At 50.6% G+C, this 53,896-nt stretch overlaps 2 protein-coding genes, 1 non-coding gene and 1 pseudogene across 4 annotated transcripts; 2 read left to right on the plus strand and 2 right to left on the minus strand.

Moving 5' to 3' along the window:
• Window positions 1-17,363: 17,363 nt before the first annotated feature.
• On the minus strand, window positions 17,364-21,708 carry LOC117845136 (cysteine desulfurase, mitochondrial). Of its 2 annotated transcripts, none has more exons than XM_034726064.2 (2): window positions 20,156-21,708; window positions 17,364-17,645 (listed from the first exon to the last, which is right to left on the minus strand). In XM_034726064.2, exon 1 carries the CDS (start codon window positions 21,571-21,573, stop codon window positions 20,218-20,220), a length of 1,356 nt encoding a protein of 451 aa, XP_034581955.1. In that variant the 5' UTR covers window positions 21,574-21,708; the 3' UTR covers window positions 17,364-17,645; window positions 20,156-20,217. The 2 variants fall into 2 exon arrangements, with proteins under 2 accessions (XP_034581955.1, XP_034581953.1); XM_034726062.2 differs by having other exon boundaries at window positions 20,152-21,708.
• An 18,266-nt stretch (window positions 21,709-39,974) lies between these two features.
• On the plus strand, window positions 39,975-41,887 carry LOC117845251 (delta(8)-fatty-acid desaturase 2). The gene has a single exon (XM_034726215.2). The coding sequence runs from the start codon at window positions 40,055-40,057 to the stop codon at window positions 41,441-41,443; it is 1,389 nt and encodes a 462-aa protein (XP_034582106.1). The 5' UTR covers window positions 39,975-40,054; the 3' UTR covers window positions 41,444-41,887.
• Window positions 41,888-44,620: 2,733 nt separating this feature from the next.
• TRNAD-GUC (transfer RNA aspartic acid (anticodon GUC)) lies at window positions 44,621-44,692 on the plus strand. Its single transcript has one exon. It is a non-coding gene; the product is annotated as a tRNA-Asp (tRNA).
• Window positions 44,693-45,310: 618 nt separating this feature from the next.
• LOC117844199 (L-type lectin-domain containing receptor kinase IX.1-like) lies at window positions 45,311-50,318 on the minus strand (annotated as a pseudogene).
• Between the last annotated feature and the right edge of the window lie 3,578 nt (window positions 50,319-53,896).

A 53,896-nucleotide genomic window follows, 5' to 3' on the forward strand; every position in this document is an offset into this window, starting at 1 on the left:
ACTACCCACACCTAACGCGGTTGTTTCCCTAGAGATGCTACTCCTTAATTTTCCTTCTAATCAATGTTTATGCACGCATGGCCCACTCAATGTCTAAACATTCATGATTTGATCCTCAATGAGCGTGTGCTGCTGCTGCAACACTTCCAAGATGAGAAATAGACTAGCCCAAGCCCAAATAAACAGGGGGTGCTTCGCTCACATTCTCATGGTATAAAGGTAATAGTACTTTTGTGCTGACTCCACACCTTTGTTGATAGGTCAAAGATTTGGACTTTGGTAGAAAAATACTATCCTACTAATTTTTCGTATCAAGATAGCAGTCCAAATGGAATGGCAGCTACCACACTTTCTGCTTGACGCAACTTGAGCTAAATTCAAGTTGATAGAGATGTGCTGACAAACACATGCTATCTTACTTTATTCTTGTATATATTTTTAATTCAATTTGAGGCTAGCTAGTCATCAAGTAGCTTTAGTTTCTTTGGTACCATATAAAGCATATATTGATTTGTGTAACAAAAATGGCTCTAGCCCATAATAATTTTGGTGATTAATAATGATATAGTCATTGGGACTAATGTATTTGCAAGCTATACATTTGTAGGTGTTTTATAGGTTTCAAGGATGAATTCCAAATCCATCAAATGAGAAGAAAAGAAAGAAATGAATTCTATGGCATCCAAATGACAATAAAAATCATGAGATTGATAGTAATGAAGCCGGGACAAAGACACGCAAAAAATTGAAGTGAATCCTGCTGAAGAAAGTGCACCAACTCAATCACCGATTCATGGTATTGAAGCGGAGAGAAAGACATGCGAAGACATGAAGCGAATCATGCTAGAATTATGCACCCAACACAATTCACCGATTCATAGGTAATGACTGGGAATATCACCAAATCAGTAGGTGACCATGGATCGCAGCAGGACCAAGACAATATGCACTGTGACTACCGACTCATTCGGTGCCAACAGTGGATCACCACCGAATCAGTCGGTGTAATCGGTTCAACTTGAGATTGGCTCATATTCGGCTCTGGAACTTTTCGAAGTTATTTGAGGCCTCACAGATTCATACTGTCGTTGTCAAGATCAGCGGATCAAGACTTAGACTAGTGAATTTCTTTTATGCACGTAAGCCTCAAGTGGTTGCGTGGGAGACACGGATTTAGACTGGTTCGGGCAAAGGAAGCCCTACGTCCAGTATCGGGGATGTTCGTGTTGCCCACGCGGGGTTCTGTAGTAGGGGGTTACAGATCGACGAGAGAGGGACTGGTCCCAAGTCTCTTTGGTGCTTGCGCTCTCCGGGAGAGTTGTTGTGTACTATGGCTTGGGGGAGAAAAAGTCGATCCCCTCTCCGGCCCCGGGTTCCGCCTTTTATATCGCAAGGGGGGTGGCCGGAGTTACATTTGGGATCGGGTAAAGAGGACTGTAAAGGGTAAAGTGTAGAATGGTAAAAGATACGGCAGGAAGGAGGGGCAAGACCCTGGGCGTCCGACGCCTCTGCCAGCCCTGTTGAACGCCGGTGCGCCTGCCGGAGGGGGAGGCCGCCGTATGCCAAGTGTTGTTCCTCCCTACAGATAGCTCCTTCGATGTTCGTAGGTTTTAGATCATGATGAGGGCGTTCCGTCGTTTCCCCGGCGTCCGTTAGGGAGGATGGTGGATGCCGCTGCTCAGGCGATGGCTGCTGAGAGGGAGAGCGTCACATCCGTGCTGCTGGATGCGTGGGACCCGAGGGTGCGTGGGACCCGAGGATAGGCCGCTCTCTCCTTTGCTCCGGTCGGCGCAGGCCATGAGTACCCTGCGGCGAATGGGAGCCGGCCGCCGGCACTGTAGCCTGTACAGAGCGGTCGTGCACGGGTACTTGCGTCGGGTTGCGTGAGGAGCGCGGTCATCCTCCCCTCTGCCAGGCCTGCGGCGCATTTATGGCGAGGCCGACGGGGGGACCCACAGGATTTGTCTGTCTTGCCCATGTGGACCGCATCCGAGGGGGGATCCCTGCCCCGGGGGCCCAGCGCGCCCGACCCCTTTGCTTGGGGTCGGGCGAGGCGGAAACTTTGCGGAGGGAGGGGTCGCACGTTCCCGACCCTGGCGTTTTGGTCGGGCGAGGCGATGCTTTGATCACGTCTAGGTGGGCCCGGGCCTCCGTGTCTACTTCCTTAAATGGTGTCTTAGGGGAGCGTTAATATTTCCCCCCAACACATACGGTGAGAACAATAATCAGAGCATCGAATCATTTGGTGATGATCATGATAGGGCATCGAATCAGTCGGTGACCCATGGGGGCCGGGCATTAGTTGTCCAATGGCTAGCTAAGGTGGCATGCACCGATTTATTTGGTGCTACCCCTGCTTACCACCAAATCAGTTGATGATACGCAAAAAGTTACAATGGCTATGTAACGGTTAGTTTATGGAGTTAGGGCTATAAATACCCCATTGCCTGGCCATTTTAAGTGTGTTAAGAGCTTGGAGAAGCTATAAGCTTGGTTTTCACACATACACAGGTGCTTTATACACCAAAGTGCTAAAGAGAATATTAAGGCAATTAGCATAAGGCTTAGGTCTTGATTAGTGCTAGTTTAGGCTCATCAATGCATTGCTTTAGGTATTAGCAAAGAGTTAGGTGACGTTTGCACATATCTTTGTTATTAGTGCTTGCACGCACCAAGAGTTGTAAATCCGGTGCTTGTAAGTCTTGCGAGACCCTCCAACCGCGTTTGTATAGTAGCCGCCAGTGCATGTGATAGAGAGGAGAGGCCCTAGGTGTTTTGCGGAAGCTTTACCAAGTGAAGAGCGACAAGGAGCATCCGGAAGAGGCTAGATGGAGACCCACTTGCGCATGGGGAAGGCCCGTCGGCTATCTTACAGAGTTACTTAATCGGTGAGCTTATACCCTTACGTGAGCTTTCCCTTGAGAGGGACTCCAACAATGAGGACTAGTAGCAAGCATTGCTTTCCGATACCTCATTAAAAATCATTGTGGGGTGTAGGGTGTTTGCATTCCCTACCTCATTTACCTTCCGTATTTACCTTTTCTAGAATTGCCATGTGTAGTTTATACTATTGAAACCTAGGTTGCGTTGGCCATACGGGCCTGTTCTTATGACTCTTTGTTTGCACAAAAGAACCCGATTCCCTTTGTTATTCCTTTGGGCTTGAAAGCTTTAGGATGCGTTGCCGGGTGCGTCAGTAAGTTTTGATGAGCGAAGGTGCCGTAGCCGCTGGAGCGTAGGTTTTTCCGCGGTCCGATCGCAACTTGCCTGAGCACCGTTCACGCATCCTTATCTTTTTTGCATCCAAAGGTTTTCGAAAGGGAGTGTTCGGTTTTGAAAAAGAAAAAGCGTTTTCTTTTTAGATGGCGCCCAGCGGCTGGGGTCGGGACCCCTGATAGCCCCTGAGGGGTATGCGGTCCTGGAGCAAGGCCAGGGTCGGATACCCCTGAGCTTAAAGAAAAAGGCCTTCTTTTTTCGCAGAAGAACAAAACTGGTAGCCCCCGTTGGGTATGCGACCCTGGAACGAGGCCAGGGTCGGATGCCCCTGAGCTTAAAGGAAAAGGCCTGAGCCAAGATGGCTCAGGGTTTCTTTTTTCGCAGAAGAACAAAACTGGTAGCCCCCGAGGGGTGTGCGACCCTGGGACGAGGCCAGGGTCGGATGCCCCTGAGCTTGAACGAAAGAACGGAAAAGACGGCCAAATTATGCATAACTTGGAAATAAAAGCTATGGGTAAAAGTGCCTTAGCTGTTCTATGTTCCAGGCGTTGCTGAAGATTTGCCCGTCGGGAGTTGCCAGCTTGTAGGTGCTTGGCCGTAGTACTTGCACGACGATGAATGGGCCTTCCCACGGGGGAGTCAACTTGTGCCGACCCCTGTTGTCCTGGACGAGGCGGAGCACTAGATCACCAACGTTGAAGGCGCGGCCTTGTATCCTGCGGCTGTGGTAACGCCGTAGGGCCTGCTAGTATTTAGCCGAGTGGAGTAGGGCTACATCTCGCGCCTCGTCGAGTTGATCTTGTGCGTCCTCGAGTGATGCCTGGTTTCCCTGTTTGTCGTATGCTTTGACCCTTGGCGACCCGTACTCTAGGTCGGTGGGCAAAATGGCCTCTGACCCGTAGATCATGAAGAACGGGGTGAACCCCGTCGCCCGACTGGGGGTCGTCCTCAAGCTCCAGAGGACCGCTGGGAGCTCCGCAACCCACCGTCCGCCGAACTTTTTAAGGCGGTCGAAGATCCGTGGCTTGAGACCCTGGAGTATCATGCCGTTGGCTCGCTCGACTTGCCCGTTCGTGCGGGGGTGCGCCACTGCCGCCCAATCCACTCGAATGTGGTGGTCGTCACAGAACTGAAGAAATCTCTTCCCAGTGAATTGCGTGCCGTTGTCGGTGATGATGGAGTTTGGGATCCCGAAGCGGTGGATGATGTCGGTGAAGAACTGTACCGCTTGCTCGGACCTGATTTGCGCTACTGGCCTTGCTTCGATCCATTTGGAGAACTTGTCGACAGTGACGAGCAGATGGGTGAAGCCCCCGGGCGTCCTTTTGAAGGGTCCGACGAGATCCAGCCCCCAGACCGCGAACGGCCACGTGATGGGGATGGTTTGCAACGCCTGCGCGGGCAGGTGAGTCTGGCGGGCAAAGAACTGGCATCCTTCACAGGTGCGGACTACCTGGGTAGCATCCGCGACCGCGGTTGGCCAGTAAAAACCTTGTCGGAAGGCGTTGCCAACAAGCGTCCTTGGCGCAACGTGGTGACCACAAGCCCCGGCGTGGATATCCTGGATCAGCGCCTTTCCCTGCTCGATCGGGATGCAGCGCTGGAGGATCCCAGTGTGGCTTCTCTTGTAGAGCTCCTGGTCGATGATGGTGAAGGATTTTGCACGGCACGCGATCCTGCGGGCTTCTGTTTTGTCCTCCGGGAGCGTGCCGCGGACAAGGTAGTCAAGGTACGGGGCTCTCCAGTCGGTCGGGGGGTCGGCCCCCGCCGTGGGGCCCGCCGTGATTTCCATAACCACGGGGTCGGATGGCTTGGCTTCCAGGGCCGGGTCGTGTAAGGCAGCGTTGATTCCCTCGGGACCGGTGCTCGGGTCCTGGACAGGTGGCGCGCTGCCGACCTCCCCCGGCTCGGGTCCCGACCCCAGGGCTGGGCATGCCTCGCCGACCCCTGCTGGGTCCAGGTAACGGATTGAAGGCTTCAGCTGGTTGCTAACGAAAACGCCGTCGGGGACGAGCATCCGGCCAGATGCCGCCTTCGCCAGCTCGTCAGCGGCCTCGTTGAAGCGCCTTGCGACGTGGTTGAGCTCCAACCCGTCGAACTTGTCCTCGAGCTTACGGACCTCGTTGCAGTAAGCCGCCATTTTAGGGTCGTGGCAGCTCCATTCCTTCATGACTTGCTCGACGACCAACTGGGAATCGCCCCGGACGTCTAGTTGGCGGATGCCCAGCTCGATGGCGATGCAGAGCCCGTTGAGTAAGGCCTCATACTCAGCGACATTGTTGGATGCAGGAAAATGGAGGCGGATCATGTACCTGATGCGCACGCCCAACGGAGAGACGAAGACGAGGCCTGCTCCGGCGCGGGCCCTCATCAGTGACCCGTCGAAGTACATCGTCCAGTACTCCTGCTCCTCTGTCGCCGACGGTGCTTGTACCTCCGTCCACTCGGCCACGAAGTCGGCAAGTACCTGGGACTTGATGGCAGTGCGGGGGACGTAGGTGATACCCTGGTCCATAAGCTCAAGCGCCCACTTCGCGATCCTTCCTATTGCATTTGGGTTCCGGATTACTTCTCCAAGCGGGAATGAAGAGACGACCATTACCGGGTGGGAGGTGAAGTAGTGACGCAGCTTCCTCTTCGTCATGAGGACGACGTAGACGAGCTTCTGGATCTGTGGATATCATGCCTTGGACTCGGACAAGACTTCGCTGATGAAGTACACCGGGCGTTGTACCTTAAGAGCGTGCCCCTCCTCCTCCCGCTCCACTACTAGGGCCGCGCTGACCACCTGGGTGGTTGCCGCGACGTAGAGCAGAAGGGTCTCGCCGTCGGCAGGCGGGACTAGAAATGGGGCCTTCGTCACGAGGTCCTTGAGTCGGTCAAGTGCCTCCTGGGCCTCGCTGGTCCATTCGAAGCGGTCAGATTTCTTCAGGAGCCGATAGAGAGGAAGTCCTCGCTCGCCGAGGCGCGAGATGAAGCGGCTTAGGGATGCTAAGCACCCCATGACGCGCTGTACTCCCTTTATGTTCCGGATTGGCCCTATGTCGCTGATGGCCGCTATCTTCTCCGGGTTCGCCTCGATGCCGCGCACAGAGACGATGAAGCCTAACAGCATACCCCTCGGGACACCGAACACACACTTCTCGGGATTAAGCTTAATACGCTTATCCCTCAACCTTTCGAAGGCTAGCTCCAGGTCGGGAACGAGCTGGTCTCCCTTCCTGGATTTAACCACGATGTCGTCGATGTAGGCCTCAACGGTCCGCTCGATGAGATCCCCGAAGCACTTCAGCATGCATCGCTGGAAGGTAGCCCCCGCGTTTTTGAGGCCGAACGGCATCTTAACGTAGCAGTAGGGGCCAAAGGGGGTGATGAAAGAGGTAGCGAGCTGGTTGGCCTCTTTCATCGCGATCTGGTGGTAGCCGGAATATGCGTCGAGGAAGCTGAGGGTTTCGCACCCGGCGGTTGAGTCGACTATTTGATCTATGCGTGGCAGAGGAAACGGATCCTTTGGACACGCTTTGTTGATACCGGTATAATCGACACGCATCCTCCATTTCCCGTTCTTTTTCGGTACAAGGACAGGATTGGCTAGCCACTCGGGGTGGCGCACTTCCTTGATGAATCCGGCCGCCAGGAGCTTCTGGAGCTCATCGCCAATGGCCCTGCGCCTTTCTTCGTCGAAATGGCGCAAGCCTTGCTTCACTGGTTTGGAGCCAGCCCTGATGTTCAAGGAATGCTCGGCGACTTCTCTCGGGATGCCTGGCATGTCCGAGGGCTTCCACGCGAAGACGTCGCTGTTCGCGCGGAGGAAGTCGACGAGCGCGCTTTCCTATTTGGGGGATAGGGCCGCGCTGATCCGCACAACCCCGCCATTGGAACAGCCGGGATCGAGAGGGACTTCTTTGATACCTTCGGTGGGCTCGAAGGAGGTGCTTGACTGCTTGGCGTCGGGCCGATCCTCGATCACCTCAGCAAGCTGGACCGCCATGTTGCTGGTGACGGTGATGGCCGCGGCATACTCGCAACACTCCACGTCGCACTCATATGCCTTCTGGAAGGTTGTGCCGACGGTGATGACCCCGTTGGGCCCCAGCAGCTTGAGCTTGAGGTAGGTGTAGTTGGGGATGGCCATGAACTTCGCGTAGCACGGCCGTCCCAAGATGGCATGGTAGGTTCCGCGAAACCCTACCACCTCGAAGGTGAGGACCTCCTTCCTATAATTGGAAGGGGTCCCAAACATGACGGGCAGGTCGATCTGCCTAAGAGGCGTCGCCTGCTTCCCTGGCACGACGCCATGGAAGGGAGCCATGCTGGGACGGAGGCGGGAATGATCGATCCCCATAGCGTCGAGAGTCTCAGCGTAGAGGAGGTTGAGGCCGCTGCCCCCATCCATGAGTACCTTGGTGAGGCGCGTCGTACCGACGATGGGGTCGACGACGAGAGGGTAACGCCCCGGATGCCGGACGCGTCCAGGGTGGTCGGACCTATCGAAGGTGATGGCCGGTCCGGACCAATTGAGGAAGGCCGGAGTCGCAGGCTCGGCCGCGTAGACCTCCCGGCGCTCCAGCTTTTGCTGGCGCTTGGTGTCGTACGCTGCGGAGCCCTCGAAGATCATGAAGCAGCCGTCAACTTTAGGGAAGCCGTCTTCCTTCTCTTCGTCGCCCATCTTTTCCTCATCGGGCTTCCGCTTCCGATCACCTTTCACCGGATTGCCCACAAAGTACCTCTTCATGAGGTTACAGTCTTTGTAGGCGTGCTTGACGGGGAACTCGTGGTTCGGGCACGTTCCCTCGAGTAGCTTGTCGAAGAAGCCGGGGGCGCCTTCGGGGGGCGGCTGCCCCTGCTTGCACTCGACTGCGGCCACGAGGGGGGCCTCGCGCCGCTGCTTGCCCTTCTTCTTCTGCTGGCGGTTGGAGGTGCCTTCGTCGGCATCCTCCTCCCGTTTTGCCTTGCCTTTGGAACGATCGAAGATCGCTCCGACAGCCTCTTCGCCAGAGGCGTAGCTAGTGGCGATGTTGAGGAGCTCTTCCGTGGTTCGCGGGCCTCGGCGCCCTAACTCGTGGACGAGGGGCCGGCAAGAGGTCCCTGCTAGGAAGGCTCCTATGACATTGGCGTCGGCGACGTTGGAGAGCTCGGTGCGCTTTCTGGAGAAGCGCCAGATGTAATCCCGGAGGGACTCGTCCGCCCCCTGGCGGCAGCTCCGGAGATCCCAGGAGTTGCCAGGGATGTAGTCCCTTGGAAGTTTCCTACAAAAACCTCCTTCAGGTCATTCCAGTTGCGAATGCGTCCTGAAGGAATATGTTCTAGCCAGGCTCGCGTGGAGTCTGCCAGAAAAAGGGGTAGGTTGCGGATGATAAACAGGTCATCGTCCGCCCCGCCAGCTTGACATGCAAGCCGGTAATCGCTGAGCCATACTCCAGGATTTGTCTCCCCCGAGTATTTGGCTACACTCGTGGGTTGCCTGAAACGCGGCGGAAAGGGCGCATTTAGGATGCGTGCGGAGAAGGCCCGAGGCCCTGCCACTCCGGGGCTCGGGCTGCGGTCTTCCCCGCTGTCGTAGCGCCCGCCACGGTGAACGTGGTAGCCTCGATCTGCCCCGTCCCCCCTGTCCGTGCGGGAGCGTCTCCCCGCGTTCAGGGTGTCGCGGGCGTCGCGGACGAGACCGACGCGCTGGTGGACGGATCGAGCCTCGCCTACCGCGGGTGGCGGGGTTCGTCGGGCGGACGCGGCCTGATTCGCCCCCTGAGGGGGTTGATGGACAGATTCCCCCCGCCGTTCCGGGGGTGCGCCATGCGTTGCCCGGCTGGCGTTCTACCCACGTCGCCAAGACGCTGAACTTTCCACCTGCTGGACGGCAGCGCACTCGAGCAGGTTGCGCATCTCTTGGCGTGCCCGTCGCTCCTCGGGCGTCGCTGGCTCGGGGAGCTGTCGGAGCAACACCGCCGCGGCGGCGACGTTCTGGCTAGCGCGGGCAAAGAGCGGCGGACGCTCTCCGTCCGCACAGATGCGTTCCTGGACGTCGCGCGCCCGTTGTCGCGCTCCCCCCTCGTGGTGGGGGTGCTCTATCTCTTGGCGAGCGCCCGCGTGCGCTTCTGGTTGCCGAGAGCACTCCGGGGCCCTGGGTAAGGCTCCAGTTGTAGCTGCGGCGCGCGAGGGGGGAGCCCGTTGTCTCCCCTCGGCACCATCGCCGTTGGACCCCTCGGAGTGCGCGTCAACCATAAGGCACTCGCGCGAGGGGCGGGGACTCCCGTTACTGGAGCCAGTGTTGGAGATTGTTCTCGCCGTGTCCACGAGCTCGTTGCTCGCGGATGACGTGGTCAAGGACCGCGCTAGGAGGCGACCGTAAGCCCCCGTGGCGTTGCGTAGCCCGAAGGGCTGTCCCTCTGGTGAGGTCCTTCTGGTAGGCGACCGGCCGCTCGCCGCCGTCCTGGCGGCGGGACCGAGGGCAGCAGGACGAGCGGGCACGACGAGGACAGGGATCAGCTCGATCCCTTCCCCGGTGGCCAGGAAGTCCAGGCTCCCGAAACGGATCAGGGAGCCCGGAGCAAAGTTGCTATCGAAATTGGCCATCTGAGGCTGGAGATGTACGCGCAAAGGTCCCCTACCTGGTGCGCCAACTGTCGTTGTCAAGATCAGCGGATCAAGACTTAGACTAGTGAATTTCTTTTATGTGCGTAAGCCTCAGGTGGTTGCGCGGGAGACACGGATTTAGACTGGTTCGGGCAAAGGAAGCCCTACGTCCAGTATCGGGGATGTTCGTGTTGCCCACGCGGGGTTCTGTAGTAGGGGGTTACAGATCGACGAGAGAGGGACTGGTCCCAAGTCTCTTTGGTGCTTGCGCTCTCCGGGAGAGTTGTTGTGTACTATGGCTTGGGGGAGAAAAAGCCGATCCCCTCTCCGGCCCCGGGTTCCGCCTTTTATATCGCAAGGGGGGTGGCCGGAGTTACATTTGGGATCGGGTAAAGAGGACTGTAAAGGGTAAAGTTGTAACGACCGACCCCTAATCTTTCCCAGTTAGGCTTGATCTCAGCCCTTAAACCTCCGTCAGTGCTCTGTTGATCGCACTTAAGTGCTCAATTTTCCGCCAGTTCCGACCCCTGAGATCCGACCCCTACTGCTTCATTCCTTTTCCCCAACCCTGGCGAGTTCAGCCATCCGTCGGATCCTGTTAATCTTCCTCACCGTCCGATCTTTTCCCCGGTGGACCCGCGAGATCTTTTTCCCGATCCCCCGCATCAGCCGCACTCGAGTTGCATGGCCGCCTCAGAACCTTCCTGCCGCGTGGCTCGCCTTCTCCGACGCCACCGCTCAGTTTTTGTCTCTGGCAAGCGACCGAGTGGGTTCCCGCGCCCTCTTCCCCAATAGCAGCGGAAGCCCTCTGCACCCCTTTCTGCAGAGCCTCGCTCCCCGCGCCAATCATCACGATACCAGATCTTGGCCCCGGAGACCGATGTCGCCCGTCTTTTCCGTCCTTTCCAGCAACAGTTGCGCCGCCCGGTCGTCGCTACACGACGATTCCCCCACCGCCAACTCCGACCGCGGCAGCGACAGTCCCTTTCCCCGCCCTGTCAGACGCCGCCTGACAATCTGTTGTTCCGCGCTCTCCCCCGCGCCGCGTCCGCTTGTTCTCCCACCTTTGCGCCCTCGATCCTAGCGCCGATTAACCGGTCGCTTCTATCACCTCTTCCGCACGGCGACGCCCGCTTTCCGCCAAATCTCAACTACCGGTCTACCCGCGCCTACGCCACCCTGACGGAGTAGCGCAATGATCGCTGGCGTCACCCCCGGAGTCCTGCAGCACCGCCCGATTTGCTCAATCGCCGCCACGGCAGAGCACTCCATTGCTTCTCCCCGGCCTTCGCGCCGCTTCCCTTCTCTCTCTCCGCGACGCTTCCGTTCCTCTGCTCCCGCAGCTATAAAAGGAATGCCCCCGTCGCCGGAGTCCCCTCCGCTTTTGTTGCCCTTAGTTTCCTCTAGCTCTCTGCTCAGGCTCCTAGCGCCATCCGCCCCATCTTGAGAAGTTCATCTCCCAGTTCCTTTTCAGTTCATCCAAGTCACCAGCAGCGTGCTCCTTGTGCTGCGCAAGAGCTCTCTTGCGATCTGCAAGAAGCACCGCCGCCGGAGCACCGCCGGCCTTAGTCCCTGCTCAAAGCTTTAGTTCCATGCCCGAGTCTGCCTCTTCCCGACCCCAAGCTTTCTTTTCAAGAAGAAGGTGAGTGCCGACCCTAAGTCCGACTCGACCGACCCCTCCTATCCGCCCGACCCCAGTTCCATCTCGTCCGACCCTGTCTGTTGCCGACCCTTGTCCGCCTCGCCCGAGGGCTTGGCTGTGATCTTTTCCTTCGACTTGAGGGTGTAAGTGTAAAACGTGGGAACCCTTCAGCGCTTCCGTCTGAGGATCCCAGTTATCACATCCTCTAGTTCAAGGATCAGACCACTCGTTTCTTTCCTACCCTTACCTGTTGATCATCACCCGCTCTCTCCCACCGCCTCCCACTCCTGCTCCTTGTCGCAAGTTTCTGGGCTCAGGAGAGCCAGTGTTGCTGTCGACTTAAACGTTTAAGCTAACCTTTGCATTGCATCCGTGTAGAGCTGCATCTCGCTGACGGCTTCTACGAGCTGCACCCGGCGCCCGAAGAAGAAGCTGTAGCCGAGTTCCAGCCCGCTGAAGTCGAAGCCGCCCCCGAAGTCGAGCAGTTTCCGCCCTCTTTGTTTGCAGGCAAGCCCCGGTTGCATGGAAACCCTATGTGTTCTTGTCAAACTTGCACATGCCTTCCGAATAGCATGTTTGTGCATTTACGTTCAGGAGTTGTGTGAAACCCTAGATGCATGACTTAGTAACCCTTGATATGAGCACTAGCTGTTGGACCGAGTAGCTGCATTGCTTAAATAGGAGACGGTAAAAGCCGAGTGATCTCCTGTCACTCGCGAGTTATAGGAGTTGTATGTTTTCTCTCCTGTTACAACTATAAGGACGATGGACGGGGCAGGGTTGGTAACTCTTTGGTGGTTGGATGGTTGCCCCGTCTGTCTATGAAAGCTTGCTAAGGCCCGACAGTGGTGGTGTTCGTGATCAAGTGTTTGAAAGTACTAGCCTCATACTTAGTATGGGATGAGGAAGCCTAGTACCTGATTGAACCTAGACGTGAGCGGTCGCCCCATTGTTCTTGGAACGGAGTTTCCCCTGCTGGTTGTCGCACGTGGTGGCAAAGCGTGGTCACAGGACGGCAGAGGCCGGGTCTGTGGAACCTTGCACCAAAGAAAATGGGCCCGACACGGGTTAGGGGATCGACGGGGAAGGCCGACACAGGAAGCGACCTCCGGGTGCGCGGATGTCGTGGGGCTAGGTTCACCATGCATGGTTAAAGAACTCGAATCGATTCGTCTGCCTCTCACAGTTTGAGATTACTTGATCGCTATGTCACCCTGAGTAAATGAGGAATCTGATGATGGCAATGTTGTTGTTTTATATACACACTTGTTTGGCTCGATGTTTGCTTAGAATAGGTTGCACAACCTAGACTGGTAAGTAAATCTAGAACCGGAGCTAAAACTTGAAAATAGGTTACTTAGTGCTGTTGGCAAAACAAACCCCTCAGCCAAGAAGCCTTGCATGTCTAGTTGGGAGAATAGTTGACTCCTCCCCGGTTAAGTCTTGTTGAGCTTAGTAGCTCAGCCTTGTTGTGGCTCCTGTTTTTCAGGTGAAGTTGCAGTTCCCGACCCCTCTCTGGTTGGTGCTTGGCCGCCCCAGCTCCCGCCAGGCTGGACGGTCGAGTGGGACCCCTCCTCGGACGGCGAGGAGAGGACTCAGTGATGTTCTGGCTGGCCTCGCCCGGACGTCCGACCCCGACGAAGTCTTCCGCTAGTGTTTTCTCTGTTGTCTTTTGTTATAAAATTCTGATGTTAAAATTTTATGACCGAACTCTTGAGTAAGACTGTTTAAACTCAGTGGACTTGTTGCATTCTCTGTAACCGCTCACCTCCGTGTGGGTTTGCTGAACTCGATCCTGTTGAAAGTGGTTAAATCGGATGAAGTCCGACGGCGCTTCGTGTTAGCTCGAGTTAATCAGGAGTGTCGCATGTCAGGCGGCTGAACTCTGATTAATCAAGCTAATCCGAGGTGGTTCCGCCACAAAAGTGTAGAATGGTAAAAGATACGGCAGGAAGGAGGGGCAAGACCCTGGGCGTCCGACGCCTCTGCCGGCCCTGTTGAACGCCGGTGCGCCTGCCGGAGGGGGAGGCCGCCGTATGCCAAGTGTTGTTCCTCCCTACAGATAGCTCCTTCGATGTTCGTAGGTATTAGATCATGATGAGGGCGTTCCGTCGTTTCCCCAGCGTCCGTTAGGGAGGACGGTGGATGCCGCTGCTCAGGCGATGGCTGCTGAGAGGGAGAGCGTCACATCCGTGCTGCTGGATGCGCGGGATCCGAGGGTGCGTGGGACCCGAGGACAGGCCGCTCTCTCCTTTGCTCCGGTCGGCGCAGGCCATGAGTACCCTGCGGCGAATGGGAGCCGGCCGCCGGCACTGTAGCCTGTACAGAGCGGTCGTGCACGGGTACTTGCGCCGGGTTGCGTGAGGAGCGCGGTTGTCCTCCCCTCTGCCAGGCCTGCGGCGCATTTATGGCGAGGCCGACAGGAGGACCCACAGGATTTGTCTGTCTTGCCCATGTGGACCGCATCCGAGGGGGGATCCCTGCCCCGGGGGCCCCAGCGCGCCCGACCCCTTTGCTTGGGGTCGGGCGAGGCGGAACTCCGTGGTGAGGGGTCGGGCGCCCCCGACCCCGAGGTCGCGGTCGGGCGAGGCGGAAACTTTGCGGAGGGAGGGGTCGCACGTTCCCGACCCTGGCGTTTTGGTCGGGCGAGGCGGTGCTTTGATCACGTCTAGGTGGGCCCGGGCCTCCGTGTCTGCTTCCTTAAATGGTGTCTTAGGGGAGCGTTAATATTTCCCCCCAACACATACGGTGAGAACAATAATCAGAGCATCGAATCATTTGGTGATGATCATGATAGGGCATCGAATCAGTCGGTGACCCATGGGGGCCGGGCATTAGTTGTCCAATGGCTAGCTAAGGTGGCATGCACCGATTTATTTGGTGCTACCCCTGCTTACCACCAAATCAGTTGATGATACGCAAAAAGTTACAATGGCTATGTAACGGTTAGTTTATGGAGTTAGGGCTATAAATACCCCATTGCCTGGCCATTTTAAGTGTGTTAAGAGCTTGGAGAAGCTATAAGCTTGGTTTTCACACATACACAGGTGCTTTATACACCAAAGTGCTAAAGAGAATATTAAGGCAATTAGCATAAGGCTTAGGTCTTGATTAGTGCTAGTTTAGGCTCATCAATGCATTGCTTTAGGTATTAGCAAAGAGTTAGGTGACGTTTGCACATATCTTTGTTATTAGTGCTTGCACGCATCAAGAGTTGTAAATCCGGTGCTTGTAAGTCTTGCGAGACCCTCCAACCGCGTTTGTATAGTAGCCGCCAGTGCATGTGATAGAGAGGAGAGGCCCTAGGTGTTTTGCGGAAGCTTTACCAAGTGAAGAGCGACAAGGAGCATCCGGAAGAGGCTAGATGGAGACCCACTTGCGCATGGGGAAGGCCCGTCGGCTATCTTACAGAGTTACTTAATCGGTGAGCTTATACCCTTACGTGAGCTTTCCCTTGAGAGGGACTCCAACAATGAGGACTAGTGGCAAGCATTGCTTTCCGATACCTCATTAAAAATCATTGTGGGGTGTAGGGTGTTTGCATTCCCTACCTCATTTACCTTCCGTATTTACCTTTTCTAGAATTGCCATGTGTAGTTTATACGATTGAAACCTAGGTTGCAAAACTTTTTTACAGTAGAGATAGTAACACATAGAAAAATCTAGTGTACATCTAGATAGAAATTGGAATAGGTTTTTATATGTGCTTAGACTCTTAGTTTTTAGAATACCCAATTCAACCCCCTTTTAGAGTGTCACGATCCCTTCAATTTATTTTTTTCCATACTCTGGCACTACTGGAAAACGCAGCATTAGTCCCGGTTGGTAGGGGTCAAAGATTCTGAAAATTCATTCAGGACTAAATTTTCGAGACAAAAGGGGTAGACCTCCTTTAGTTCCGGTTGCTAAAACCGACCGGGACTAAAAAGTTTCCAAAAAAATAAAAAAAAGCCACCCGCGCCGGTAGCTGGCTGCCAGCCCGTGCCGGCTGGCAACCCGCCCGCGCCCGCCGCCCTCCCACTCCGGCCACCGCGTCGACCATCCACCTAGAAGAGAGGAGGGAGGAGGGAGAGAAGGAGGAGGAGAACAGATAAGGTGCGTCGGTGCACCTGGAAGAGAGGAGGTGGAGGGAGATAAGGCTGCGTGCGAGATAAAGAAAGGGAGGGGAGGAGATAAGGTGGAGAGAGGGGGGGTGCGTGGAGATCTAGTTGGGCGTTTTGTCCCGGTTGGAAATTCCAACCGGATAAAAGCCCCCTTCAACCGGGACAAAAGATTTAGTCCCGGTTGGAATTACCAACCGGGACAAGGGGGATCTTTTGTCCCAGTTGAAATTTCCAACCGCTCCAACTGGGACAAAAGGGGAGCGTCGGTGGGATTTTTTGTAGTCGTTACAACCGGGACTAAAGGGGAGGCTTTAGTCCCGGTTGATCTTACAACCAGGACTAAAGCCCCCCCTGCTAGCGTTCGGTGGCACATTTTTTACCCGGGACTAAAGTCACTTTAGTCACGGGTCCAACATTAACTGGGACAAAAATGATGAATAAAAGTTCAGTTCTCTGGTAGTGTGGATAAATTATCATGTATGATTGTTACCAGTATTGCTCACTTAACTCTCCCTAAGTTTAAATCCTGGCTCTGCCCCTAGTCACCACATCGACCAAAAGCCCAAGCAGAGTGCGTAACCACCCAAATCCATATTTTCCATTTCTGAATCTCTCCTTTGGACCAGCCAAGGCACGAGCCGGAGCCACCAGCCACCATGCAGTGCAGAACACCTCGCCCTCCACCCCGAAGCTCGGCCATGTGGATGGAAAAGGAAAGCTGGGTGCAGGGGCGGAGCCAGCTGGATTCCTAGGTATTCCAAGGAATACCCAACTTTTTTTCACAACACATAATTTAGCCCATACAATCTCTCCGACACAACCAACAAAACACAATCCTCCCACCAGGCCAGCTCTGGCCCATAAGTCGTGGCCCAAAACAGCTCCCACAGCACTGCTCCTTGCCTCCCTTGGACTCGCGCTCTCGATGTCTCGGACTCTCGTTGTGTCGGCCAGGCACGCCACACGTCACCGTCGCCGCCGAGTCCTCTCTCGATTCGGTTCCTCTTTCCCCCATTCAACGTTCCCCAAAATCCAAAGTTCCGGAAGAGCTGTTAATTAGATAACGTTTGGTTCACTATTTTGTAACGTAAATAGATAACATTGCAGAAGGCAAGAGATTACGTTACATGACCTGTAATCCATTACCCCGTAATCAGATTACAGCCTATTCAAAGTGTTACCGCTGCGCATCCGCTGTAAACGGATCACAGTCAGATTCTTGTAACTTGCCTTCCTCTTCAAATATAGCTCTGGTATTACCGTTAGCGCTGTATTTCGTTTCCATTTGCGTTTACGTTTGTAGTCCATAACCAAACTGTGTATTGCCACAAGAGCTTTGCAAAATGAAGGAACAAGTCAATTGATTTGAAGACATTGGGGGCAAAGAGCGGCGGACAGGCAGGAATTAGTGAATTATCAATATTGATGCAGCATTTTCTTTTTTGTTAGAAGATGGGAATAGCCAACTCCAGGATCCTGACTCCGCCACTAGCTGGGTGGTCTATGTCCAGATGTATTTTGAAGAGGCGATGCTGGCTACAGGAAGTAGCTTTGGTCTCCGCGAAACTTGTTGGAAAACTTAGTTTTTGTAATAGAGCGAGTAGCGCCTGTCATACTGGACTTGTAGCTCTGTTTCCTGGGAATCCTGGGACGTGGCTTTCACCGTTTCATCTCAAACCCTCGTGTAAAAATACCGAACATCTGGTATTTCCATCGTGAAACGGAAATGGGGCAAGCCTCGTATCAGGAAAAAAATCATTTCTGATATAGATTTGAAACCGGACAAAAACCAAACATAATCACTAACCCATTGGAGGAAATAACAGCAATTTATATCAGCACCAAAATATATTCACAGCACGGTCACTTCTCACAACTTCAAACTGTATTTCAGATGATACATTACCAAGTATTTGAAGTATCCTTATTTTGTGTCAAGATACTCTACCTTACAGAAAACATAGCTAACCCTCCAGAATACATCTCAGCCCGTCTGAGAGCCAAACGATGGATTGTTCCTGTATAACATGATGTGAATCATGTAATAGTCTAAACAGAGGTACGAAATGATTCCACCAACTGGAATATCTTCACCGTACCATACATTAAGCCTGAAAGAGTTCCAACATGAGGGCACCAAATTAGAATTGAGATTAGTCCTGTACTAAATGTATTGACAATAATCCCGATGATACAAGATGATCAGCAATTCCACATCAATGGCATGAGCAATTGACCAAAGCAAGATTTATAAATTGGGAACCCAATTATTTTGGTGGTGTTTAATCAGCTTTAGGTATCTTGCCCTCATGTAGATTATATTTTAGGAACTAGGAAATATAGGTAATGACTTCATATGGTCTCGAGAGGATAATAGTCACCAAGAAAAACTCACAAGCAGAATAAGGCTATTAAAAAAAAAGCAGAATAAGAACCAGACCCTAAAAAAGGATTATTTGTAGAGTCTAGAGTGTCATGCAAATATAGCCACATAGTATGCAGAGAAATGATGTGAGCCACATTGTGGGCTTCTGGCAGAAATATCACAAATGAAATTACAGTCCCTGCAAGAACAAATTTATGACGTGTGCTGCCAACACTTGAAAACAATTGATAACAACTACCAAGATCTTTGAATGTTTAGATTAGACATGTGAAATTGATGTGCCAAATTTGACCCCCAAAAAAACTGTACATCAATAATATCATAACTTAAATAAATAAGCATAATATGGTTGAGAAAATTGTCCTTTCAAGATCAATTGTGTTGGTTTCCAAAATCACTAATTCAGTGATCACATCCAGTAATACCAATAAATGAATAAATGGGTGCCAGACAAAGAAAATATGGATAATGGCTTCTAAACAGTAGTACCCCAAGGAGCGTATGCAAATGATGAGGGGTAAAAAGGACACTGACAAGTAATAATTGAACATGTGGCCAAGAACAGATGTGATCATGCAAGGAGAATACTGAAATTCACCAATACACCAGGATGGACAGTAGAGGAATAGGTATACACAATAGCTGGATTCAGATGTTCAGATGAACTAGCATGCTATCTGCATGTAAAATCCTGCAACCCAGTGCTATCTAGATGAGGACACTGATGACAAACAACAGATTAACCAGGCATAACCAAGTAACCTTGTGTCACAATAAATTAGTACGGTTCCTATCAAGGTAGTGCTATCTAGATGAGGACACTGACAACAGACAGCAGATTAATCAGGCACAACCAAGTACTTTGTTGTCGCAAATTAATACAGTTCCTACCCTTGATAGTTCAAGAAAGAAAACACGGGTTATATGAAACATATGAAATGTTAAGTTAGCCCACTGGTAAACAAATGGGTCTTCTATCAGGTAGGCTGTAAGTTCAATGCTACAACTTCAGAGAGAAGCAAACAGTGGCCAGATCTGGTCACATGGCTAGGCATTGCAATTTTAGTCTATGGATCCATACTTGAGCTGCATGTTTAACCTACCCTCAAAGTTCCATAAAAAAACATTTACTGTATGGTTGGATTAGAGGGAGTACAAGAACAAATAAGAATCCCAAATAGCCCTCCCCGACCCACTCACACAAAACATCCCTCCCCACCCACTCAACAAAATTTGATCTTGTTTAGCAGAGTCCAGCTTAGTTAGCACCAAAAACTTGTTGAATCTCACATGGTCTACAGTATTTAATTTCATCTTGTATATGTGGGTAAAGGCATGCAATTTAGTGTTGTTTAGATGACAACAGATTAATCAGAGACAACCAATTATGTTGCAACAGCGTAATATAGTTTATGAGTGGAGATCCATTCCTCATGAAAGCAATGGCAAATGTAACATATGAAATGTTTAAGTTTAACCCAGTAGTAACCAATTGGACCAGATATTAACTAGAACTATTTAAGCACTGCAATTTCAATGAGAAGCAAACAAAGGAAAGATCTGTTCACATGGTTACATCCTGCCATTTTAGCTCATCATGTTAAGTTACTTGCCCTCAAACTTCCATAGGAAAAATTTAGGGCGAGAATTCGATAAAGATTTGGAATTGAATTCTACAGATTTTGTACAACTTTGAATTAAATCCAAAAGTCCCCAAACCACAGCTCCAAATAAACAATAACATAGGCATTACAAAACTGGGACCTTGTTAACCAGGGGTCCAGGGCCTAGCCTGGTGAATCTTGCATTTGTATCCTGAAAGCAAGACAGTATGTTGTCCATTTTCTTGACGTGGACAGGCGCTTGCAAAGTCACGTATAAACATAACAAAAAATAACATTGCTAGGATCTTAGATTGAGCAAACATGTTAAGATGCACGGCCTGATTCTTATTTCCTCTTGTCCTGAATATTGCATCTAGATGAAAAACAACATCTAACTATGTTGCACTTTCCTAAATTGATCAATAGTTAACTCAGCACCAGAGAAGCTATTGCAGGGACAAATGTATTCTCAGAACAAATCAATAGGAAAACATTGCACATGTCGTCATAGATCAAAATTTTATTGAGGATATGCCAAATAGGTGCAAGATTACTTTATCACATGACACCTTCCCTTTTGAAAGAAAACAGGATATATCAAAGAGTAGGCAGCTAAGAGCCATATACCTACATAAGCGATCCGTCGTGTACATCTACAGCACTTTCAGGTGACTGATTGTCATGAAAACTGTGTCAGTGCTGAGACCACTCAATGCTCTTGAGGTCAATACCAGCCTTGGCCAGCTCATAGAGTGGGCTCATATCACGGAGTTTTTTGACCTGACGCACAGTGAGCTCAATTGCTCTGTCAACCTCTTCCTCAGTGGTAAAGCGGCCAATACCAAATCGAATTGAGGTGTGCGCCATGTCCTCCTCCACCCCGAGAGCCCGCAGCACGTATGAGGGCTCCAAGCTGGCACTAGTGCAGGCACTACCGCTCGACACAGCCACCTCCTTCAGCCCCATCAGCAAGCTCTCCCCCTCCACATATGCAAATGACAAGTTGAGGTTGCCTGGGTAACGGTGCTCCATGCTTCCATTGATGACAACCTCATCGACCTGAGCACGGATGCCATCGAGCAGCCTCTGCTGCAGAGCATTGACCCACCTATGGTCGTAATCCATCTCCTGAGCCGCAATCTCACAGGCAGCACCAAATCCAACAACAAGCGGTGTAGGCACCGTGCCACTGCGTATGCCACGCTCCTGCCCACCACCACTCATCTGCGGCTCCACCCTGATACGCGGACGCCGGCGAAGGTAGAGCGCCCCCACGCCCTTGGGGCCGTAAATCTTGTGCCCCGAGAGAGACATGAGCCCAATCCCCATCCTGTTCACATCAATCGGGATCTTCCCCAGCGCCTGGGCGGCATCGGTGTGGAACGGCACGCCTTTCTCCTTGCAGATGCGCCCAATCTCCTCGAGCGGCTGCACGACGCCGATCTCGTTGTTGACGGCCATGACGGAGACGAGCCCCGTGTCGGGGCGGATGGCGTCCTCGAGCTGCGCGAGGTCGACGAGCCCGTCGCTGCGGACGGGGAGGTAGGTGACCTCGAACCCCTCCTGCTGCAGGTAGCGGCAGGAGTCGAGGACGCACTTGTGCTCGGTCTGCGTGGTGATGACGTGGCGGCGGCGGTCGCGGTAGAAGCGCATAACGCCCTTGACGGCGATGTTGTTGCACTCGGTGGCGCCGGAGGTGAAGAAGATCTCACGCGGGTCGGCGCCGACGAGGGAGGCGACGCGGGCGCGGGCCTCCTCGACGGCGGCGTCGGACTCCCAGCCGTAGAGGTGGGTGCGGGAGTGCGGGTTCCCGTAGCGGGAGAGGTTGAAGGGGAGCATGGCGTCGAGCACGCGCGGGTCCACGGGGGTCGTCGCCTGCATGTCCATGTAGAGCGGGCGGCCCGAAATGCGCACGCCCTTGACGGTGACGGACTCCTCTTCATCCTCCGAGGGGAACGCCGCCGCGGGCGCGGCGGCCGTGGAGAGCGCGCGGGCGGCGGGGGCGCCGCGGCGGAGGAAGAGCGGGAGGAGGCGGCGGGAGAGGGCCATGGCGTGGGGTGGGGAGGGAGGAGGTAGGGTTCAGGGGAGGGTTGGAGTTTGGGGGCGCCGCGGCGGTGCTCCCGTTTCAGCGGAAGGGCGATTTGGGAACGGCTGAGGGGAGGTGGGGGTGGTGGGGTCGCCGTGGAGGTGCCAGGGCCGAGGAGAGGATAGGCACAGCCACGGCGCGACGCGGCGCTGGCGCAGCCGTGGATGGACACGATAAAGCAAGGAAGTGGGGCACGCAACGGCGACTTGCAATTGGGCCGAGCCTACGGAATGGGTTGTTCTCAGAGGCGGTTCGGGCCAGGTTTCGGTCGCTAGCGACTTGGCGAGGTGTGTGTGTGAGAGTGACCGAGCACTGGGCCAATCACATGGGACGGCCTACATATCTAAAGGAACGGAATTCTTATATTTTTAAATCCTTTTTTGTAAAAAATAATATCTGGAGTCAAATTTTGAACAAAAATATACTTGTACCTTTTTCCGAGGAGAAATATTCTTATACAGCCAACTCCAAATAAATTGGCGTGATATAAATTCCACCAATTCAAACGGCAAAATATAAATATCCCTTTGTGCGTAGCACATCTTCAAAAAATCATAACTTTTGTCATAAGAGTCTGGACAAAGAATTTATATAAAATCATAGGGCTCAACGTAACGAGAACAGCAACTTTCGTTCATTTTTGCCCATTCGAGTCCATTTTCATACCGAGATAAAACTTTCATATCTCTATTTGTAGATCTCAATATTGTATCGTTTATTCTGGCGCTCTTATCGTTTTGAATGAAAGGTAGTGAAAAACAACGTTTTATATCTTTTAATGGTAACTATGTTAATGTAAACTATTGCCACAGTGGTCGTATATATGAAAATAAATTGAGGACATCTAGATACCAGTATATATGTCATAAAAAGATCATAACATTTATATGAAAATCGTAGAGCTCGACAAGATTTACATCGTTGTGGTTCTCTACATTTCTGTTTAAATCCAACTTGATCCCAGAATAATCAATGCAATATTTAGATCTACAAATGGAGATTTTAATATTTATCAATTATTCCAGTGCCAAAAAGGCTTCAAAAGAAACAAACAGTGAACTATAGAGTGATATACCTTGTCGAATGCTACGATTTTCATAAAACTTTTATCTTCATCCAGGCTCATATGACTTTTTGAAGATGTGATGTACACAAAAGGGATATCTTGCTATTTGAAATGGCAATGTTCTATTTTTGTCATTTGAATTGACAAAATTTAAAGGTCTGCCTTTGAGGTGGTGGGATAAGTAATTTTTTGTAAATTTTTGACATCAAACATTATTTTTGCGAAAAAAGATTTTATAAATATAAGATATACAAATTCAAAAGGAACATGCTATTTTCTATGCGTCGGTTGTCCAATTCCAGCGGCACACATACCGATTCATATGCATCAATTGTTCAAGCTTTAAACCCATGCACGCACAAAAACAGTGAAGAGCCCTAATAAGAAACCACAGTTGGAGGTAGCTGGAGTCCACCTCCACCATAAATTTTGATGGAAAAGATGACATGTAAAAGTAGCCATGGACGCATGAAGTAGTAGCAACTTTACTAGAGGTGTTGCAATGGTCCTTCAGGCAGGCGCGCGCGGGGGGGGGGGGGGGCGATTGAAGCGGTCCGAGCCTGCGTGAGAGGAGAAAGAGGCAATAGTGTGGGTGTGATCAAGGTGAGAGGGTGGCAGTGCTTTTCATGGCTATTTTATAGCCATCGGTCCTCTATATACTAAGGTGGTGGAAGCACTAAACACAAAGTGATCTATTGGGGGCTTCCCTACATTTTCATAAAAAGCATAAGGTAAATAGCTAGGTAGCAGTGGGGTCGATGCGGAGGCAGCATGGGCGGTGGGGTCATAAAGAAGTCTATAGCATGATGAGCCTTCCTATCAACATCAGACATATGGGGAGACGCGTGTCAGTAAGCATAGAGGACGCCTTGATGATGCGATTGGACCATTTATGACCGAGGATGACATGGGCGCACAATCAGCCCATAGTGGAGATAGGGGGAGTTAGTCTACAAGGATTGGGCAAGAGCAGGAGAGGAGGAGGTGTGGGTTTGAACCTATGGCGGATTATGAAAATATTTATTTTGTGTTGGATTTGATTCAAACAAATTTCAATGGGTTTTCAAATTTGAAGAGAGTCTCTCCATCAAATTCATGCCAAATTTCAAAAACTAGTCAAAGAAACAAGCTAAGAATTTAAAGGATTGACCAACCTCAAAATAAGATGTTAACGTGTATCCTTCAAAAATAGGAGTTTTCTTGAGCAATTGGAAGAAAAATGGTTGCAACAATGGAGGAAGGAGAGGAGGGCGTCGGGTGGAAGGAGGGGGAGGGGAGCAAGGGGGTTTTGTACTGTGGAGGGCTATCACCGCTGGCTCTTATACGAGCCGGCGGTGATAGCACCCTTCACCGCCAGCCCATTTAAAGAACCAGCAGTGATACCTTCACCCCTTGTTTGATTTATGAGCCGGCGGTGAAGAGTTCTATCACCGCCGGTTCTTGTTTCTGACATGCGCTACTGTTTGGAACGACTATGATGGGCTATCACCGCCGGCCCATCATTGGCCTACTCAAAACCGGTTATGATGGGCTAGCGGTGATAGCACATTCTGTAGTAGTGAAACGTTTTGATTCAACCATTTATTCACCAAAAAGTTCCACTTTGAATAATTTGCACAGATCTTACATCGTGCTAAGAGCAACTCCAAGAGTCTCTCTAAAAAATCTTCCCCAAAATTATGTATTGGGGGTGTTCATAAAATATTTTTTCCCTAAAATCATATCATACCACAACAGATCCCTAATGCTAACCTCCCCAATAGTTCAAAATAGACCACATTAGCATGAATGGGCCCATTAGTTGGGCCGGCCTCCTCTCCCCCTCACGTGAACTCACTCCCTCACGATTTCCTCCTGTCGCCCTCCAACTTTGCTGCCAGTTATCCCGTCACCCTCCATGCGCCGCACAGTAGTTTGCTGCCGCGTGTAGCCGTGAAACTTGTTGTCAGGTTCTACAATTCGAATTGAAGACCGGTAAAATGGATTCGTTATGAGTCGATGAAGCTTTTCTATGCAATTGGTGATGGATTCGTCATTAGATGATGATGATGATGATGATGATGAATTTTTCTTCTCCGTTGCTCATGTGGTCATGGATGCGGATGAGTCCGATGATGAAACAAAACATCATGGTTCTACCCATGGGCATCGACTTATCACTCTCATAATACAAGCGAGAATGTTACTCATGCTGACATATATGTGCATTGTTGCTCTTTTTACATGAATTTGGAATTCCATTGTGACTGCCTCTTCCGTTTGCAACAAACTTTGGACAGAGAAAATACAAAGTGATAGACAAATTTAGCATGGAAATAACTGTGAGAACACCCCACATCAATTTCCTTCAATTTATAGATCTTAAATGTCAATCATATTACAACTTACAAATCAGCAACCTACGATCACAATTGGATCTGCCATCCATACACAATTTGATTAGTGCACAATGTTCAGATAATTTATAATCTACAATCATAAACACAATTCATCCTGTCAGGATCAGTCTTGCTTGACGCCAGCAGCTTCTCAGCTAGGTTCGTCAGCTGTGTCTCTTCTTTCACCTCCAATGTTTACCTACATAAAAAAAGGACACATCAATTTAGTTATGGGGCAATTTACCTGGTACACCAATCATGTGGCACTTGTTCCTTTAACCTCAGTAAGCTAAAAGTCTAACCATTCCGGCCTCTTTGTTGTCACAACAAACTGATTAGAGTCGCCCATGCACTACCTTTGATCTCTGGTCAGAAATAAAATACTATAGAAAAATGAAAATAAATTCTTGTCAATATGCTGATGCTCCTGTGACTTGTGCATACGTTCGAGGTAGTCGGGCTCGTAGAGGACATGTCCGGGTCATCCCTGCTCGCCCACACGGCGACTGCAGTGCCGTGGCGGTCCTGCGCCACCATGCTCCTCCCTACCACGCATCCGCCAAGTCTTGCCGAAGCACCGACTGGACCGGCAGCTGCGAGGTTTGAAGCCACATTCCACGTGGTGCTGGTGGCCTCTGCAAGTTGCTTTTCGAAGCACATCTGTATGGCTCGTTGATAAGTTGCCCCTGCATTTTTTAGTCCGAAGGACATTGTTTTGTAGCAGAAAGCTCCGAAAGGTGTGATGAAAGCTGTTTTGGCTTGATCTTCTTCCTTGAGACTTACCTGATGATAGCCGGAGTAGCAGTCGAGAAAACATAGTAAAGCACATCCAGCGGTGGAGTCGACCACCTGATTGATCTTGGGGAGTCCGAAAGGGTCTTTTGGACAGTGCTTGTTGAGGTCGGTGTAGTCGAGCACATCCTCCACTCGTTGTTTTTCTTACGCACGAGTACGGGATTTGCTAGCCAGTCAGGGTGAAAGACTTCTTTGATGAACCCTGCCGCGAGTAGCTTGGCCAATTCTTTCTTGATTGCTTCTCGTCTGTCTTGAGCGAATCTGCGAAGTCGCTGCCGTTTTTGGGTGGCTTTGGGATCAACATTTAGAGAGTCCTTGATCAGCTCCTTGGGCACACCTGGCATGTCAGCCGGTTTCCAGGCGAAGATATTATGGTTAGCCCGAAGGAAACTGACGAGTGCGGATTCCTATTTAGGATCTAGCCCTGTTCCGATCAGGGCTATCTTGGAAGGGTCTCCCGTCTGGAGGTCGACTGGTTTGAAGTCTTGCTCGCTGGCGGGTTTCACCTTTGTAGACCCCGACTTATTTTCTGGGATCTCTAGTTCGGTTGGATGGAGCTTCTTTGAAGCTGTGAAGACTTGTTGCATGGGAGTAGGTGCTTGAGAAGTCGCAGCAATTTCCACGGCTTTAGTGTCGCATTCGTAGGATCGCCGTAGATCTCCTCGTAGCGTTAGTTCTCCCTTGGGGCCTGGCATTTTGAGTACCAAGTAAACATAATGTGGTATGGCTATGAACTTGGCAAGTGCTGGCCTTCCAAGTATGGCGTGGTAAGATGTCTCGAAGTCGACTTCAAATCTGATGTACTCGATACGGTAGTGTTCTTTAGTTCCAAAGGTAACTGGAAGGACAACTTGTCCTAGTGGTATAGCTGCATTTCCAGGTACGATACCGTAGAAGGGTGAATCTGTTGGAGTAAGCATTTCAGTGACGTCGAGGCACATCTTCCTTAATACCTTGGCAAAAATAACGTTGAGCCCACTTCCACCGTCGATGAGTACTTTGGTTAACTTTGAGCCTGCCACAACTAGATCGAGTACTAGGGGGAAACAGCCTGGTTCTGAGAACTTGGTCCATTGGTCCTTTCTGCTGAAGGAAATGGGCACTTCTGACCATTTTAGCGGTGTTGGATCCGTTGGTTCAATGGCCATAATCTCCCTGAGTACGAGTTTGTTGGCTCGCTTGGATGCGGTGCCTGGAATACCGCCAAAGATGACGTTGACAGTTTTTGAGGCGGTCTGGAAATCGCCTTCTTCGTCTTCATCGTTGTGGACTTTGTTCTTGCCCTTATCTTTTTTTTGGTGTACTCTTCATGGGGTGATGGTGCGGGTAAGTCTTGCATTACTCGGCGCATGCTATAGCAGTCTATTGCCGAGTGCTTGCTAGTCGGGTGCCATGGGCACTGCTTTTTGAGTAGTTCGGTGAAGGTTGGCCCTTCATCGTTTTTGCGAGATCCCTTTTCCCGGAGTTGGTCATGGCAGCAACAGTGTTGTCGGGCTTCCTTTTGCTATTGTGATTACTCGAATAGTTGTTTTGAGTATCATTGTGTCGAGTTCTATCTTGGTCATTGTTGTTGTTGTTGTCGCGTCCACGGTTACGGTGGGAGCCGAACCGTTCTCGCTCTTTGTCTTCTTCATCTGCCCACTGTTGTACCATAACTTTAAGATCTTTGACATTGGCTGGTCATCGTCGACCAAAGTCTTGGTATGTTCGTCGATCGTAGAGTCCGTTTTGGAAGCACTCGATGACATCTGTTTCGGAAATGTCAACTATGGTTGCCTTCTTTTTGAAGAACCGTCGCAGATAGTCGCGTAAGGTTTCGCTTTCTTTTTGCTTGATTTGACTCATGTCGATTTTGTTACCTGGTCTAGCCATGGAGCTAGCAAAGTTGTTGGTGAAAGCTTTTGTCAAGTCTGCCCAAGAGTCAATTGACTTGGGTTTGAGTGACTCGAGCCAGGTCAGTGGTGCGGGTTCTATGCATATAGGGAAGTGGATGACTTTGGTGTTGTTATTACCCCCGGCTGCTTGAACGGCTAGCGAGTAGCATCGTAGCTATTGAATTGGGTCTTTTTTGCCATCATACTTGGTGATTCCAATCGGCTCAAACTTCTCGGGTAGTTTTGTCTTCATTACCCAATTTGTGAAAGCAGGAAAATTGTTGTAGTTGTCGACTTCTCGCTCGCGCCGACTGTTGAGGATTTCTCGTAGATCACTGAAGTTTGACACTTCGTGGTTCTTCCGAGTAGGGCGAATACTTTTAACCGAGTTGGTGCAGCTGGCCTCTCCATCATCCTTATGGCGTGTTGGGGCCTTGTGTTTGCTTGGGCCTTGGCTGTGTTGCCGAGGTTGGTTGACGACTTCGTTGTCATTTCTTGGGGCCTCGTTGTTGGCTGCAGCTCCTCTACTGGCTTCTTGGTGAGCTGTAATGCGAAGAATAGATGGAATCGGTGATTCTTTGTCGAGTAGCTTGTAGGCTTGCTCCGCGAGTTGTACGATTAGTCCGTTGCCGCGCTGCACGAGTTGAGCCGTGGCTTCGTTTTCCCTGTCTTGAGGCATCAACATCGTTAAAAGATTGATTGAGGCGATTACCGCAAGTGGAGTATTGTGCTCTTGAGCCTGGACTGCGTCGAAAGCCCTTTCAGGGTTTGTGATGGGAATATTCATGGCCATGGACTGTCGTCGCTTGGCTCGAGTAGCGTTGCACATCCTTCTTTGGTTTCTTTGATTAGAGGTTTCTTCTTGTGGGGCGTCAGCTGTAGACTTGTCTTCTGAGATGTTATCGAGTTGTGCTAAGCGCCTGGGGGTTTTGTTCTAGCTAGTACCCGGGTTGTTGTTTTGAGTAATAACAAGGACTTTCCTATCCGGGTAGTAGCTTCCGGAGCTTGATGTTGCAATCTCTGTGGAGCTTTCCTCGCGATTGGAATTGAGTGGAACACCCTCTTGATATGGGAGGTTGTCTATCTGGGCGACAAGGCGTGAGTCGTAGTCGCGGGCAAGAAGAGATGGTCTTAATCCTGGCCAATGTACGAATCTTTCTTGTGACGTTGAAGTTATTACCAATCCTTGGGCTGGACCAGATAATGGTATCTCTGGCGGATAAACCGAGTCGGAGTCGACGACTTCATTGTGCCCGAGTTCGAGTTGGATTTGAGTAAGAAAGCCTTGGTGAACTTCGGCTGCGTTGCGGAGTCCGTGCAGGAACCGCTTTGAAGTCGAAACCGACTTGGGAATTGACTGGGACCGACTAGTCCGAAGCGAAGTCGAGTCCGACGCGTAGTCGAACTCGAAATTTTCAACTTTGAAATCTTGGTTTATTCTGGTCAGATCTTCTGCTTTCTTCTCCTGAGCATTGATGATCTAGCGCCGGAACAAACCCGAGCCATCGGCGATGCAGAGCTAGGATTTGAAAACGAAGGTGGCGCCCGCTTTGATGAAGAAGACGGGCTTGATGATGACCGTTGCCATTGAGTTCGCGCTGAGAAACTCGACGAGTTCCCCTACCTGGCGCGCCAGCTGTCGGTGTTTTAGACCGGCAACCCACCTAGGGGGTACCCTAGGTGGACTTTTGTGCGGTAAGGATCGTCGAGAATCAAGGAATCAATGGTGACGCAAGGAACACGATTTAGACAGGTTCGGGCCGCTAGATCGCGTAATACCCTACGTCCTGTATGTTGGTTTGTATTGATCTTGGATGAACTTGAGTTGTTCTTTTTTTGAGGGGGGGTCCCTGCCCGTCCTTATATACTCGAGAGGGCAGGGTTACAAGTCTGAGTCCTAGTCGAGTACTATTACAGAGTTCTACTCAGTATGGCCCGAGTAGTTTTCCATACACATACTTGACTAGTCCGAGTGGGATACGCCTATCCCTTGTCCTGATCGTATCCGAGTACGCCCCTTAGTGGGCCGTCCAAGGTCTACTCGTGGGCCTGGGGTGCATGCCCGACAGCAACTCCAGTGCACATGGGGCTACAACTACTCGGGCTCCAATGATCCATCAAGGATGTCACCAGAGGAGCTCAGCGTTGATGAAGTCATGGCACGATTGAGGCGCCTATTCAAGCATGCAAGAGAAATCCTGACGATTGTGCGGGAATTTTGCGCCGCCAACCTACCAAGCAGTGTAAGTACCCGTGGCCACAGCCCCCAAGTACAGATCTTTGCAATTGTCCACGTTTTGACTTGTTTTCCTATGCAGGAAGATTTACAGTTGTTCTGCTCTGCTCCTCCTCCTCCCGGATCAGAGGGCTCTAACATCGCTCTGCGCGTACACACAGCTGCAAGTGTACAGAGTGAAGTCGAGGAGGAGGAGGAAGATGATTTTGAGTCCTTCAGCAGCTTCGACTCTGAAGCTACAGAGGAATTAATGCTCAAGGCCCAGCCATCTGACAAGGTTGGGTCTTCCTCTGGGTCATTAAAACGTGTGGCTGAAGATGATCTGGAAGCTGAACTGGTGCTGCCGCCAAAGAAGCAAACAGTCGCTGTGAGGCGTGCGATGAAGAAGCCTCTCACTGCCAAGGACGTGCCTCCACCAGTAATAACCTTCAAAGAAGGGAAAGATCATGAGGATCGAATACTAGTAAGTGAGTCCCTTACCACCATGTCTACTCAATACGACATTGGTGGATTGCAGGTAGTTGGGGAGGTAACTAATGCAGAGAGGACGACTACCGAAGTCGTGGAGCAGCTGTTGACATCAATTGAGTAGGTCATCGAGATCGAAGACGACGAAGAACCTCCTGTTGCCAGGGCGAACCCTGCCAGCGCCCAGACTACTCAAGAGATGGAGGCGACAACCAAGGCTCGCGAGGATCACACTACGGCCCAACAAGCCACGCCAAAGAAGCCGTCATCAACCATCAAGCCGATGCACGTGTCAGGGAAGCCCTCTCTAAAAGTGAGGAGATCCTCAAAGTAAATACTGGAATTTCATTCGAATACTAATTGTAGCTTGATATTGACTTGTAGTATGTCTTCTAACACTTATCTTTTGTAGGAAATCCTCTAGCGTGGAGCTTGGAGTCCTAAGCCCAAAACCTGCGGCTGAGGGCAATAGCCACTCGATCTAGGACATCATGCTGGCACCAACAAATCTGCCGCCAAAGGAACAACCTGCGACGGCAACAAATCCAGATGCCGTATCACTCGTAGTTGCATTAATGCAAGATGTGATTTCTTCGCTTAATGATGCTTTAGTGCTAGCCTCCAAGCCACCAGTACCCAAACCCGCGGTGGCAACTACCTCTGGCGCCGTGTCTGCTCTTGTGGCCCCCGAGCCAAAGGTAGAGATTGAAACCGTGGTGGCGACTACCTCTAGCGTCATGGCTACGCTTGTAGCCCCCAAGCCAGAGGTAAAAGCCGAAGCCATGGAGGGTCTAGAAGTGTTGGCCTCCATCCCGCCTTACGAGCTGTGCACTTCGACCAGCCATGCCCTGGCTCCACTTGGCGCAACGAATGCTGAGGAGCATAGGGAACCATGGATAGCTGAAGGGTTGAATCTTGAAGACATTTAACTTATCACCGACCCACTGCTCACCTCAGAGATCGAGGTCACGATGATGGAGATGTACTGCCGCGTAGGCCAATATGTAGCGGTGAATTTCCTCCTGCTTCATCCATAACTTGAAATTAGTACTCGTACCTTGATATGAGTACTTGCTCTATTTTGTAGGATATAATCAGATGCTCCCGCTGGAAGTCCCAAATGCTCGAGGGCTACGGAGACACAATAATGCGAGTTGAAGCACTCGCCCAGGAACTTGCCCAGGAGCGGGAGTACTCCTCTCGGTTGCTGATGAAGTATGACGGCCAAGCCGCCGAGTACTGGAACACTATCCAGCAGTTTGAGGAGGAGAAGGACCGCCTCCAGAAGCATAACAAGTCCCTGAAGCAATAGCTGAGAGGTAATTGGTCTTCTCTCTTGTTCTTCAAATACTGATTTCATTTTGTGATATTGAATTTTCTTTTGTGTTGTTCCTGCAGTGCTCGAAAAAACAAAGGAAGATATCCAAGGGGGAGCTGTTGACTAGCAAAACTCCTACTACCGGGTGACGGACCAGCATGACAAGTTGCCTGCGCTGTACGAGAATTTGGAGCATCACCTGGAGAAGGAGAAGAAGATACGTGCGGACGGGGAGGTCGATTTGGTCAGTGCCATAAAAACTCTCTAGGAGTGCGAGGCTAAGCTGGAGGCTACAAAGCTTGCTCTGAAGGAGCTAAATGAAGCAGCTCAGCCCATTGCAAACATGGTGGAGCCCCTAGCTGAAGGTGTGGAGCCCCGCCCTCTGTCGGAGATACTCAAGGAGGTGCCTGCCGAGTTTCCCGGCTACGTCCAGAAGATAGCGAGTTGGTCTCCAAGCAGTTACTAGCTTTTGTGAAGTCTTTCTACCTGTAGGCGAACCTAGCTTTGGTTGCGAAAGGGATAGCAGAAGACTGCTCTGATGAGCAGTTCCAGAAGTACCTACAAGAGGTGGCCCCTATCGCCAAGGAAGTAGCTAGGCAATTAGACCTTGAGTAGTCTCTGTAAAAGGTGAACACCAGTTTGTTGTAATATAAACATGATATGAATGAAATGTAAATTATTTGAAGTCTTGTTGCAATTTTTATTGCCGTTGACTTGTTGTTTTTAGTGCATCTTATGAACTACACTGATAATTGCTCGTACGGTAATCGTAAGTATCTACGCACAAGGCTACTCTTATGAGCCTCCTCAGATACACGGTGTAGAGTACTTTAGGATGCAACTTCTTCCTGCGAAGTGCGAGTACTCAAGGTATCTGGGTAGTTAGATGTCGTAGGCGAGTAGATAATTCAGGATTTCTTCGGCTGAAGCCTATCTTTGAAACCTCTCTGGGTTGTTCAGATGTTGTGCTCCTGAAAGTCTGGAACTGCAAACTTGTTATTATAAGCTGCGACTAGACAGATTTGTCTAGATAAGATTAGCCCGAGTAGTCTAAATAACTCCCAAATTGCTAACGACTTGTGTCCAGCCGATGTGATGTTGCGGCTAGAAGGTGGAAGGGTGTGTCCGGGGAAAAAATGTCAAGGCCGGTCAACAGGACCACATCGGCCAGTGTTGGGGTCATGGGTCCGTGCCCAAATAAGAAGGCATTAAGTGCATCAGACCAAAAGTAAGAAGCCGCTATTACTAACGGCTCATTTTTCTCCATCTGGGACAAGGATAGGTTGATGCACTGGCCGATTTTGAGCTCCTCCCATGAGACGCTCTTTGACGCGGCTACCCGTTGGTACCACTCCCTCCAACCTGGGGTTTCATTCGGCCAGGACCTAAAAGTACCCAACCATTGATCTAAGTCCATATCGGACAGTTTGAAGGGTATCCTGTGGGTTTCCAAATTGATAAGATCTATTGGATCTGGGTTCCCCATAGGTCCGAGACAAATAAGGCCGGGATTTCCCGTAAGGTGAATGGTAATGCGATGCCTAACTGCCTAAAAAAGGAAAGGGGAGTGTAAAAAAGTAAGAAACAGATCTAAAGTAAATACATTGCCGATACGAGAAGGATTCGGTATTTACCTCTGGGATGAAGTTCTGAGTAATCGGCGTGGTCGCCGGTGCAGATGCGGACGATGGGGCCGCGATGGGGATCGCCATTGGAATCTCTGATGAAGCTCTTTCTTCTGTGGATGGAGCAACGGCCGTCGCCACCACCGCCGGAGGCGCTACTTCTGGAACGTCGCGCGCTGGAGAGCTGCCGGAAGGAGCCGCCATTGGAAGAGAATGGGAAAACTAACAGGAGGATGGCGCTAGAAAGCTTCGGCGGCAAGGGAAAGGTGCTCAGGAAAGAAGGGGGCGCGCGCGCTTGGAAAGAGAGACGTGAGCTTGAAGATGAAGTACGGGGTGAAGCGCTATTTAAAGGATGCCTGAAGGAGGGTAAAAACGGAATTTTCACCGCGCCGGCGTTTCGAGTTTTTCGGGAGTGGTGGCTGTCGTGGGCGCCCGTTTCGAAAAGATTGCAATCATCAGCTGGAAGACCGCGAAACGGAAGGATATTTTCATTGCGGCCGTTTCGTAGAGGAGGTTATAAAGAATTTCGAAGTAAAAGACTATGTTTTACTCCGAAACTGGGGGGCATGTGTTGACACCAGATTTCGTCACTAGTAAAATCGGTGCCAAGAAGAGAGGGAATCGGAGAAGCACAGTTGGGAATCGGTCGAATGTGCTACAGTGTGAGATCGGCCGGTGACTTCTATCTCGCTTCGGATCGGACGTGCCGGGATCCCAATCGGTTGCCTTTTGCCGATAAGGATTCGGCCGATTAGGAGGTTGGTTTAATTGGGCCTGTATGGGCTTGGTAAGGAACAAAAGGATAAGGGGGAGATCAGCCTACGAAGCATAGAGTAACCAACCTAGCACGAATTGTGCTTGTAAATATTCGTTTTCTGTTTGAATTAGGGATAGAATTCTAGTCGGTTAAGAAGTCATCTGTACGGGGCTATAAATAGCTACCTTTGTAAATCTGTAATCATCAACCAATCAATACAACAAACTACTTTTTCCTCGTACTTACTTTCAAGCAGGTGACTTCGCCAATACTTTCCTCTTTTTCACGAGTTCGTGCGGGTTGGCAGGGCTGCATCAGTTTGATCTCCGGCCGATTCTGTAAGTTCCGCTTATCGAGTAATATCTAAGCTTTAACTTCGGGCGTATCGCTGTTGTTTCGTTTAGATTTATTCACTAGTTATCGATATTTACTAGAATCATAGGGTTTTGCCTGTTTTTCTAGTTTTATCACCAGTTATCCAGCTAGGAATCGATAGTGTCGGCTTTCCTTACGTTCTGTTATCAAATTCATCTATTGCCGATTGGATCTATTTCTAGTGCTGTTGTCATAGCTTTGTATCGATTACTCCAGTAGTTTTCTGTCTACAAGGCTACAGTGATCGTCTGCTTTATAGCCGATTCCTTTATTAAGGCAAATCGGCCGATTCGCTGATAAGCTCTCTCGAGATCGGAAACTTAGCCGATCGTGATTTCTGAACCTGACACGTATTCTTCCTTGCCAATCAACAGGTCAGATTGGCTGGCACGCCGTGTGAACCGCACCAGGGCAATCACCCGAACAGGAGCTAAGCAGATTCTCCCGGGTCGTGTGTCGGACACTGGGATTCGGTTGACCGATTTCTAGCGCCAACAGTAGCTTTGTACAGACTTGTGATTGCAAGCTACGAGTTGGGCGATAGTACCCGAGGAGCTGAATAGCTCTACGAACTTGCCTTTGCAAGTTTTAATTAAGCAGAAATAAGTAGTCGTTTTATGATGAAAAATAAATTTGCTTTATTGAGTTGTAATTGTACAACTAAGGCTGGTGGCCAATTTACACAAATATGTAAACTTAAGGATAAAATCGACAAAGTTGCTCGATGTTCCACGAGTTGTCGACATCTTCAGCGGAGAGGTGTTGGAGCCTATACAACCTAGGTCTAGTGACCTTGGAGACGATGAAAGGACCTTCCCATAGTGAGTTTAGCTTGTGTAGTCCCTTGGTGTCTCTTGATGACCATATTGCCTATATTGAATGAACATTCTTTGACGTTACGATCATGATAATGGTGGATTCCTTCAAGGTACCTTGCAGACTGGACGAGTGCTGCACAGCGAGCTTCTTCAAGGCTACCTAGGTTTAGACGCCTTGTTTCTTCTGCTGCACCCGCCTTATACTGCTCGACTACTGGAGATTTCCACATGACGTCGGTGGGAAGGACAACATCTGATCCGTAGACCAGGAAGTAGCAAAATTGCCATGTAGGCTTGCGTGGCTGGGTGCGAAGCCCCCAGAGGACATTGGGTAGTTCTTTGAGCCACTTACCCCCTTTTGTGTTTCCGATATCATGTAGTCTTTTCTTGAGAGCCTCTAGTAACATCCCGTTGGCGCGCTCAACCTGGCCGTTGGCCCGCGGATGAGCAACAGAGACATACCAGATGTCAATCCCGCTATTCTCGCAGTACTCCTAGAACTCGTGGTTGTTAAAATTGGAGCCCAGGTCTGTGATAATGCGATTGGAGAAGCTATAGCGATGAACAATTTCATCAAGGAAGTCAAGTACCCTATCTACCTTGGGGCAGGTTACTGGCTTCACCTCGATCCACTTAGTAAACTTGTCGATCACCACAAAGACTCGATTGAATCCTCCAGGCACTGTAGGTAGTGGGCCGATCATGTCTAGCCCCTAGCATACGAAGGGCCAAGAGGGTGGTATGGTGATCAGCTTGTAGACAGGGACGTGTTGTTGCTTGCCGAAGAATTGACATCCTTGGCATCAACGGACTAGTTCTTCGGCGTTAGCAAGAGCTGTAGGCCAATAGAACCCTACTCTGAAAGCTTTACTCACGATCGTTCGTGAAGATGCGTGATTGCCGCAGATGCCTTTGTGGATCTCCTCTAGTATGTCCTTTCCGTCTTGTCACGAGACGCACTTCATGAGTACTCCGGATGATGCGCCTCTTCTGTAGAGCTTGTCTCTGACTAGAACATAGTTCCTGCTGCATCGTGAGACTTGCTCTGCTTCTATTTTGTCTAGAGGTAACTTGTGCTCATTGATGTGATCGATAAAGGGGGTTCTCTAGTCTACATCGATCATCATAACCTCCCGGTCTAGTGTGTCATGACCTCGATCGGTGGTTTTTGATGGCGTCGGCTCCGTTATGGACGACTTGTGTAGCTCAAGGACGAAGACCCCAGCTGGAACTTGAGCACGAGTAGATCCAAGCTATGATAGGACGTCCGCGACTATGTTGTTGTCGTGAGTTACGTGGTGGAACTCCAATCCAGAGAATTTGTTCTCTAACTTGCGTAGTTCTAGGCAGTACGCATCCATGTTGTCCTTGTGGCGATCCCACTCATCATTGACTTGATTGATTACCACCAGTGAGTCGTTGTAGACCAACAACCGTTTGATTTCTAGTGAAACTGCCAGGCGGAGCCCGTGCAGAAGCGTCTCGTATTCAGCTTCATTGTTGGATACGTTCTAGAAGATTTGCAAGACATATTTGAGTTGTTCACCTTTGGGACATATTAAGAGTACTCCTGCGCTGGTGCCCTCGAGCTTGAGTGATCTATCAAAGTACATAACCTAATGCTCTGGTCGCTCTGCTGGAGTTGGTAGTTGATTTTCCCACCATTCTACCATGAAATCAACTAGTGCCTGAGATTTGATGGCAATCCTTGACTTAAATTCCAGGGACAGTGCTCCGAGTTCTACCACCCACTTGGATATTCTTCCTGTTGCATCCCGATTGTGGAGGATTTCTCCCAAGGGGAAGTCTGTGATGACGAAGATGTTGTGTTCCTGGAAGTAGTATTGTAGCTTCCACGAGGTGAGTAGTATTACGTATAGCAATTTTTGAACTGGCGGGTACCTGGATTTGGAAGCTAACAACACCTCACTAACGAAGTAGACGGGCCCTGTACTTTGTATACATGGTCTACTTCTGGTCTTTCAACCACGATCACCGTGCTGACGACGTTGGTAGTCGCGGTGATGTAGAGCAGCAAGTCTTTATTGGGATTTGGCGATGTGAGGACCGGTGGCTTTGATAGTAAGTCCTTCAACTATTGTAGGGTTTGATTTGCCTCTTCGGTCCACTGGAATTTATCTTGTTGCTTCAGTAGTTTGAAAAAGGGTAGTCCCCATTCTCCAAGCCTTGAGATGAATCTGTTAAGGGCCGTCATGCATCCAGTCAGCTTCTGGACGTCCTTGACGCACGATGGGGGAGTGCATATTGGTGATGGTGGAGATCTTCTCAGGGTTAGCTTCAATTCCTTGGTGACTGATGATGAACCCGAGTAGTTTTTCGGAGGGTACACCGAAGACGCACTTTGTTGGGTTTAGCTTCCACCGGAACTTTCGTAAGCTTGTGAAGGTTTCTTCCAAATCTGCAATCAAGTCGTTGGGATTTCTGATCTTCATGACCACGTCATCCATATACGCCTCTATGTTGCGGTGTAGCTATTTTATGAAGCACTCCTGGATTGCCTGTTGATAGGTAGCGCCTGCGTTCTTCAACTCGAAGGACATTATTGTGTAACAGAAAGCTCCATATGAAGTGATGAATGTAGTCTTTATTTGGTCTTCTTCCTTGAGAGCTATATGGTGATACCTCGAGCAGCAATCAAGGAAACAGAGTAGGGCACATCCAGCTATCGAGTCGATGACTTGATCAATCCTAGGGAGCCCGAACGAATCCTTTGGACAGTGCTTGTTGAGGTCTGTGTAGTTGACACACATCCTGCACTCGTTGTTGTTTTTCTTTCGCACCAGGATAGGATTGGCCAGCCACTCTGGATGACAGACTTCCTTTATGAAGCCTGCCACGAATAGTTTGGCCAGTTACTTTTTGATTGCTTCTCTTCTGTCTTGGACGAATCGACGTAGTCATTGTCGTTTTAGCGTAGCCTTTGGATCCACATTCAGTGAGTGCTCGATCAACTCTCTAGGCACCCCCAGCATATCCGATGGCTAGATTGCGTACTACCCTACGTCCTGTGTATTGGTAGTATTCAATTACTTTGGAAGGGGTCCCTACCTCGCCTTATATTGCTGGAGGTAGGGTTACAGATCGGTTGTTTACAAGAATACTAGTAAAATTCGACTAGATGAGTCCTACTCTAATTACTACAAGTAGTTTCCTAATCCTCGACTAGTTTCTGTCTTGCCACGTAGAACACGCTGTCCTGCACCGTAGTTTCCTTACCTGACACGTCTCGGTGCCAGCCCTGTATCTAGTACTGTTCAAATCTTCTGGTGGGCCCATAGATGTATGTACGACATCTATACCGAGGACAATGGCGTCGCCGACAAGCTGTCACTAGTTGAGAGGAGCTAGATGAGGTGAGGGGAAGGGAAAAAAAGAGAAGGATTGGGGAGAGGATTAGTTTCTGGCGAGGAACAGGGATAGGTCTTGTTGCTTATCCACGTTGGCGAGCCGATGTGTCACACTAGGTAAGAAAAATGGCATGAATGGATTTGTTTCTTCCATGTGGTAATTATATTAGTGCAAATGCAAAATTGGTAATTGGAGGCTTGTCATTGGTAAAAAAAATTAAATATCCCTCGGTAGCCTGATTGCTGCTTCTACTGTGTTGTTTGCGTTTTGGGCTGTAACTGCAGGGTAGGAATGGCAACGGGGTGGGTCGGGGCCGGATGAAGCTTCCACGAACCCGCCCCCGAAACCCGAACAGTAAACCCGCCCCGAACCTGAAATCTCATTCGGATGAAAATGCTACTCCGATCCCGAAACCCGCGGGTGCCCAAAACCCGGCGGGCTCCCCGACACCTGAGCCGTAAGATCGTGGGGGCCGCGCCGCCCATTGGGCTCCCTGTCGCCGGCGTTACCCGTCGGGATCCCAAGCGCTGCTACCCGTGGGGTTCGTGCCGCTGTCGCTGCGTTGTGGGGGTCCGCGCCGCCGTCGTTGTGTGCTAGGGGGTCGAGGGGCGCTGGCGGCACTCGTGGGCGAGGGGCGAGGGTGCGGGGCAGGGGGGTATGGGGCGGCGCGGGCGAGGGTGAGCCGGTGAAGGCGAGGCTGCGAGGGCTAGGGGCGCGGGTGAGGGTGCGGGACAGGGGCCGGCGCGAGCAGGGGTGAGGTGAGGGGTGCCGGGCGCGGGCAACCCGGCGGTCACCGCCGCCGCTTGGGAGTGGGGAGGGGTGGAGGTCGGCAGGGGATGGGAGAGCGGGTGAGAATGTGAGAGATGAGAAGGGGGTGGAGGGTTGTTGGGCTGGAGGCGTGGTGAGGTGTGGGCCGGTGCGGGTGAGCAGGGCGGTGTGGGTCGGTGAGGTGAGCAGGCTAGTGCGGTAACAACTGTGCTTCGTGGGTCAAATTCGAGGCCTCATAGACCCCCCAGGGGAAATCCGCTATGTGTCTGGTCCCCTGAGACCTACGGAGGTTCAGGCCCGCGCGATTGCCATCCCTGCAGTGTAGATGGGTCGTAGTGTGCTGTACGACATATGGCTTATCCAGTGCGCTGTGTGCTGTGTGTTGGGAAAGAGCTTCTTCCACCACCAAAACAGCCCATCAAACAGCGAAAAGACAACCTTCACCGCTTCACGCGCACGCACGGATATTCCTTTTTTCTTCACACCCCACCTTAAGAAGGGAAGATCCGATCTCCTCCCTCCCTCCCTCCCCGCCTCTCCTCCTCCCCCCATCCCAAATCCACGCCACCGACGGCCCATCCGGGCCACGGCCGCGCAATGCCGCCCTCCGCCGACGCAATGCCGGCCCCCGGGGACGCCGCCGGCGCCGACGACGTGCGCATGATCTCCTCCAAGGAGCTCCGCGCGCACGCGTCCCCCGACGACCTCTGGATCTCCATCTCCGGCGACGTCTACGACGTCACGCCCTGGCTGCCCCACCACCCGGGCGGGGACCTCCCGCTCATCACCCTCGCCGGCCAGGACGCCACCGACGCCTTCGCCGCCTACCACCCGCCCTCCGCGCGCCCGCTCCTCCGCCGCTTCTTCGTCGGCCGCCTCTCCGACTACACCGTCTCCCCTGCCTCCGCCGACTACCGCCGCCTCCTCGCGCAGCTCTCCTCCGCGGGCCTCTTCGAGCGCGTCGGCCCCACCCCAAAGGTCCAGCTCCTCCTCATGGCGACCCTCTTCTGCGCCGCGCTCTACCTCGTCCTCGCCTGCGCCAGCGCCTGCGCGCACCTCCTCGCCGGCGGCCTCATCGGCTTCATCTGGATCCAGTCGGGCTGGATGGGCCACGACTCGGGCCACCACCGCATCACGGGCCACCCGCTCCTCGACCGCGTCGTCCAGGTGCTCTCCGGCAACTGCCTCACCGGCCTCAGCATCGCCTGGTGGAAATGCAACCACAACACGCACCACATCGCCTGCAACAGCCTCGACCACGACCCGGACCTCCAGCACATGCCCCTCTTCGCGGTCTCCCCCAAGCTCTTCGGCAACATCTGGTCCTACTTCTACCGCCGCACCCTGGCCTTCGACGCAGCCTCCAAATTCTTCATCAGCTACCAGCACTGGACCTTCTACCCGGTCATGTGCGTCGCCAGGATAAATCTTCTCACCCAGTCCGCTCTCTTCGTTCTGACTGAGAAGAGGGTGCCCCAGAGGCTTCTGGAGATCGCCGGGGTTGCCGCATTCTGGGCTTGGTACCCGTTGCTGGTGTCTTGCCTTCCCAATTGGTGGGAGAGGGTGGCGTTCGTGCTTTCCAGCTTCACAATTTGCGGAATTCAGCACGTCCAATTCTGCCTGAACCACTTCTCCTCAGAGGTGTATGTCGGACCGCCAAAGGGGAATGACTGGTTTGAGAAGCAGACAGCGGGCACGCTTGACATCTTGTGCTCCCCGTGGATGGATTGGTTCCACGGCGGTCTACAATTCCAGATTGAGCACCATCTGTTTCCCCGCCTACCTCGGTGCCACCTTAGGAAGGTCGCGCCCTACGTACGTGATCTTTGCAAGAAGCACGGGCTGACTTACTCTGCAGCCTCATTCTGGGACGCAAATGTGCTTACATGGAAGACACTGAGGGCTGCTGCATTGCAGGCTAGGAACGCTGCAAGTGGTGCTGCGCCCAAGAATTTGGTCTGGGAGGCTTTAAACACCCATGGATAAGTGGGAGAAGGATTGGAGTTTGAGGCAACTGGTGGTGTGACCCTTGTATGCTTGCAATTATCTGATATCTTCTCAGTTCTTTAGAGAGATTGATCATTACCCGCTGGAGTCGGGTTGGAATTTTCGTGTTGACCAGTGGCTGTCTATCCAGTTGAAGGGTGAGTTCATCCTTCAATTGTCTCGTTGTTCACCAGTTGTTCTGTTCTCCCTATCATGGTAACTATATTATGATCCTTGCATTAAATTATGAAGCTCTGTTTAAGATGATGTCCATTCTTTTGCTTGCACTGTCAAAGATGTGGATGGTTATGTTCCTGAATCTGTAAGCTTATTGAACAGCTGGTAAAATTGTTGGTACTCCTGTATTTTTGGTTGCTATGGCAGCTTGAAACTAGTATGTATGTGGCAACAATCAATTTATCAATATTCCTGCATCAGTTTCCATGTTCTGCTTTGTTCTGGTTTTTATTGGTCGATGTTATGGTTTCTTTGTACTCCATTTGATGGCAGTCTGAAGTAACTGATTGTAATTCCACTCTTTCTGAAGATTTGTTGAGTGCTTATTGCCAGAATATAACCCCTTGATTTTTCTATATATGCATAAACCAACCACTATAGTTTCAGCATTTCCAGCCACTGCTATCGTGGCTTCCATTAGACATAACCCTGGACATGATCTACAGATCTACCATTGCCTGGCAACCTGCATCGTGCTTCTTCAGCATGTACCTGTCCTGTGTCCGGACCAGCTTGCACTGCATTGCTGGTTTCCCTTGTGTTCTTGTCCGGTTTCTGGGGTAGGGTAGGCCCCCTGGGTTTCTGGATCTTGGACCATCCCGTCTGTCCGTTTGATTCTTCAATACAATTGTGGTTCAGAGCTGCGGCACATGTGAGATGTCCCGGCGTGCTCGTGGCCCCCTGTCCTTTGTGTAACAGAAATAGCTGTCTGACATGTACGCCGGGGGCCCATGTCTTGCTGTCAAGCTAAATTAGTCCTTTGCCAGACAGCCATGCATTATGGTGGGGTGTTTGGATCTTTAGTCCGGACTGGACTAAAATTCATGTCACATCGAATATTCGGAGACTAATTAGGATGACTAAACATGAGTTAATTATAAAACTAATTACACAGATGGAGGCTAATTCGTTGAATCTATTAAGCCTAATTAATCCATCATTAGTACATGTTTACTGTAGCATCACATTGTCAAATCATGGATTAATTAGGCTTAATAGATTCATCTCGCAAATTAGTCTCCATCTGTGCAATTGGTTTTATAATTAGTCTATGTTTAATACTTCTAATTAGTATCTAAACATTTGATGTGTTAGGAATTTTATGAGAGATTAAAGAAACAAACACCCCTTGTGTCCGAGAGACCGAGAGATGGGAGGGAGTAGTAGCCATCTTGATGTATTGGAGGAGGATCTTCACATGAACAAAACTGTGAACATCTTTCAGAATTGCGTGGAGAACACTGCGCCCTAACACGCGAGCTAAGAAATGGAAGATCTGCTTGGACTGGAATGGTAGTGGCCAATGCTTAACCTGATGAGGGGAAGGGGGGAATGCATGAAGGGGAATGCATGTTTATGTTCATCAGATGGTGATATGATGGATACCATGTCGGCTCTTCTATGGAAGTAAAAAATCCAATAGGTGGCATGTGGCAACAGTGACATCTGCATTCTTTTTTTTTTGTTACACAAACAACAAAATGGGTTGTTAGCATATACCATAACATGGCATACATCTTAAACCTAAACCATTACAATATTCTTAGTGTGAACAAGTTACTCCCATTGTTTTGCGTCGATACCATGGATAGCAAGTTGAAGCCGGCCACGAGGATCGTGCTGATTCGTGCAAATCGTGCAGCTTCCCAAGAGCATCCCCACTGCCGTTTGCCGATGCCTGTCCGCATGAAGTCTGCGGCTGCGAAGAGGGATCCATTCCCATACATTATTCTACGCCGTGCCCCCGGATGCCCAAAATATCTTCGCCGGAGGATGCCTCGAGCTTGAGACCAATCTTGGGGCGATCACGTCCACTTGCTCCCCTCCTATTCTTTGCAAGAATCTTTCGTCTTTTTGCTCGTGCCCATGGAGCAGGCAGAGGGCATCCTATCCTCTGCCCCCAACGAGGCAGTGGCTGTACTTGCAAGATTCCCAGGTGACTCGGCTCGTGACGCGCTGGGGCAGTTTGGTGGAGCTCTTTGCAACCTCGGCTCCGTCTGAACCGTTCACGTCCTGAAACGCAACTATTATTCACAAGAGCTTCTTTTCTCTCATCTCCCTCCCTCTCATAGATCAAGGAGGAGCTGATGGAACTGCAAATTGTGGTTCCTTTGGCTCTGACTCCACGACGCTACAATGACCGTGTTAGGAGGAGCCGGAGCTGGCCGGCGCCCTAATTCTGGTTTCCCAAATGTTGTGCGCCCTAATTCTACTTGCACATAATTGATAAAATCATCGTATCATTGCCAACTTGCCTCGAGTGTCTGGTCTCTCTGCAGGTCATCTTCATCTTCTTGTTAACTCAATTTCGTCGACTACAATTCTACAAAAAGAAATTCAATGAAGCGGCCGTAGAGAGCTCACTCACTCACTGTAGAATTGGTACTCCCTTTGTTCCAAATTGTAGGTCGTTTTTCTAAATTGTAGGTTGTTTTGGTTTTTTTATGTATAGATATTATTATATATCTAGATATAGTGTGTGTAGATGCATAAGGTACAGTTTATATTTGTTTTCGTGTGCTATGACTCCATGGATCGATCCTAGTTTCATGTTTCATTGAAATTCAATAGAGCTCTGATAAACAGATACTCAGCCTCAGATCGGCATCAGTGAACAATAACATGCATGCAGCGTGCGTCTTTCCCTCTCTAACCATCAGAATCGAATTTGCTACGGTTTCGAGTCATGGTACAAGGAAATCCTAACCGAACTTTCCTGCTTAGGGTGAGGTATGCGAATATGTGATGCAACAGTCCTGTCCATGCCCAAGAGCTGTTGCCTGGTATTGTTCTTACTTATTTTCCGTCTACTAGTATCTAATGGCAAACCAACTTAAGCTATGAAACAGTCCTATTAATCATTTTAATTTGAGGATTTGGTACTTGTTGATACACATGCGACGGTTTATCACAAATTTAGTGAAAATGGAATGCAACGAGGTCGTTGTAGTATAGTGGTGAGTATTCCCGCCTGTCACGCGGGTGACCCGGGTTCGATCCCCGGCAACGGCGTTTTTTTATTTTTGAAGCTCATGGGCCTGGCAAACTGTGAAGCTCACCGGGCCTTTTTTCGGCTCTGCATATCCATTGGGCTGTCTTGGGCCGCTTTGAGACATGAGCCAACTATAAGACCTTTTTATTTGGAAACTCCGACGCCGACGGGGTTTATAGTCCGACCCGCTCCGGCGCCTGGCTGGCTAGCTAGCTACCGTGGTCACGTTTTTTTGTTGCACAAACCATCCAACCGGCCATGAATTTTATCTCTAGATTTTCTAATACCAGTCCAATTCGGCTTACCATTAGAATGTTACAGGCAACTTTTATCTCCTTGATAGATAAACATGCTGAGCATATGTACGGTTACTTTAAGAGCATTGTTTTGTGTAGGAAACTATTTTTTATAAGCGATGTAGAACTCAAGAGGAAATCATTTGGGTAGTGGCTGAAGAATAATCCAACAATCAAATACATGCATGATTGTAAAAACGTTTCACACGAGATGTTTCGTTACTAGTACTAAACCTCTCTTCAAGTGCATCCACACTGCTGACAAATTAGCAGCTAAAGGCAAAACGGAAAATATGCAGACAAACATGTCCCGGATATATCATTATAACGTGATTTGGCAAGCTATTCCGACGAGGGTGTCATTCTGTCGGTCGCCGGAGAGCCGCCGCCGCCGCGGGACAAGGAGCTCACGAAGCCGCCGCTCTCGGCCACGTCGAAGCCCGCCGGTGCCGCCTCAGCCGCCCTGTACATGTGCGCCGCGAGCTTGGGCAGGGCCGTCGCGTCCTCCGACTGCAGCGTGTGCATGGCCTGCGCGATGGAGGGGCGCCCCGCCGGGTCGTGCTGCGCGCACCAGAGCCCCACCACCAGGGCGCGCTCCATCTGGCGCCGCTCGCCGGCGTCGTCGTCGCATGGCCGCAGCCGCGCGTCCGCCGCGTCGAGCGTGGCGCCCTGGCTGTAGAGGCTCCGCACCCACCTGGGAAGCTCGAAGGACGGGTCCCACCTGTCAAGGGGACGCCGGCCGGAGACGATCTCGAGCAGGACGATGCCGAAGCTGTAGACGTCCGACTCGGCGCTCCGGCGGTTAGTGTAGATGAACTCCGGGTCGATGTATCCCACGGTGCCTTTGACAAGCTGCGTGGTTCGCGGACCGGTGCCGTGGTCGACGAGCCGCGCGAGCCCCAAGCCCCCAAGTCTCCAGCTTGGTATTGTAGGACGAGTCGAGCATGATGTTGCTCGGCTTGATGTCGCCGTGCACGACGCATTGCTCCCATTCCAGGTGCATGTAGCGCAGCGCTGACGCCAACCCCAAAATGATATTGTACCTATTAAAAATGACAAAAAATGAATGGTGGGAGTATTTGAGATGAGAGATTTAGAAATTAGACCACAGATCATTAACAAGCAGATGATTCAGAAGAGCTAAATGTTTTGGTCTACCAACAAGTGGCTGGAAAGGTACATGCAAACTTGTCTTAAGTAGGACTTCTTTTTTTTTTCCTAAGCGCTCGCATCGCCCCCGCGCGGGCGACTCGGGCGACCACCGACACCTCGCCGCCGCCCCTCCACTGACAACTGCCCCGGCCGCACCGCCGCCTGAGCGGGTCGCTGGAAACCGTGTGGCTCGCGATGAGGGCAGCAGGGCCCCTTCCCCTTCCCCCAGCGGATGTGGTTGAGCGCGGCCGCCAAGCCCCCGAGGGTCAACGGCGGCGGCCAGCAACGATTGGGCGTGAGGAGGAGTCCTAGTGGTGCAGTCGAGCGCGCTGTTGCGGCGGTGGAGGCACCTCCGGCGTGCCGTGCCCTGTGTCAACGTCGACCAGCGCGAGTTCTTCGGTGGCCACTCCCGCACCCCGCGGCCACGTGGATCCACACGCTCCATAGCGTGCCGACCGAGGAGGAGGACCGCCCTCGAGCACCGGCCACAGATCCAGCCCGGTGCCGGCCGGATCCGGCGGCTGGGCGATCAAAGCGACCCGAGGCAGTGGCAGCGGTTGCTGGCGACGTTTCGACGGCGTGTGAGGAGGGCGACAGCCAGTGGGGGCATGACATACCGCGCGGTGCCAGCCCGGACAGGGGCAAGTGGAGAGCTGGCCGTGGCAGATGCGGCCCCGTGTGTCCCAACGCGGTGGAGGCGTCGGTAGTGGATGAAGGTGTATCCTCAACGGTGGCGGCGTGGTGTCGCGGGCGGGAGTGGTCTGCGCAAGGCGTGTCAGTAATGCCATGGAGGCATGGTAGGGATGCCTGGCGCAAGGGCGCAATGGTGGCACTGAGGTGGTGTTGAAGGCGTGGGCGGGCCACCTTCTCCTCAGCTGAGGAGTTCCGGAGGTAGTGACAGGAGAGGGAGGCGGCTGGGCGCTGATGAGGGATTGCGCGGCGTGGAGGAGGCTGCGCGCGGTGACGCACGAATAAGATGGCGACACCCCGAGGAGACGCCCGACGACGCGTGATGGTGAGGTGATGCGGCGGTGGCCGCATGCAAGGAGTGGCGTACGGCGGCGGGGTGCGTGGAGGCGCAGCGGAAAACGAGTGGAGGTGGAGGTATGGCAGCGTGGTACGTGGAGGAGCGGCGACAACACCGCCTCAGATGGGCTGCAGTGACTGTGGTCCAGGAGTGCTAAACCATGAGCGTGTTGCGGGGGTTGGGATGCTTCGGGCGAAAGCTCTCGTCGGCATCTTGCTAGTCGAGATGACGGCGGCGGCCTAGGGCGTCGTTCTCCCCATGGGGGGCATCATGTCTAAGACACAACCCTGCTGCACGGGGTCCTCAAGGTGAAAACCCTGTCCAGATCTTGGACGAGCAACGGCGGTGCCATTGGCGTCGTGCCCTCCCTGGAGGCGTCGTCTATAGAGACCCATCTCGGTTTATGGCATTGCTGGTCCATTGGTCATGGGCGGCTGCAGCTGGTGGCGGCAATTCCACCGCGTGGCAATTGAACGGGTGTTGCCGAGGTCACGTGAAGGCGATTGCAGTTATGGTGGCGGCCAGGGGTTGTTGCATGGGTGTTGGTTTTTTGGCTGCTTGCAACGGACCGCGGCGACTGGCATTGCTCGGCAACGGTCAGTATGGCACGGGACGGCGTCGGAGGATGGCGCTTGCGGTAATGGCATCGTGGTATAGCTAGGCTTGCAGCGGATCGTGGTGGGTAGCTCAACTTTGCTGGACTACCTGGTGCGGTATATCGTCGTAAAACAGCGCAAGCGACTTCTTTGGCTTGCTAACATGGCGGTGGAGGTTTTTGCGCGGGTGAAGCAACGAGGCGATGTCGACCTGCGGCGGCGGCCAGGTTGATCGATGGAGATCTTGTAGAGTGGGGCAACATTGCTCACTACTATGACGGTAACAAAAAAGCGGATCCGTGACGAGGAGTACTGTGGCGGGCGTGGCGAGGCTCCCACGCACAGTGTTTTTCATCGAGGTGATGAGAGCAAGGTGGAGTCCAACAGCGGATGTGGTGAGGCCCCCTTGCATTGTATTATTGCGGTGGCGACTGAGTGGCAGCCTGCGAGAGGTCCGGATTCGGTGGTATCACTTTATCAGGTGGAGTGTGGTGTTGCAGCGGCACTACAATGGAGGATCCTGCATGGCGGTGGCCTTCTCGGTGCAATGTAGTCTTCTCTTTCGGTTCCCTGTTGACGCATGGCCACGCCGGAGGTTTCGGTGAATACATGAGCATGAAAGTTGGTGGGTGCAGTACTAAAGGCTTCGGTTCTGTTACCGTGGCGAGTGGAGTGGTGAGGCCGCATTGACATCCCACCGGTTGGGTGTGGCGGTTGAATTGAATGGTTACCTGCGTTGATATCCTAATTCAACCGGACGAGTCTTTTTTATTTTTCTTTTCTTTTCTTTTCTTTTCCTGGTTATGGCCTCCTAAGGCCGTAGTCTTGTATTTTTCTGCTATATCAATGAAACATGCACTATCTTATACGGTTCGTTAAAAAAAAGAAAAGAAAAAGAAAGGTACGTGTAGTTTTTTTAGAGAAGTCAACAAATCTTTAAATAAAACATGTTGAAAGGGAGATACATAGTATGAAAGGCAGATTAAATAAAACGAAGTAATTCGGAGCAGAGGAAATGTTCAAAGGAAACCAGATCAGGTGGTGAACCTTACCTCTCATGCCAAGTTAACCTCCTCTGGTTGTTATGGATGTGTTTGTCTAGACTTCCTTGTGGCACGAGCTCGTAGACGAGAAAGAGCCCTTTGGGGCTGTCGCGCCAGCCCAACAGCTGCACGAGGTTGCGGTGCCTCAACCGGCTTATGATCATCACCTCAGCCTCAAACTCTTTCCTCCCCTGAGATGACTCCAAGGAGAACTTCTTGATGGCTACATCCTGGCCCTCGTCGAAGCTTGTCATGACGTGTCCCTTGTACACGCTTCCGAAACCTCCTCGCCCAAGGAGATTCTCCTCTGCGAAGTCGCCTGTTGCGGTCGTAAGCTCACGGTAGAGATACCGCCTTGGCCCCGCTAGCCCTTTCTCAAACTCAGCCTCATCACAGTATAACACTTCGGCGTCACTGTGACTTGCTGCCGCGGCTTTTGGCTGGCCCATCCTTCTTAGTTTCTGGCAAAACCATAGAAGGATACCCACAATCGCCGAGGCCAACACAACGAGTGTAGGGACAAGTACCTTGATGAGTAGCGACTTGGTCGAAGGTTCTTCCACGGTATTCTCAAGCGTCGAGTTGAAGGACCATGACAGTAGCTGGTGCAGCTCGTTGCCGTAGCCGGTCGACGCAGAGAAGCCAGCGGCCACCGTGTCCGGCAGGTTCCGTTTAAGGTCAACGGTCGTGTTGACATGGTACAAGGTGGCGTCGATTTGGAGATCGACGACGGCAAACAACTTGGTCCAGTTGTCGTAGTGGACCGTGGCGGTCATGGCGGAATCGGGTGTCCGGTTCTTGAATCCCGGCGAGGCCGTGTCCGTGGACGCCTCCGACTTGAGAGAGTTGACGTCGACGCCGACGTGCTGGTCGCTGGTGTCCCACCCTACATTAAGGAACGTGTCCAACTCTACGGCAACGACCCGACCATCACCTGTCGCGTTGAAGTGGTTGTTGAAGGTGAAGAGGCCGAGGTGGCCGCCCCCGACCCCGGTGCCAGGACGCTGTTGTTCGAGTAGTAATGCGCGAGGAAGTGGCCATCCCGTCAGCCCATTTGGTGCTATTCGCAGCCAGCGTGATCTTAAAGGAGAAGGCGGTGATGAAGCTTGCTACCTCACCGGTGACGGGATTCCACAATGGCACCGGAGTCCCGTACCACACCCGGCCTTGCCCATCATAGCTGTTCGCTACATGAATTCTTCTTGTCAGCTCGATTGTGGAGTTTGAGAAGATCGAATCGCCCTCGCACACAAGTTCGTCGTTGCAAGGGTCCCTTGTGGTCTCGGAAAAGTTGAAGCTGAATGAAAGTGATGAAGCAGAAGGGACGTCCATGCACAGGATGAAGAAACAGCAAAGATGGAGGAACATGAGGTGAAAGGGGAGAGAGCTCGCGGTAGCCATTGTTGGCGGTTTGGGAATTGAAGAATGTTTTATGGAGGATGGAAAGATCCAGTGGAACACACCCCATGGCATTTGGACCTGGATGATGGCTACTGGCTAGTAGCTTTGCCTTTTGTTAGCATCTCTGTGGCTTGATGAGGCTCAAAGTCTGCAGTCGTGTTCATTTTTATAAAAAAAAAAGTCTCCGGTTGTGTTTATTAAGAAATTATCGCTGTATGTTCTTTGCTAGGTGTTTAGCGCTTTGCTGGTTTATGACAGAGTGCTGCCAGGTCCCTTGTGTTCTTGGAAAAGTTGAAGCTGAACGAAAGTGAGAAAACAGAAGAGACGTGAGGCGAAAGGGGAGATAGCCTCGTGGCAGCCGGCGGTTTGGGACGAATATTTTTTATACATGGACAATGGAGGATCACAAGATTCACTGCTACACACCCCACCGCAGTTGAAATTGGATGAGTGCTAGCTTTACCTTTTGTGCATTTTCCCTCTCAAAGTCTCCTGTCCTGTTCAAATTTTTTTTCAAAGTGTCCGGCTGTGTTTATTAAAAAAATATATCGCCGTACCATGTTCTTCCGTTATCTGTTTAGACTTTAGCGCTTTGCTGGTTTCTGACACAGTGCGGAATCTTTGGCACCATGACGATCCTTTACATTATTTTCATCATAAGGAAATGGAAGTTTGCATTTCTTTTGATCGAAGCCAGGAAGTCCCAACCTATTTTTTATAGTTTTTTTTATTCCAGACCCGTTTAATTCGCTCCCACGGGGAGTCGAATCTGGATCTGTTTGATGCTCCTTTCACGGAATTCACATTTTAGAAAAAGTCTATTTTGTTCCATACCATTTTGTAGGTGGAGAAAGAACATAATTAACTTTGCCCACCAACTTCTATTGTCAAAAAATTATAAAACCGAAGAATATATACTAGCAAACGGTATACTATATTTTTACTCAAATCAAGGTATATGATTTTTCACGTTTCAATGTAAATTGTAATCAAAAGTTAACGATAATCAAAAGTCCTAAATTAAGGAAAATCAGTCCATCAATTTTAAGAGGCATATAATTGTTAGGATCTTCATGAATAAATATGAAATCCACATATAATCAAAATTATTTATGTTCCTCTCGCACAGGTACGTTTGTTCACATTTTAATTAACACAATACTCACATAGATATTCTCTTGTCATTAGTAGAAACTAATCTATTTGATTCGCTATCCACAATCGTGGTTTTATTTTCTTTTTCATTGCATCTCCATGTGTGTTGACATGTGTTTAGTTCAAACTTAAGTTTGATCCATATGTTTGACATGGAAGATATACTTTTATCACTTTCAGTACCGACATGGTCCGAGAGGGTGCCAATTCGAAAGATGAAGCTTATGATGCTTAGCTTACATGTGGTTTGTATGGAAAAAGGTGCCCAAAGTCAAAGCAACAGACATGTTCTTCAATCGACTAAACCAAGCCTACACTCACCCAAATTCGATCCATTTATTCATCTTTGCTCAGGGTTTGACCATTCTACCTACTGATAACAAGTTGTCAACCATTATTCCCTATAGCTTGCAAGTAGTGAAGCCCTAACTACCATCCCACTTCAACGGGTCAATGCATAGCTAAGCTCATTAATATTGGAAGATCTAGAAGGCTTCATAGTTCTACTAATTAAAATTTAAAATACACAATCACTGTTGGACCTCTAGTACCGATCAATAACTCCCCTTTAGCACCACGCGCCCGCCCGGTACCGCTAGTTCGGTACTAAATGCCATACCATTTAGTATCAGTCAGCTCAACCGGTACTAAATACGCCATTTAATACCGGTCGGTGACACCAACCGGTATTAAAGTGCGAGCCATGTCACGCTGTTGCGGATGGCAGTTTAGTATCGGTTAACCGGTACTAAATGTTATTCCATTTCCTTTTTTTTGCCTTTTCATTTTCCTTTTGTTTTATAATTTGTATTCTTATCCAACAACAATAATATTACGTTAATATATCAACCCATTCAAATTCAAATCTCACAAATATCAACCCATTCATAATATTAACACCCGGAGAAGATTCTATATGCAATGAAATATATACATCAATACTTAAGATCTTAGAGAGACCAAGTTCAAATCCACAAGAAAAAGGGTAAGGTACATCCATGCATCAATTCATATTTCATACTACTCTGCTTCGCTTCCTTAGATATGGACAATTGTAAAGCCTATAATTTCATCAAAATAAGTTAGAGCATGGATGAGTGCACTCTCTGTCACTTCACATGGACAGTCAAATACACCACCATAAATTTCGAACAATGGAGAGGTAAACAGATGTGGCCTGTAGAAAGTGAGATGAGTCTGGAGCTTGAAATCTCTGGCGCGTATCGGCTTTCCACCCATGTAACTCAAATTCAACCAATCCAAGACTTGAGGCAGAATCGCATGAAAGCTCATTGACGCAATGGTAGTACCAAAGAGATCCTAAAACGTCATGAAAGTTAAAATATGTAAGATAACTAAAGAATTATTAGAATGATAGAAGAATGTTTCATACTATGTCACGTTAATTCAGCTGACAAAGCCTCTCGGTAGTCATAATCACATTGCTTTCTCCCTCCTCGAGCTGCTTTATTCGAAAATATGACAAGTCTAGTATAAAGTATCTATGATCCTTAAGCTGTTGTAGGTAGGTCTCCACGACGATCCTATCAAAAGTAACCTTATGTGGTGCTACTTGACCCCATGCAGCAATTGAAACCATCAGGATGGCCTCTCTTGGTGACATCAGGTACTTGAAAAGAGATATGTACTCTTTTAAAAAAAAGGTTCACCAACAACCTCTGTTTGCACTAAAGGAGAAGTACCACCTATAGCTTTGACAACATCTTTGAGCCATCTAATAGGGTCGATAAGTTACATTGTATGTAAGTAAATTTAGAAATTATTCATGTGTAGTAAAAAATCAATTACAGGAAGGAAAGAATATTTCTATGTCAGGAACTGCTCCTCTGCTTCGATCGCCTTCTGGCAAATGAATGATGCGATTAGGGAAGAAGTGAATTCCTCGAGGATGAGCCAATGGCGACTCCTCGAACATGTAGTGTCCCCTGCCACCTCCACGGCCACCACAACCACAACGAAAAGAACTTCCACTGAGCCCAAACTATCCAAATAAAATTGTAATAACATACATTATTCCACAAACATCAACTTCAATAGTAATTACGCCGTAAAACATCATAATTCACGAAATGCTAAGAATAAAAGATTATCCAAAATAATGGAATAAATTTACAATTGTTGGTTTAGATCTCATGTGCATTATGATAATTAATTGAAACACATTTATTATCATATTGCAAATGCATGGAATAAAAATATAAAAGGTAACAATTTCCTTAATGAATTTACTTGAAAAAAAGGAAAAAAAACAATCAGGAAGAGGCGGCGTGGCGGGTGACGGAGCCGGGGCTGGGGGACAGAGGTGACGGCGACAGGGACGGGGATGGGGCTAGCGCGGCGGCGGTGGGCGACGGAACCGAGGATGGGGTATGAGGCCTGTGTGGAGGCAACGGTAACAGCGACTCGGATAGGGACGGGGCCAGCGTGGCGGCGGTGGACGACGAAGCTGGGGCTGGTGGGTAGGCACCGTAGGGACGAAGGCGACAATGATGGCGACGGGGATGAGGATGGGGCCGAGGCTGACGCAGCGGTG

Source organism: Setaria viridis, chromosome 2, assembly GCF_005286985.2.
Source record: "Setaria viridis chromosome 2, Setaria_viridis_v4.0, whole genome shotgun sequence".
Lineage (NCBI taxonomy): Eukaryota > Viridiplantae > Streptophyta > Magnoliopsida > Poales > Poaceae > Setaria > Setaria viridis.

Coding starts and splice junctions, on each gene's coding strand:
- LOC117845251 (XM_034726215.2), top strand. CDS start 40,055: ATGCCGCCCTCCGCCGACGCAATGCCGGCCCCCGGGGACGCCGCCGGC.
- LOC117845136 (XM_034726064.2), bottom strand. CDS start 21,573: ATGGCCCTCTCCCGCCGCCTCCTCCCGCTCTTCCTCCGCCGCGGCGCC.